The sequence below is a fragment of the Mirounga leonina genome, unplaced genomic scaffold (genome assembly GCF_011800145.1).
Source record: "Mirounga leonina isolate KUSES-001 unplaced genomic scaffold, KU_Mleo_1.0 Mir_366, whole genome shotgun sequence".
Classification (NCBI taxonomy): Eukaryota; Metazoa; Chordata; class Mammalia; order Carnivora; family Phocidae; genus Mirounga; species Mirounga leonina.
The window spans coordinates 1421761-1491105 of NW_023270709.1; the positions used below are offsets into that span (position 1 = coordinate 1421761).

General features: G+C 49.8%; 4 protein-coding genes across 5 annotated transcripts; all 4 read left to right on the forward strand.

The window, feature by feature from the left end:
- The first annotated feature begins 883 nt into the window (after positions 1–883).
- On the forward strand, positions 884–13976 carry CCHCR1 (coiled-coil alpha-helical rod protein 1). The gene is made up of 18 exons (XM_035030631.1): positions 884–1139; positions 1406–1472; positions 1551–1764; positions 3032–3335; positions 5936–6099; positions 6203–6338; positions 6530–6640; positions 6842–6991; positions 7543–7653; positions 7763–7869; positions 10362–10474; positions 10647–10692; positions 10832–10968; positions 11093–11281; positions 11380–11481; positions 13056–13207; positions 13317–13488; positions 13736–13976. The coding sequence occupies exons 1-18, from the start codon at positions 927–929 to the stop codon at positions 13846–13848; spliced, it is 2601 nt and encodes an 866-aa protein (XP_034886522.1). The 5' UTR covers positions 884–926; the 3' UTR covers positions 13849–13976.
- Positions 13977–15362: 1386 nt separating this feature from the next.
- PSORS1C2 (psoriasis susceptibility 1 candidate 2) lies at positions 15363–17178 on the forward strand. 2 transcript variants are annotated; one of them, XM_035030629.1, is made up of 3 exons: positions 15363–15454; positions 15705–15823; positions 16442–17178. In XM_035030629.1, the coding sequence occupies exons 2-3, from the start codon at positions 15769–15771 to the stop codon at positions 16795–16797; spliced, it is 411 nt and encodes a 136-aa protein (XP_034886520.1). In that variant the 5' UTR covers positions 15363–15454; positions 15705–15768; the 3' UTR covers positions 16798–17178. The 2 variants fall into 2 exon arrangements, with proteins under 2 accessions (XP_034886520.1, XP_034886521.1); XM_035030630.1 differs by having other exon boundaries at positions 15369–15454; positions 15722–15823.
- Positions 17179–31041: 13863 nt separating this feature from the next.
- On the forward strand, positions 31042–34419 carry CDSN (corneodesmosin). Its single transcript, XM_035030473.1, has 2 exons — positions 31042–31126; positions 33005–34419. The coding sequence occupies exons 1-2, from the start codon at positions 31042–31044 to the stop codon at positions 34417–34419; spliced, it is 1500 nt and encodes a 499-aa protein (XP_034886364.1).
- A 3481-nt stretch (positions 34420–37900) lies between these two features.
- CUNH6orf15 (chromosome unknown C6orf15 homolog) lies at positions 37901–39029 on the forward strand. Its single transcript, XM_035030474.1, is given in 3 exon segments — positions 37901–37973; positions 38180–38389; positions 38392–39029. Coding segments are annotated over 3 exon segments (921 nt in total).
- Positions 39030–69345: the final 30316 nt, after the last annotated feature.

The window sequence follows — 69345 nt, forward strand, 5'->3', positions numbered from 1 at the left end:
TGATTGGCCAGCTCATTTATTCCCCTCCGCTCTATTGGGCGGCGCTCTGGGAGTGTCTCCAACCTCCCGCCTTCCGCTTTTTCTGATTAGTTCACAAGTTTTCCCGGGTTCCCGGAGTTGGGAGGAGCCGCCAGGGCGCGGAGACGTCCCTCAACGCCGCAATTGGGCCCGGCTTTAGACACTACTGCGCCTGCGTGCACCTCTTTTCCCTCCTCCCCGGATGAAACAGGATTTTAGAGCGGCCCGCCAAGCTGCCCGCTTTGCGCAGGCGCGGTCAGGGGCGGAGGCCGCGCCTGGGAGCGAGGTGTAGGGGTTGTGGCTAGAGGGCAGAGGGCTTTCTCGCGCTGGGTAAGGGGCGTTCGGGAAGAGTCGGTTGGGGGCGGGAAGGGGCCGAGAGGGGGCACGGGGGTGGGTTCCGGGGTCCATAGGGGGAGAAGGGTACAGGGACCAGGTAAAGGAACAGATGAGGTGGTCCGAACAGCCTTAGAGCCCAGGGTCCAGCAGGGTGAAGACTCGGGTTTCTGGGGGAGAGGAGGTGAGGTGGAAAGAGAAGTGAGAGCCTGCTAGAGTGCAGGGAAGCTCGAGCAGGCAGTTGGGAGATGAGGGGGGAGTGAGGGACCAGAATAATTCCTTCAGGAAAAAAGCAGTTGAGCTTGTGAAGGAGGGTTGATAGGAATCCTAGATAGGCGGGGGAAATAGGTGAATTCTGGTGGGAGGGTAGGGAGACCTTGAAGAGACCTCTCTTGTGCTCTAGGACTCTGGAGAGAGGAGGGGAGGCGACAGGAATGGCAGCTGAGGGCATAGTAGAGAGAAACTGAGGAAAGTTGCTGGAAGGGTTTGGATGAGATGTCAGGAAGCTGGCTTTTCTGCCAACGGGTCTAGGCTGCCTGGATTCCCAGGGGACCTGTGGAGGTGTCCTGCCCTTTATGTGGCCACATTCATCTGGGGCCAGGCCTTGGGCCAGTGCTTTAATAGGGAAGGAGCCAGGAGTCATGGCTTGGTGGTGTCTGGATGGGCTTCCGGAAGGCCTTGCTGAGCCATGGAGAGAACTCTGGAGACTGGGTGCACAGCCCCTGCACCGCACACCTCCTTTCTCACCTCCGACAAGGAACCGCAGAGACCATAGAAACTTAAGGAGGGTAAAGGCTCTGCCCGGAATTCTAAAAGTATGAGTAAAGCCCAAGAGCTCCCTCTCAGCCTGTCTCAGTGAATTCCCTCCATCTCATGGCTATTGCCATAGTTCTTCTATCAGGAACCAGGTTGGGTCAAGCAAGAGATCTTTGGGTATTTCCTGCTTCTCTTGGGAAGTTACTAAAGGATTATGACTTTATTATTGTAGGGGCTTTCTCTTTGGAAGGTGGCCTGAAAATTGAACCGGGGTGTCCTTGTTTCTCCTATTGTCCAGGGAAACACAGATGGCTGGACACAGAATCTAGAGACTTCAAATAATGTGGAGATGTTTCGACCACCAGGTCAGTGGGACCACGCAAGGGGACTGGTGATTGTCTCTCCTTAGGAAACTGACCATCTTTGTCCTTGTGATTCCTCAGGTTCCACTGGGCTGATTCCCCCATCCCACTTCCAAGCTCGTCCCCTTCCAACTGTACCAAGAATGGCTCCCACCTGGGTTTCAGACATTCCCCTGGTCCAACCCTCAACCCATCAAGATGTCTCAGAGAGGCGGCCAGACAACCAGAGACCTCAAGTGGTCATGTGGGAACAGGATGTTTCTGGCAATGGGCAGGAGCCAGGGCGGAGAGGCAGGTAGGGATTCATTGTTGCTCTTTTCTCAGGCTTGCTTACCAGTGACCCTTCTTCACTGAAATAGATTCCTTACCCCGTTTCAGCCTTTAGTTCCCTAATTTGTGCATTTTTGCATAAGCAGTTACTGGAACTTATAATGTATAAATAATAAGGCAGTGGGCTAGATGCTAGGAATGGGGGTAACAAAAATGAATGAGATCCTGATATCAGTGAATTAAAAATCCTAAGGGAAGAGGTAGATTGACCGACAGCTGACAGTAATAAGCATAATAGAAGGCAAGATAATGAAGTGCAAACTAGGAGTATAGACTGTACTGTGGTAGTGTTGGATTCATTCTGATGGAGTGCTTGCCATTAGAGCTGGCCATACTATTTGTTGATGTTTTATCTGTAAAAGTTCTGATTCTTATTCTTGATGTTTCATTGTGTGTCTTTTCCCAAATGTACTGGAATGTCATCCTGCCATTTTGCTCTGGAGTGGGATTGCACATGGGTCTACCTTGAACCCTGTCCAAGAGGAAGGAGCATGATGACAAAAAGGGGAGCCCTGGAGTGGGTGTCAGGAGACAAAGACTCTGATGCTAGTTTGGCTACCAACTAGGGTCCTTGGGCCAGTCAACTAATACCTCTAGGCTGTAGATCCCCACCATTTTAAAAGAAAAAAGGAGTGGTTCTGGGCCTCAGTGAGGGAGTTATGTCAAGAGCCATGTTATCATAAGCTGGTTTAAACTTTACAAGACACCAGTAGACTATGTAATTTATTGATGTGCTGTCAACTCCTCATACAGAATATCTAACACTCAATAAATGCTTTTAACTAGCATCTGGTCTCGCTGTATTGATACTGGAAGCCATGACCTCTCTTTCTCTGAAACTGCCTCCCAACTTTTCCTTGCCCTTAAATCAGAATTCAGAAGTCTCTGGGTGTCTTCCAACCCCTCCATTTTAGAATGTGTGGCCTAATGATGTGCACATTTGATGTTTAATGCATCTGCCTGTATGTAGCTCAGCAGAGATCGTGTTCCATGATCTCAGCTAGCCGTTAAGTCCTGTGAGCCCAGATAGTGGACCTAATATGCTTAGTAGGGCCATGATACATGACAGTGGTGATACAGATGCAGAGACCCCCATGGCCCAACTTTATCCTCACCATCTCCACACACAATAGCAGAGGGATCCTCCTCTCCTTCTCCTTTGTCCCTTTGTGCCCTCCGCCACCCTCCCAGCACCAGAGACAGGTCTCACCTGTGCTAACCTGTCTTTGAAGGTCTGTGGAGCTAGAGGGGTCACATGCCCTGAGCCAGCAGGCTGAGCTGATCTCTCGGCAGCTGCAAGAGCTGCGGCGGCTTGAGGAGGAGGTCCGAGTCCTGCGGGAGACCTCGCTGCAGCAGAAGATGAGGCTGGAGGCCCAGGCCATGGAGCTGGAGGCTCTGGCACGGGCGGAGAAGGCCGGCCGAGCTGAGGCTGAGGGCCTGCGTGCTGCCTTGGCTGGGGCCGAGGTTGTCCGAAAGAACCTGGAAGAGGGGAGCCAGCGGGAATTGGAGGAGGTTAAGAGGCTGCACCAGGAGCAGGTGAATGTGGGGGTGAGAAGGGCTTAGCTTCAGAGTGGATGAACTGGGCAGAAGTTTCCCAGCAACGAGCAGGTTCCACAGAAAAGGCCCCGTGAGCAGTGGAGTGATGAGATGTTTGGTGAAGGCGAGAGATCAGAGGACCTGGAAAGATGGATTTGGGTGTTTTGGTCTTTGAATAAAGGTCATACTTTTTCTCCCAGGACTCAGGTGACCTCCCACCACTTGAAGTCCTCCTTCCCCTTCCAGTAGGAAGTATTTTGTCTTCCTACTTTACTCTGGGTACTCACTTCATGTGGGAGCATTGTGGGGATGGTGAGGAGGATGGGAGAGGGTGGACTGGGGAAGGGAGATGACTCATTCAGGAAGCATTTATCAGTGCTTACTCTTTACCATCTCTGAGATAGGAGCCAGGACCCTGGGGTGGGCTAATCAGCCTGAGTCCTTGTGGGTGGAGCTGATAGCCTAGTGGGGGGCATACACATTCAACACCTAGTTTAATCCTAATTAATTAATTGCAATTGGGAGAAATGCCATGCAGGAGAAGGACAGGGAGCCCTAATATGGACAGGAGGGTTAGGGAATACCACCACCTTAGTCAGTTGACATGTTAAGAAATGAAACCATAAAGATATTGGAAGAAAACATGGGTGAATTCCTTTTTTTTTTTAAGATTTTATTTATTTGACAGACACAGCGAGAGAGGGAACACAAGCAGGGGGAGTGGGAGAGGGAGAAGCAGGCTTCCCGCCGAGCAAGGAGCCCTATGTGGGGCTTGATCCCCGGACCCTGGGACCATGACCTGAGCCGAAGGCAGACGCTTAATGACTGAGCCACCCAGGCGCCCCTAAGATTTTATTTTTTTAAGTAATCTCCACACCCCACATGGGGCTTGAACTCATGACCCTGATGATCAGAAGTTGGATGCTCTACTGACCGAGCCAGCCGGGTGCCCCTGGGTGAATTCCTTTATAACCTCAGATTGGTGAAGGCTTTTCTGCCTATGAATCAAAATCCGGAGTCGTTAAAGGAAAGATTGATACACTGGCTTTATAATACTAAATTTAGAAATGACAAAATAAAAGTAAAATTAAAGAACAGATGATAAAAAATATTTACAGTTCATATCACAGGAAAAGGCTGATGCCCCTAACATATACAGTGTGCCTAGAAGTTGATAAGGGAAGGATAGCTATCTAGGCAGAAAATGGACACAGGAGATAGTTCAAAGAAAAATATAAATGGTCTTTAGATTTATGAAAGATGCTTCATGATGAGAAATTGTCATTTGAGCTGAATAGGACTTGGCTGGTGAGCTGGCATGTGGGGAGGTGATGGGACCTGGCGACACTTGGCAGCATGTGGGGAGTGAGGAGATGAGAGGGGCCCTGGATGGTGTGTGCACGGGGAGGCCTCGGGGCCTGTTCAGAACTTTGTACTTCACCTTGAGAGCAATGAGCAGCTGTTGAAAAGTATTAAATAGGGAAATGACATGATCAGATTTGTATGTTATGTCTAAAAAGGACAGTTTTGTGGAGTGCCTGGCTGGCTCAGTCGGTGAGGTTAAGCCCCATGTTGGGTGTAGAGCTTACTTTAGATAGATGGATGGATGGATAGATGATAGATAGATAGATGGATAGATAGACCAGTTTTGTGATTTCATTCTAAAATGACCACTTCAGGGTATGAAGCTAGGGCTAGAGGGCAGCCTCTCTCCTTCTTCGGCCAGCCGTCCCTCCAGTCCTGCCGTGTCTCCCACATCCTCACCACTGTTGGAACTGCAGTGAGAAAAGGACAAGGTTCTAGAGCTTCCTTTGGAACAGAGTGTGGCAGACACTAAGCTGTGGAGATCATTCCCGATGACGATAAGAGCTGAAAGGACTTGGAACAGGTGGTAGGATGGAGCAGGTGGTAGGGGGCCCAGTGAGGCCTTCTGAGGAGGTGACGTCGCCCAAGGTCTGAGGAGTTGGGAGAAGCCAAGTGGTAGGAGCTGAACTCAGAGAAACGGCATGTCTGACTTTGCAGGCAGAGAGCAGAAGCTGGGCTTTGCTGTGAGTGCCGTGATAAGCCACTGAAGGGTTTATTTATTTATTTAAACTTTTTTCTTCTATTTATTAGAGAGAGAGAGAGAGCGCATAAATGGGAGGAGGGGCAGAGGGAAAGGCACAGGCAGACTCCCCGCTGCGCCCGGGGCCTGTCTCAGGCCCCAAGATCATGACCTGAGCCAAAGTCAGACGCTTAACCGACTGAGCCCCCCATGCGCCCCCCTGCCTTGAAGACTTTTAAAGACTGGTCAGGAGTTTGTTGCTGTTGTGCAGAGATGAGGGTGGCTTGTAAGGGCCGGTGGTGGTGGAGACAGAAGTGAAGAGCTATTTAGTGGGGAGACCCGGCAGGAACTGCTGATGGACTGGCAGGTGGATGGAGGGCAGTGAGGCACCGAGGTCTGTCTCCATTTTGCCATGTGCAGTTGGGCCATTTCCTGGGTGGTTGTCTAAGGCTACAGACGATGGGAGTGCAGGGACAAGGCCCGAGCAGGAGCAGATTTGGAAAGTCCAGATGTGGGAGCGAGCTGGCCCCTGCTGTGCCCTCTCTTCTCTCCACAGCTCTCCTCCTTGACACAGGCTCACCAGGAGGCTCTTTTCAGTTTGACCAACAAAGCTGAGGGCCTGGAGAAATCTCTGAATAGTCTGGAAACCAGGAGGGCAGGGGAAGCCAAGGAGCTGGCTGTGGCCCAGAGGGAGGCTGAGGTGCTACAGAAGCAGCTCAGGTAAAGTGGGGGTGGGCAGCTAAAGGGGGACCTGGCAGGTGGTGGATGCGGCGGGTCTCCCAGGTGCCTCATGATGGCTGCCCTGTTCCCACCCCAACCCTAGCAAGACCCAAGAAGACTTAGAGGCACAGGTGACCTTGGTTGAGAATTTAAGGAGATATGTGGGGGAGCAAGTCCCTCCTGAGGTCCACAGACAGACCTGGGAATCGGAGCGACAGGAGCTTCTAGAAACCATGCAAGTGAGAGAGTATAGGGTGCATCTGGGTGGGGGGGCTGGAGGTGGGGTGGGGGGGCTCAGGGATCAGATCCTGGGAGAGGGGTGGCCAGGAGAGAAGGCAGTGCTGACAAGGGGCAGTGTCCGGAGGCCGCTTGTGGGCCTGCGTGAAGGTCCCACGGAGGCCACTGCTGTCCCTTCCTCTCCCACCCGCAGCACTTGCAGGAGGACCGGGACGGCCTGCGCACCACAGTGGAGCTGCTGCAGGTGCGTGTGCAGAGCCTCACGCACATCCTCACCATGCAGGAGGAGGAGCTGACCAGGAAGGTAGGCCCCTCGCCCCCAGTGGCTCCTGTGGGTACCAGCGGTCGGCGTGCTGCCAGAACCTGCTGGGATCTTCTTTTCGGTGAACACCTCTTCTTGCTGTGGCTCTTGTTGCTTGGGCAGGACAGAAAAAAAGGCCCAAAACACGCCTCCTTGCTCTGCTGCCCCAGGAGCCCACACTGCCACCCCTCCTCCACCCTGCAGGTTCAGCCTTCAGATGCCCTGGAGCCCGAGTTCACCAGGAAGTGCCAGTCCCTGCTGAAGCGCTGGCGGGAGAAGGTGTTTGCCCTCCTGGTGCAGCTAAAGGCCCAGGAGCTGGAGCACAGAGGCTGCGTGGAGCAGCTGAAGGGACAGGTCACTTGACTCTCTTTCTCCCCGAATTCTCCCCCCGGCTCCTGGCTCCTTACCTAGGGATGGTACTTATCCAACAAAGATTTATTGAGTGGTTACCGTGTGCTGGGAACATAGCCCGGGACAGAGGCGAGCACTGCTGTTATGGAGCTTACATTCTGGAGCAAGCACTTAGATGATGTCAAGTAATTATGTGTGTTTTCAAGAAAAGTGTAAAAGTGTGACAGAAAGAGACCATGGGGTGGGCCGGCTTTAGGCAGGATGCTCAGGAACGGCTTCTCTGAGGAGGTGACAGTGGCCAAGCATGGGTGGCATGGGCAGAGGCGGTCAGCCTTTGTGGGTATGTCACAGCGAGCTTCCTCAAGGTGTGGGCACATGGAACATGCTTCTGGAAGGAAACCTGGACTCAGACTCCATTCTCAGGAACCCAAGCTTGTCTCCCTGCATGATGTTCTTTCAGAGACTTTGGCACCAGCGCCTCCATCCCCAGTGTCCCCCTGCAGCTTTCCGCTCTAGCTGTGCCCTGTCCTGTCCTCTCCTCCCCCCCCCCCCAGGGGGCAGAGCCCCAGGAAAGGGCTGTGGCCCAGAGCCAGGAGCAGGCCATCCTGCAGCGCTCCCTACAGGACAAAGCTGCAGAGGTGGAGGTGGAGCGGATGGGCGCCAAGGTCTGTGGCTGAGCCAGGCAGAGGCTAAGGGGGCGGGTCAGGGGTCCCTCCCGCCACTCCCCCCAAAACACCGGCGAGGGGACCCCTCTCCTCACTGTATCCCTCCCAGGCCCTGCAGCTGGAGCTGAGCCGGGCTCAGGAGGTCCAGCGCCGGAAGCAGCAGCACACGGCCATGGCCGAGGAGCAGCTGAAGCTGGTGGCCGGCTCTGTTAGCAGGTATTGGGACCGAGGGGCGTGCAGTAGCATTTCTGCTTCCCTGGCGTCCTGGGCACCGTGGAGTTTAAGAGCCCAGGCAAGAGGGGCTGGGAAGCTGGCCTTTGGAGGGTGCAGGGTGAGAGGTGTCTGGCCCTATAAGAGTCCCTGTGCTTGTCTTTCCCTGGGGCAGCCTGCTCCATGTTCACACGAGGGTTGCTTGTTAGGCCTTGCATGCGTGTTTGGTCGGAGGTGAGGCCACGCTTCCTCCTATAGTTTGGTTCACCTGGGAGGATCGCCACCTTCAGAGTTGCTCGAGGATGGAGAGTGTGGCTACTCCCATCTTTCTTTCTTTAATACATTGCAGGTACGCCCTGTTCCGTTGCAACCAAATTTAACCTATATTCTAAAGCTGTGCACCTATGGTTTACTAGATGGTCTATCTAAAATGTATGCTGGTTTCCTTCTTAATCGTTTGCCAGCCTGTGTCTCTCATACCCACTTCCGGGGTGTTTCCTTCTCGACGCCTGTTTTATAACCTTTAGAAAGACCTCTGAGGAGGAACACACACTTCTTTGTGCTGGTAACACCCCTCCTCAGCTTTGGACTTGGGGATACTGACGTGGTCCTCGTAGACCTCCAGCACAGTGCCTGGCATGTTATCTGACTCCAAATGTTTACTGTTACCGTGACGCTGTTCTGGACGGATCACGGAAGAATTATCGGTGTAGCAAAATTGTGGTGTCGGATAGGTCCTTGCCCACCATCACTTTTTTTTTTTAAGATTTTATTTATTTGAGAGAGAGAGGGAGAATGCAAGCACAAGTAGGGGGGAGGAGCAGAGGGCGAGGGTGAGGGAGAAGCAGACTGCCCACTGAGCGGGGAGCCTGATGCGGTGCTCGATCCCAGGACCCTCAGATCATGACCTGAGCTGAAGGCAGACACTTAACCAACTGAGCCACCCAGGCGCCCCTCCACCATCACTTTCTATTGGGTTAGTACCTTGAGGACTAATTTCACTTAAAAAATTATGAAAAATTTCCACTTTGTACAGAATTAGACTAGCTATAATGAACCATCCAGATTCTACTCATTGTGCATGCCCCCTGTTTCCAGGAGAACGGGAAGGTACACTGTGCATGGGTTTTTTTTTTTTTTTTTTAAAGATTTTATTTATTTGACAGAGAGAAAGACAGCCAGAGAGAGGGAACACAAGCAGGGGGAGTGGGAGAGGGAGAAGCAGGCTTCCCGCGGAGCAGGGAGCCCGATGTGGGGCTCGATCCCAGGACCCCAGGACCATGACCTGAGCCGAAGGCAGATGCTTAACGACTGAGCCACCCAGGTGCCCCTGTGCACAGGGTTTTACTTTGGCACTAGGACATCACTGAAATGGTTCTTGCTAACGATTGATGGCCAAAGTCCACGAGGCTTGAAACAACCCACACTCAGATTGTTGTCAGGTTTGTGTGTGTCTAGATGGCCTGGAGGTTTTACCAGAAAATGGGTTTGTAAGAGCCACAGGAGGTGTTGGAAACACCTGCTCAGACAATTTTTAGATAAAGGGTCTCTGCTGTGCTGACAGGGATACAGCTGTCAGCCTTTGTCGTCTGCTTGTTTTTCAGTTGATACAGACTTGGACTCTCCTGGAGAGTTCCGTCCTTGCCCCGGGATGCTGCCTTGGCCCTCCTCCCAGGGCCTGTGTAAGCTTTTCAGCTTTGACGAGCCATGCTGGTCCCGCTTTGGGCACAGCCAGCTGATAAAGCACATGGATCTGGCCTTCACTGGTCATCGGGAAATTGTTAGGATAGCTTTGATCTCTAATGCATATTTATGAGAAATAAACTTTGCAGGTTGCTTGAAAAGATACACCGCCATGTAATGCCTTCTTTGGGGTAAGGGCTCCTTAGAAAACCGATGGAAGCTATGCCCTTTGTTCTTGAGGAAAATGTACCTAAGTTCATACACCCAAACGTGGCATATAGCACCAGGAGACTTCCAGAGCCAGGAGACATGTCCAGGGGCCTGCAGGCAGAAAAGTCCAAATCAGCTAGAGATGAGCCAGCTTTATGGCACTCATTTTAGCCCCGGCAGAATCGTTTGTACTGAACTCTGCTGTGTTATGGGCTCTGGGTCCAGATCAGGTGTGACCCCTTGAAGTTTGTTCTTGTTTTTACTGCTCTTATTAAAGACACTGATTGCTAGGACCCAGATGAGAAGCTTACCCTAGGTTTTGGGACCAAGCATAGCTGTGCTGTCGTTATGAGTAACGGGATTATTTTTAACAAACCCTAAAGGGCTTCAGCTCTCAGGTTTTCTTCTTCATCGGCTGAGAAAGCTCAGACATGACTGGCCCCAGCCCTTGGCTTCAGCTTCTCTTTTCCCTGCTAGGATTTTCCCTTCCCTGCTCTCCACATACTTAGCAATATAGGATAGAAGGAGTTGTCCCGACAAGTCACATCAAGTCCTTTAGGGAATGAGGTGGGGTTGAAGGGTCAGTGACCTTGTGCCTCCTCCAGCTTTCAGACCTGGCTCCAGAGCACCGTGGCTGAAGTGGAACGTGCCATAGCCCAGCTGCCCTGCCTCAGCAGCCGAGTCAGTTATGCCATCCGCAGGGTCCACACCATTCGGGGTGGGTAGGGCGACTGACGGCCACGCTGTACTCCCGCCCCTCCGGCTCTCGCCCCCCACATCCATCCTCATGCCTACTTGTCACCAGTCTGGGCTTCCTTCCCCCTACTCCCCCCCTTCCCTTTTCTCCTCCTCGAACTCCTCTCTGTTGCTTTCTGCCTTTTCTCACCCAGGCCTGATGGCTCGAAAACTGGCCCTTGCTCGCCTGCGCCAGGAGAGGTGAAGTTTGGGGTGCTGTGAGGTGGATGGGAGGGGGTTAGGTGTTGTTTGCTGGGACCCCACACAGTGAGGACCGAAGAGGGAAGGGGGCTTCAGGATCAGGCTGGGTGATTTCCCGACTTTCTCTTCCCCGCCCCAGCTGTCCCCCACCCCTGCCGGCCACAGATGTGAGCCTTGAGTTGGAGCAGCTGCGGGAAGAACGGAACCGCCTGGATGCAGAACTGCAGCTGAGTGCCCACATCATCCAGCAGGAGGTGGGCCGGGCCCACGAGCAGGGTACGCCTGGTCCTGGAGTCACTGAGCTGGAGCAGGGGCCAGAGTTGGGTGTGCTGGGGCTGGAGAGGAGGGGAGAGCTGGTGCCTGGGGCACCGAGAGGCCTGTGAGCGCCACCTTTTCACAGGGGAAGCGGAGCGGCAGCAATTGAGCGAGGTCGCCCAGCAACTGGAGCAGGAACTGCGGCGGACCCAGGAGTCCCTGGCTGGTGTGGGGCTGCAGCTGGAAGCCGCTCGCCAGGGCCAGCAGGAGAGCACAGAGGAGGCTGCCAGTCTCCGGCAGGAACTGACCCAGCAGCAGGAGATGTATGGGCAAGGTGTGCAGCAGGGGCAATGGGTGTACCGTGGAGGGCTGGTGGGGGGGGAGCCGAGAAGCGACGCTCCCCGCAACACCCCATCTGCACCTTCCCCCCAGCTCTGCAGGAGAAGGTGGCTGAAGTGGAAACTAGGCTGCGGGAACAGCTCTTAGAAACAGAGAGGAGACTGAACGAGGCTCGGAGGGAGCATGGCAAGGCAGGTGAGATTTGTTGGGACGGGCGTGGGCATCCAGGGAGAAGGAAATGGTGGACACAAGGTTTTTTTAAAGCTGTTTTAAAGCTGCAAATAATGAAGTTATCAAGAAATGGTACAGATCAAAACTCAGGCAGTGAACACACTCCTCTAGCCAGCACCCATACCCAGCACCAGCACGTGACCGGCCCTGGAGCCCCCTGGGTCCCGCGCAGCCACTCCCTTCCACAAAGGCAAGGGCCATCCCAACCTCACACCAACCATTACCCCCAGATTTTTTCTTTCTTTCTTTCTTTTTTTTCCCCCCCTAAAACAATAGAAATTTATTCTCTCACAGTACTGGAAGCTGGAAGCTAGAAGTCTGAACTCAAGAGGCCGACAGGGTTGGTTGCCTGCTAGAGGTTCTGAGAGACAGTCTATATTTGATGATTCTCTCCTCCCTTCCAGTGGTTGCTGGCAATATGTTGCATCCCTTGGTTTGTAGGCACATCACTCCCTTCCGTCTCCATCTTTACACGGTGTTCTCTGCTGTGCGTGTCTACCCCCAACTTTTTTTTTTTTTTATGATTTTATTTTTAAGTAATCTTCACACCCAACACGGGGCTCAAACTCACAAACCTAAGATCGAATCATATGCTCTACTGACTGAGCCAGCCAGGTGCTCCTCCCCGTTTTATTAGGAAAAAGTTCAAATACTTGGACAGATTACAAGAGCCACGTAATGCCCACTTGTGTACCTCCTCTGACTAGATGGAACAGTTATTAACCAATTTTTTTTAAAGATTTTATTTATTTATTTGATAGAGAGAGACACAGTGAGAGAGGGAACACAAGCAGGGGGAGTGGGAGGGGGAGAAGCAGGCTTTCTGCCGAGCAGGGAGCCCGATGCAGGGCTCGATCCCAGGACCGCGGGATCATGACCTGAGCCAAAGGCAGATGCTTAACGACTGAGCCACCCAGGCGCCCCTATTAACCAATTTTTTAAAAGATTTTATTTCTTTAAGTAACCTCTACACCCACCATGGGGCTGGAATGCACAACCCCGACATCAAGAGTCATGTGCTCCCCCGACTGAGCCAGCCGAGCACCCAGCAGTTATTAATATTTTGTCATGTGTGCTCTATCCATATATACATATACACTGATACATGCATTTTTTGGGGAATCATTTAAAGTAAGTTACAAACGTCACGATCACCGAGCTGCATCTCCTACAAAGAGGATATAACTTGAATGTAGAGGAAATTTTCTTATATAACCTCAGTGTCATTGTCACCCATTAAGGAAACATTAATTGCACAAAATCGAATATCCAGTTCATATTCAGATTTCCCCTAAGCAGCTCCAGGAAGGCTCAGGGATGGGGAAGGTACTTTGGGTTCACGGAGTCAGAGGGTCATAGAGCATCAGCCACCGCTCCCACTGTGCAGAGGAGACCGCCCTGGAGCATAAACGGTTTCCCTGAGCTGTAGAGCTCAGGGCCCAGTGTTCCTGCCCAAGATTCCAGTCCTGTTCTCACGGTGCCTCAGTGCCACTGGGCTGCCCCACAGCTGTGCCCTCTGTGCCCTGGCTTCCACATAGTGGTCTCCCTGCGCCAGATGCAGCGCAAAGCCACCCGGGAGAAGGAGCGGAACCAGGAGCTCAGGCGCCTGCAAGATGAGGCCCGGAAGGAGGAGGGGCTGCGGCTGACCCAGCGCCTGCAGGAGCTAGAGAGGGACAAGAACTTTATGCTGGTAGGGGAGAGCAGAGGCCAGGGCCCTTGAGCTGGCTGGGGAGTGGAGGGGAGAAGGAGGAGGGGCGGCTCTGCCTGGGCTAGGTGGCGTTTAACCCTCTCCTTCCCAGGCCACCTTGCAGCAGGAGGGTCTCCTCTCCCGTTACAAGCAGCAGCGACTGTTGGCAGTTTTTCCTTCCCTGCTGGATAAGGGGAAGTCTGTGGAGTCCAGCCCTCAGGCCCCAGGGTCTTCAGCGCCTGCACCTCCAGCAGCAGCGCCCCCCACCAGGGAGTCCATAAAAGGTATGGTCCATGTAGGAAGGGACAAATGTGTGGGGCTTTAGGAATCTCTCCTCTAGGCACTCTTAATGCATGAGCATCGTTCTCCATGACCTTCGAGGCCCACAGCCTCTCTCATCCATGCCTGCCTTGGGCCAGAGAACCCTCCCCCTCATAACCCTCCCATCTGATGGCAGCCCTGTTCTCTGCACTGGAGCTGCCAACAGCCTTCTCCGGTCCGGCTGCTATCCCTTGGGGTGTTCTTTCCCAGGATCCCTCTCTGTCCTGCTCGATGATCTGCAGGGCCTGAGTGAGGCCATTTCCAAAGAGGAAGCTATCTCTCAAGGAGACAACCAGAACTGTCCTGCACCAGTCTGCCGCTGAGCAGCCGGGCACTCTGCGCAGCTGGGGGCTAAGGGGGGTGGGGGCGGGGAGGTCAGCCAGCTGCCCTCATGGACACCAGCCACCGAGATGCCTGTGAATCCTGTGGCTTAATAAAGATGACTACAGTAGGTGCCATGTTCTCTCTGGGAATGGGAGGGAATTCGCCCTGCGGCCATCTCTGTCTGGAAAATGCGAGAAGTGGTCCCACGCAGCTATTTCTCTAGGTGGTGGTACCTTTTTTAAAACCCCTTTCCCAGGCTGCTTGGGAAGTTTTTTGAGAAGCTCCAGTTTTCTTTATTCTCAGCTTTTGTTTGAAAACTCTTTACCCCTGGAAGATGATCAGTGCCAGGAGGGAGGAATATAAAACATCACTCATGCGCTGGGAATCTCAGAGCCAGCCAGTGACCTTGCTCAGGGGCCACAGTGGTGGGCTTGACCAGGCAAGCGTTGCCATGGAGAGAAGAGCTACAGTGACGTGATAGAACCTGACGGCGGGGGTGGGGGTGGGGGTGCTAGGTGAGGGGACAGGAAAGGCCTCCCTGAGGAGGGGATATGTGGAGACCTGCCTGCCGTGAGGAGCCAGTGGTGCAGGCAGAGGCCCGGGGTGGGGGGGGCTGGTAGCGCAGGGGGTTTATTCTAAGTCAATAGAAAGCCCTTGGAGTACCTATCAAACAGAAGCGGCCACGCAATTAGGCTGACATGTTTAAGAGCTAGGTTGGCTGGCTATGGAGGATGGGGTGTGGGTGGGGGAGGGATGAAAGGGGGGGGACCAATTAGGAGGGTGCTGGGGAGGCTGGGGAGAGATGGGCTCCAGAATGGGGACATGGACTGGGCTTGCCTTGTGGGGGGTGGGGTGGGGGAAAGGAGCAGAATGAAGGCTTCGAAGTGAGCCACAGAGGGAGCCGACCAGGTGGAGAACAGCCTGGGGAGGAAAGGAGTTCTGTTTGGGAGGCATTACTTCTGAGAGGCGCACTAGACCTCCAGACCAGAGGAGGCCTTCCTGAGGAAGACGTTCCGGGGCTCCCTGAGAGACTTAGCCAAGACTGGGACTGAGGTCTGAAGGACAGGGGTGGGGAGGGCACAGAGAGCTGGCACCGAGGACCAGGGCAGTAGCCAGCGTGGAGCAGGATTCCAGAGGGAGGAGGAAGAGGCGGAGATGGACAGGAAGCAGAGGCAGCTTCCTCCTGAGCCGCTGGGCTGTGACTGTTGGAACGTGCTCTGGGGTGGGGATTAGGAATCCTCACCTGCCATCACCCCAGGTGGCTCCTGGATGAAATTCTTTGGATATCACCGCTTGGGAGGCCCCCTGGGTGCCTGAGGGAGGCACATGCTAGAAAGCAGCACCACGTTGGGCCCAGTCCTGAGGGGAGGGAAGTTGCAAGGACAAAACTGAGTCCCAAGGGGGAGGCTCAGGGTACTGGCTGAGACCATCCTAGCTGCATCCTGTGTGTTTAGGAGGAGCACCTGTCCCTGCCCCTGCCCCGGCGTCCTGCCTCCTGGCCCCTGTGATTACACTGCTTCCCCACGCATGGTTTGCTCCCATTCCTCGGCTTCCAGTGGCTTCAAGGGATGAAATGTAAAGTCCTTGTGATTATAGAGATGACAGGTGGGTATTGATTCCTGCAGGGTGTGTGTGGAGGAGGATGTGAACACAGGGGTGGGGTGACCAAGGTCCAGGTCATTGATAGAGCTGGGGTGGCTGGGTCCCAAAATGAGGGACGCCGCAGTCAGAGGTTACGCGCTAGCCATGGCCTTCCAAACAGGTTTGACCAGCAGGTTCTAATGGGATTCCTTGTGTCACTGGGCTGGCCCCTCCCCAGAGGTTTGACACCTCCTCTCGCTCCTCCCCTATAAAGCCTCTTGGGGTTCCCAGGCACCTAGACTCAGCCCACCCCCAACTTTGGGGGCCAGGAGACAGCCATGATGCTCAACTGGAGGCTGCTGGGGATCCTGGTCCTTTACCTGTATGCCGGAGGTAAGCTGGGAACAGGCCAGGGCTGCAATGTCAAGTGAGGCAAGGGTGAATTGGATGCATAGATATGGAGGAGATTCCAGAAGATTCTGGGTTTTCGCATGAGGGGAAGAGTTAAGAGGTTGAAGGTGATGCAGAAAAGTGCATTTTAGCTCAATGTTTTTGCTGGTTCAAGTGTAGGTACATGTGGCAATTTAGGTCAGAATCCAGGTGTGTGGGTGAGTATTCATCACAGCTGAGGACTGTGTGGAGGGTGGATGTGTTTGCAGAGGGTGGGGTCTGGCTGCCACATGGGCCCAAGGTGTGGATGGCTTTGGAGGTGTAGACCAGCACAGAGGCCACGCCAGTGGGAGTCCCAACCAGGGTTGGATGGAGCTTATGTCAGCTCCTGTCGGTTTAAAGTTGGTCAAGTTAATGATTCTGGTCAAGGTTCTTATGTCATTTTAAGATCACTTGGTATTTTGTAAATGTGTGGAGAGCTCTTTGAGAGTTACCTTTCAGGTTTGTGTGTCAGCTCAGGCTGTGGTTCACCCCAGAGAGGCTCTGCTTCCAGAGTCTATAGCTGGGGGAGGAGGGATCTGGCCCTCACCACCTTTTCCCTTTCTCCTACTTCCTCCACAGGCATCTCAGGCAGCGGAGAGCACCCCCCACCCCCACCCACAGAGGCTGGAGAGGAGGAGGGCTCCCCAACATTGCCTCAGGGACCCCCAATCCCTGGTGATCCCTGGCCAGGGCCACCCCCTCTCTTTGAGGACCCTCCACCTCCAGGCCCCAGTCGTCCCTGGAGAGACCTGCCGGAATCTGGAGTCTGGCCTCCTGAGCCCCCAAGAACCGATCCCCCTCAACCTCCCCGACCTGATGACCCCTGGCCAGCAGGACCCCAGCCTCCAGAAAACCCCTGGCCACCTGCCCCTGAAGTGGACCATGGATCTCAAGAGGACCCAGACCTTGACCCACCCCGGGAAGAGTACAGATAAAGGGATTCCCCCAGAGACATCTTGGGCCTCCAGGCGGAGTGCCCCTCAAGCCCATCTGTACCCTTCTGATTCCTCTTCAATTCTCCCATCAGCCTCAATTTCCTTCCTCATTCTTTCAGTTTTATTCTGAACTCTGAAAGTGTCATTCTCAATATTTTCTGTCCACTCTTGAGATCCGCCCCATATTTCCTCTCCTTTTTTCTCTGACAGCTAAAGCATACACCCCTACCTCATGTCCAGTCCTCTCCCTTCTACCTGCTTCCCATCTCCTCCCTCTTCCCCACCCCTGGGGCTCCTGGGGCCAGGCTGGTGGTGCCGTGTTCTCTGCTGTCATCTGGTGGCCTACAGCTGGGAACTATCAGGAGACCATGATGGTACTTCCATAAAATGGAAAAATAAAATCTGTGTTTTCTTAATTTTGAATCTCGTCTGCTTCTTTGCCAATGATTAGGTCTTTGAATATTGAGATGCCCTCCTCAGAGCACAAACCTACAGAGATCTGGAAGTAGTCTGAGTTCCTGTCTTGTCCATATGCATAAGGATGTGGAGCTCAGCAGGAGGAAGTTGGAAATATAACTATCGAGTAACAAGGACATTCGGACCCACATTTCTCCCATTCTGGAACTCCTATTTTGGACAATGAGAAACCAAATTAAGTCTCTTTTTAATAGCTTATGGTTTGCACACTCCTGGCTGAACATGAAAACTTTCTTAAAGGCATGTGGGCAGGACTAAGTTCTAAGAGGATCAATTTCCAGAAGTGTATGTATCCCTTCCTAAAATGAACCTGCCTGAGGACTGTACTGTGTTTTCCTTTTCCACCTGCCTCCACTAACAAACCGCACTTCTCCCTCTAGATGGAGAAAGGCCTGGCTCTCTTGCTCACCCTGAACGGGACCAGAGTGCTCTTCCTGGAGTCACCAAATAAAAGTGGGGAACAGATCAGCCCTTTCCATCTCACTTAAGAGATGCATCTTAAATAAGAACTTACTTTTTTGTTTAATCATTACCGTCAATATTTATAGTTTTGACAAATCGTGTCTTGTAATAATTGTAGTAATAAACCTGCTGCAGAGTAATTGTTTTTAGCACTTAGGGTCTTATAGTCACAGGAAATACATTTCAATTTATATACATATTTTTGTTACGGAGATATACAAAAGGACTTCCCCCAAATACAACAAAATACCAAAAAAAGTGATACAATGGAAATGTATTTCATTAGGATAAAACTGTAGGGAGAGTGGAATGAAAAAAACTAAACAGAAATATAAGTTAAATTTGCTGATTGTTTAAAGGGTTTGCTCACTTATTTATTTTTATTTTTTTAAGATTTTATTTATTTATTTGAGACAGAGAGAATGAGAGACAGAGAGCATGAGAAGGAGGAGGGCCAGATGGAGAAGCAGACTCCCCGCTGAGCAGGGAGCCCGATGCGGGACTCGATCCTGGGATTCCAGGATCCTGACCTGAGCCGAGGCAGTCGCCTAACCAACTGAGCCACCCAGGCGCCCGGGTTTGCTCACTTATTAAAAAGGCATTGTGGATACAAAAATGTTATGGCATATTAAATTCTATCTGCTACATTTGAAAGAGTGATGTGACTTTTAACAGGTGAGTATGTACAATTCCCTGGAAAGTATACTCTTTGCACTATTTATTTATTTATTTATTTATTTTTAAAGATTTTATTTATTTGAGAGAGAGAGAATGAGAGAGAGCACATGAGAGGGGGGAGGGTCAGAGGGAGAAGCAGACTCCCTGCCGAGCAGGGAGCCCGATGCGGGACTCGATCCAGGGACTCCAGGATCATGACCTGAGCCGAAGGCAGTCGCTTAACCAACTGAGCCACCCAGGTGCCCTCTTTGCACTATTTAAACTTATGATTAAAAATGTTAGCTGTTGACTTAAAAATGTGTAAGGCATACATAATTTAAACAAATTCTTTACGGGAATATTAGAGCAGGGAAGTTCAAAAGTCAGGAGCCCAGAGATCTCAGTGGCCTAAGGTCAATCAAGTGGCTTACCGGGATGGGGGCTGAAGAGGGGTTAAAAGAAATTGAGTGTTCACCACTTAGGACCCAATTTGTTTATGTGGCAATCCCATCCAAATCTGTATGTGATCAGTTTGAAAACCAAACCAAACCAAACCTAATTTTAGAGTTTAGAAATAATCCTAGAACATATAAGAATTGTAGGGGTGGGCCTAGTAGAATTTAATAGGCCCCGAAGTGGACTAAGTTCACGAAATTTATTCCCTTAATAATTAATTAATTAATTATTAATTAATTATTAATTATTTTTAATAAATTAATATTATTAATTATTATTAATAATTAATTCCATCAATGCCAGGTGCCACGGGGGAATATAGAAAATAAAAAAACATACAGTTCCCGCCCTCAGGAAGCTTAACATTCAGCTGGGGAAGAAAGGATTTGCATGAAAAGTTAAATTACAGTGTCACACACAGTAAGGATGCATGTGACTAAATAATTCTATGAGTAAGCACCAAATAGCCTTGGCAATAAACGCCGTAAGTTCAGAAGGAGTCGCGGGGAGCTGCAGTAGTCAGGGGAGGCTTCCAGGAGGAAGGGCCGGAGCCCCGCGGCTGGGGGTCCGGCCGGGAGGGGGCGGACGGGGTGAGGGGGCTGTGGGGCTCCGGGGAAGGCGCAGGCGCGAAGCTGCCCGCCGCCCACTCCGGGCCGGACCTGCCCCTGCGCCCGCGAGCCGGAGGTTGGGGAGGGGGGTCGCCGGCTCCTGCCGCTCGCGCTGTCGGGGAAGGCCTTCCGCTCCGCAGCCGCCCGTCCTCCCCTTCAGTGACGCAGCCCCCCCCACCTGCACGCCCTGCCCTGCGCCCCCGCGGTGTGCGGGCGCGGCGGTGCCTGGAACGAACGCGGGCCGGGAATGATTTATTCCGTCTGTTCTCCCCTCCTAGGCCTCGAGCATCTTGCGGGCAGAGGCGGCCCGAACGTTTCTTCTGGGACCTCGTCACCATTTCGGGGCCTTCTCCCGCTCTCCCAGCAGCCCCGCCGGTGCCTCGCGTCTGGGACTCTGCAGTGCTGGAAGCACCTGCAAATGTTTCTCCCTCACATCCTCGCCCCCGCACCGCGCCCGCAGCCCTTCAAGGATGACCCACAAATATGGGGGTAGCAACACTCTAGTCTTCTGAGCCCCAGTTGCCCTCCATGAGACTTTGCTTGGCCTCCTTCCATTTCCCGACTCCCTGCGTCCCCCCCCTTTTTAAAAATATATCCCCTTTCCTTGAATCTTTGTCTCGGGATCTACTTCCGGGCAACCCTGCCTAAGACGCAAAGTAGGGTTTACTACCAACCACCGCAGCTACTTAGGACTGCGCATGTGCTGTAGGGCGCGCTTGTCAAATGCTCTCCAGATTAAGGTCTCGCCTAATGCGCACACTAACCCTATCCTCCTCGCCGTTTTGGATCCGGAGAGGTAGTGACACGCATACAAGGAGACACAAATGGCAAGGCTGGGATTTCAACTCCCGTCTATCCTATGCCAATGTCTCTGATTTTAACCACTATAGTTTCCCACCCCTTTATTCATCGGTGTAACCCTGACACTGAATACAGTGTCTTAATAGGTTATATTAGGGTTCTCCAGAGACACAGAACCAATAGAACATATATGGAGGTTTATTATAGGAACTGGCCCTTGAGATTGTGGAGGCTGAGAATTCCCAGTCTGCCATCTACAAGCTGGACACCCAGGACAGCCTGTGGAGTAGTTCCAAAGGCCTGAGAACCAGGGGAGCAGATGGTGTAGGTCCCAGTCCTGGTCAAAAGGCCTGAGAACCAGGAGTGCCGATGATGTCCGAGGCCAGGAGAACATGGATGTCCCAGCTCAAACAGAGCAAATTCACCCTCTTCCTGTTTGTTCAGTTCAGCCCTCACAGGTTGGATGATGTCCACCCACAATGGTGACAGCGAGCTTCTTCCCTCAGTTCACCATTCAAATGCTAATCTCTTCCAAGAAACAACCTCACAGATGCACCCAGAAACAATGCTTTACCAGCTATCTGGGCATCCCTTAGCCCAGTCAAGTTGACACATAAAATTAACCATTGCAGGGGCGCCTGGGTGGCTCAGTTGTTAAGTGTCTGCCTTCATGATCCCGGGGTCCTGGGATCGAGCCCCGCATCGGGCTCCCTGCTCGGCGGGAAGCATGCTTCTCCCTCTCCCACTCCCCCTGCTTGTGTTCCCTCTCTCGCTGTCTCTCTCTCTCTGTCAAATAAATAAATAAAATCTTGAAAAAAATTAACCATTGCATACATGTTTTATAAATGGCTGAATTCACTAGTAAATGGCAAGTTTGTGGGGCGCCTGGGTGGCTCAGTCGGTTAAGCGTCTGCCTTCGGCTCAGGTCATGATCCTGGGGTCCTGGGATGCAGCCCTGCATGGGGCTCCCTGCTCAGTGGGGGGAGTCTGCTTCTCCCTCCCCCTAACCCCCCACCCCCGGTTCGTGTGTGCTCGCTCGTTCTTTCTCTTTCTCTCTTTCACTCTCCCTCTCAAATAAAATCTTAAAAAAAAACAAATGGCAAGTTTGGGCAACAGAGAGTAGACTGCGATGGTTAGAGTGAAGGGCTTATAACCTGGAAAAGTGGGGGATATTGTTGGACAAGTGAGTTTGGGGGAAATTAGGGAAGCCAGGCTTGGGAGCTTATATCAAAAGTCTTTCTCCTCTGATAGAATTGTGCCCAGTGGTGGGGAGTCTCACGCACATACCTGGGTGTGCTGTGGCAAGGAGGTATGGGAGGGAAGGGAAGAAATCTGGACCCCTTAAACTGACCTGTAGCAACCCCCCAAGCCAGTGAGATGAAGTTCATTGGGAAAAGAAAGAGAAAAGAATACTTAATGGAGAGGAAAAGTGAGGGAAAGGAACTGCGTTCTTGGTGTGGCCCAGGCAAGGATCTAGGGCTCTTTACATCATGCTGTCTTATTTAATTTGCACAACATTATTGTGGTTTTCATGTGTTCCTCCTCTTGTAAAGTATGAGGTTCTTGAGGGCAGAAACTGTGTCTTGGCTGTGTTTTATGCCTTACTTCTCCTCCTAGTCCTTGGCCAGAAGGTGTTCAATAAAGCAAATTATTAGCCCCATTTCACAGATGAGGAAGCTACTCTGAGAGAGGTAACTCATCTGTCTTGCCAAAGTCAGGACAGTGCAGGACGGCGTGGCTCTAAACCAGTTCTTCCCAGTTTGACACAACAAGTGGGTGAGTGGGAGAGAGAAGGGGGAGGCATGAGGTAACTGGAGATTTTAATAGGTATTAATAGGCAGAAGGTATTGACACGCAAATGCGGTATGTTTATTAGCAGGGAAGGAGACTGAGTGGGACTGAAGGGTATGGAGTATTAACTCAGGGGAGCCCACTGTGCCAACTTATCCGTTCAGGTTAGACAATATGGCTTCCTTCCCATCGACTTTGGCTGACCTCATCTAGGAGTGAATGCGGTAGGGACAGTGTTGCTTCTTATGTCAACATGGAGTCGGAGAATTAAATAATAGAATAGGATCACAGAGTGGGCGCCTGGGTGGCTCAGTTGGTTAAGCGACTGCCTTCGGCTCAGGTCATGATCCTGGAGTCCCTGGATCGAGTCCCGCATCGGGCTCCCTGCTCGGCAGGGAGTCTGCTTCTCCCTCTGGCCCTCCCCCCTCTCATGTGCTCTCTCTCATTCTCTCTCTCTCAAATAAATAAATAAAATCTTAAAAAAAAAAAAATAGGATCACAGAGTTAGAGAACAATAGCTCAGTACCTTGGACACGGCAGGTAGTCAAATAAATGCTCGGCCAATGAAAGAAAAGAACCTAAGCTTGTCTCATGGTATAATCTAATCATAGAAGCTGAGTTAACTTGAGAAGGCATCAGGCGCAGCCCTCAGCCTTTGGGCAGGCCAATCATGTCTTTGGACTGGGCAGAAGAGATGGTTATCTGCTCTTCTTTGAAGCTCTCTCGGCAGGGAAACCCCAACCACTCATTTGTTCATCCATTTGCCCATACAACAATCATTTATTGAGCATCTACTGTGTGGGGTGCTAGGCCGTGGTGACAATCCCAGGAAGTAGTGCCAGTCCTCCCTGCCCTCAAGGAGCTCTGTGTCTGGGGAGGAAACAAACATGTAAATCATGGCAATGAAATGTGATAGAAGTTAAATTACAGAGGGGCACACCCTGAGGTAGGTGCTGAGGAGGGGAAGGCCTAACTCCTCTGCTAATTTCATGTTTCAGATTCATTTGAAAACTTGCTTTGGTATAAATTTAAGCTCTCTTGCTATACATTTTCTTCCTCTAATCTTCAATTAAGTGCCCACCGGGTGCCTGGCACTGGCTCAAAAAACTTGTTGAATTAAACCAAATCCACCTTCCAAGCCCCCCCCCCCCGCCCCCGCCCCGCCCCATATCCCCAAATATCTTTAGCCTTCCTTTTGGCAGCTTAGTCTCAACTCCTGTGATGGGGGCAGACAGGATGGCATACTGGTGAGAGCATCCGATTGTGACCCGAGTCTTTGTCCCTACTCTGCTATCTATTCTCTGTGTGACCTTGGGATGTGACTTGAGGGGATTTCTTTAATAATCTCTAAATTTCCACCCAATGCTAAGAGCCTAATTCCTTGTGTTGGGTGTTCTATGCTCTTCCACCAGAGGGTGGTCTAGAGGCTCCTCCAAGGTGTTTCCCTCCAGAGTCTTCCTTGCTCTTTGACTCTAACATCATCCAGTGCCCTGACTAGTACCCTCTTGGTCGCCAAGGTGACCCCTCTAAGGTGAGTCAGGCACTTGAGGTGAGATGAGGCAGGCTCTGGGGCCCTCAGGAAAATTCGGGCACAGGCTGATTGGCCAAGTGGCTCACATGCTCATTATTTCTTCTTTCTCTCCTTATGTACCGAGTTCCTTCCATGAGCCGGGCAGTGCTCTGGGCAGTGGATTCAGTGTTGAGTCAAAGAGAGGAGGGCCCTACCCTCAGGGGGCTCACCTTGTAGTGGGGGAAGGGAGCAACACCCCCTGTATACAGGACATATGTAATCGGGTGTCCCGCTGTGATAAGTGTTCTGAAGAAAATTCAGGCAGATTCGCCTCAGGTCATGATCCCGGGGGTCCTGGGATCGAGCCCCCCACATCGGGATCCTTGCTCAGCGAGGACCCTGCTTCGCCCTCTGCCTACCGCACCGCCTGCTTGTGCGCTCTCTCTCTGACAAATAAATAAATAAAATCTTAAAAAAAAAAGAAAAGAAAAGAAAATTCAGGCAGAGGAAGGAAATGGAGCATGGTGGCCCATATGTGGGGTCAGGGTGCTATTTTGTTTTACTATATAAAAGATTTTATTTATTTATTTGAGAGAGAGAGAGAGAATGAGCATGAGTGGAGAGAGGGGCGGGGGGAGAGGGAGAAGCAGACTCCCCATTCAACGGGGAGCCCGACGCGGGGCTCTATCCCAGGACCCCAGGATCATGACCGACTGAGCCACCCAGGCGTCCCTGGGGAGTGATTTTTTTTTTTTTTTAAGATTTTATTTATTTATTTGAGACAGAGAGAATGAGAGAGAACACTTGAGAGGGGGGAGGGTCAGAGGGAGAAGCAGACTCCCTGCCGAGCAGGGAGCCCCATGCGGGACTCGATCCAGGGACTCCAGGATCATGACCTGAGCCGAAGGCAGTCGCTTAACCAACTGAGCCACCCAGGCACCCCCTGGGGAGTGATTTTAAATAGAAGACAGAGGGGGGCCTTTGGAGGAAATGGCAGGTGACAAGAAGTGAATGAAATGAGGGAGGGAGTCAGGCCATGGGAATACCCAGGGAGAAGAGAAAGCAGCTCGGCGCGGCGTGCAGAGCATGGCATCCGGAGTGCCGGGGAAGCCCCAGCCATGGGGGTAGGCATCGCCTTAACTCCCTGGACTAGGACAAGTACTAATTTCTGTCTCCTAGGGTCATTGAGAGCATCAAGATCAGTCCCACACGTATGGATGACTGTGATGATCTGACTGCTGTTACACACTGTTGAGGAGCCAGTGTTGTTCTCTGGTTCTAGCCCTGGCGTCTGGGAGAACAGAGCTGGACTGGGGATGCCGGCCTCTCCAACAGGACTCTCTTTTCCGGCCACCTGTGTGTGTGGGTGATACATCAGGTGCCAGGGACAGACACAGGAGAAGTTCCCTGCCCGAGCGGAGCTCCCGGCCAGAAGAAGGAGAGAGGATGGGCCCACGCAATCCACCCCCAGCAGCTCTGAGAGCCACACCTGGCCTGGGAGTCCCTCTTGGTACGAGCCCTTCCAGGCGCTCTCGCAAGTTCCTTCAGACCATACCCCGGCCTTCCCTTTCACCCTCCCTGGCTCCGTCCTCTGGGCTGGGGAGGAGGCTGAGTCACTAATTCTGGGGTACCAATAACAATAAAAAGCATTAATAGCTACAGTGGAAAGAATGACTGTTTTAAAGGTGAGCATAATGAGCAGACAATGAGTGCTGGTTTCCCTAGCACTCACTCCACGAACAGAGAAGAGGGAAAATATTATTGCTGCTCTGTGACCTAATCACAACCTCCTGCAGTCACCTCCTCACAAGACAAGAGAGGTGGTGGCCAAATCGGGTGTGACTTGAACCTGGCAGTCTTGGGCCCAGGGAGCGTGATTGGCCCTCAGCTGACTCTCTGCGGCTTACAGGACGTGGGGACGGGAAGGAAGGGTGAGCAGAGAGCCTGGTGGGCAGAGCCCCCACCTGCTGAATTCTTCGTCTTCCGGACTCACTGCCCGAAGATGCCCCTATCTCGGGCTCCAGTCCTCATTCCTGCGTCCCAGCTGTGGTCCCCCGGGTCCCGTGGAGGGTACCAGCAGGCTGCTGAGAGGGTGAGGCGCAGAAGTGGAGGCTGTCCAGGCCAAATTCCAGGAGATCAGTCCTGGAGGAGGGATGGATGGACTGGGGAGCTGATGGAGAAGGAGGAAAAGGTAGAACTGAGTAGAGACCACACCACTGAGTAGGTTTTGAGGGAGCAGAATATATTTTGATGAGGTGTAGACTGCTCCCCAGAGCAGTGATTCTTAGCTAAGGGCAACATAGTATCCTGGGTGAGATTCCCAACAAGAATCACCTAAGGGATTCTTAAAGTGCCCAGCCCTGTCCTGCTCCACCCCGGGCCTCAGGTCCACGCTGGGTGCAGGGGGGCATCCCGGACCTCGTCACGGTGCCGCGTGAGCTCTGCTCCTTGTTCGTGGAGGTGTGCTGCATCCCTCAGAGCAAAGAGATCATCCAGTGGGGAGAAGAGTGGCTCAGGGGAGACAGTCACCCGTGAGGAATGAGGGTGGGACAGAGGGGCCCACGAGAGAGCCCGGGAGGGTCGTTTTGTGTCGGAGCCAAGTTCACGTGCCTGCTGCTCTCTCTGCCGGGACAGGCTGCGTGCTCCTGGAGGCAAGGCCTTGGCCACTGTTGCATCCCACCGGGCACCTAGAGTGTGCCGCGTACGATGTGGTTGGGAGGTGCGGGGGGCACTGAGAGCAGAGAGGAAGGAGATGCATTCCAGGGTAAGTAAGGTAGGAGGGGAAGAATCACCAAGAGCCTACGACAGGGAAGTGCTCGGAATTCAGTGAACAGTCCTGGAGCCCGCAGTCCGGGGCCAATGGCTGTGGGGGGGCCGCACACACAACGTGCCGCCGAATCCATCTGAGCAGAGGGCAAAGGAGTCAGGCCACGTGGCATGCGGATTCTGTGCTCGATCATCTCCCACAGGGAAGAAACCACAGAGGCAGGCGGAGAAGAGAGACTACAACTGAGGGAAGGTTAGCCAGTCCCATGGGCACAGCTGGGCTGAAGAGAGCACAGGCCAGGTGGGAGCTCCCATGTGCAAATCCGTCGTCTCCTTCCTGGACCCATGTCCTCAGCCACAAGAGCGACCAGGTGGAGAGTGTGGATGACTCAGGGGCCCCCATCCCCACTACAGGGAAACAGGGAGACCCTCCTGGGAATGGGCCAGGGGTGTCAGCCTGCCCCGTGTGCAGGGAACCGTGACTGCTGGAGAGAGGAGCCCGCCACAGGCAGAGCAAGTGCGACGGAGGAAGAGAGAGCAGGAGAAGAAAGTGCCTTTGGCTGGAGCAGAGAGGAGAGGCTCAGAGGACAGAGGACACCTCAGGTCCTGGGGTGCAGAGCGGCCTCTTCCCTTCTGCCCCCACAAAACAACCTCCTCTCTTGGGCTTCTTCTCTTCCTGTGTTTTCTTTTCTTTCTTTCTTTCTTTCTTTCTTTTTAAGATTTTATTTATTTATTTGACAGAGAGAGACACAGCGAGAGAGGGAACGCAAGCAGGGGGAGCGGGAGAGGGAGAAGCAGGCTTCCTACAGAGCAGGAAGCCCAATGTGGGGCTCGATCCTAGGACCCTGGGATCATGACCTGAGCCGAAGGCAGACGCTTAATGGCTGAGCCACCCAGGTGCCCCTCCTCCTGTGTTTTCACTCCCTTGTTCCTTCTCTCAAGCGGAAGCCCTAGGTCTATCAAACACCCCTGCATGGAACACTTGTTCTAGAACTCCTGTCCTGGATAAAAAGCAGAGGAGACAAAATTGAGTGGGAGGAACAGCATGTGCTGTTGACCTCACTTAGGACCTCTCAACTTTGAGACTTTGATGATACACAAGGAATTTTGCACACACCCTTCCAGGGTCTAAGGAACCTCTGAGGTCTGTCCATGGACCACTGCCATTAATGTATGGCCTGGTGTCCACTGGAAAATGGGACCTACATGGGCTCTGGAGTCCAGCGGGCTTGGGTGCGTCCTTTCCAAACTCTTGTGCAACCTACCAGCTGGTTTGAGCAACCAATTTGAACTCAGTTTCCTCATCTGTGAAACGGGGGAGAAAACACTCTTACCCTGTAGGGCTGTCGTGAGGTCTAAGCACCAGAGCATGTGGGGCGTACCTGGGACAGTACGGCCCGCAGTTGGCCATCAGGACGCCGTGGTCCTCTACACCACACCTCCTCTCTGACCGTGCTGTCCCCCCATTCAGAACCTTCTGTTCCCTGCATCCTCCTGCACGGACCGCAGTCCTCCCTCAGCCTGCTGCTGCACATCACCTATGATGCTGGTCCAAGTCGCCCTTCTGCTCCTCGGTCCCAACAGCCCGCTGCTCCTCTGTGTATACTTCCCAAGCCAGACGCTTGTTCTAAACACACCTCCGGCGCCGCCAGGGCCCCGAGTCTGAGCTGCCTGCTGCCATCATTCCCCAAGGCCCAGGGAACGTCCTGATGCCTCTTTTCTCCCTGCTAGGCTTCTCTCTAGGCTGTCTGTTCCCAGCTGGACTTTAGCGCCTCAAGGGCAAGGACAGGTCATCTTCCTCCTTGTGGCGCCTTCTGGAGCACGGTGTGGGGAGCATGGTGTGGGCCGCGGGAGCCGAACCAGGGGTCCACGCAGCCCCGAGCAGAGCCAGGCGGCCAGAAGCCGACACAACCTGCTTTCTCATAAATATGGGGCACGGGCTCCCAGTCTCCTGCCCTTGGAAGGCCCGTGCTTTACGTCCGGTTTCCTCGGGTGTGTGGGGTGGCCCCAGGCCGCCCCTGCTCTCTTGCCCAGACCATGTGTTGGGCAGGGCCCTTGCCGCTGGGAACACAGCAGACCCACCCACACCTCCCTGGGCATTGTCTCATTGATGGCTGGCCCACAAGACGGCCTTGGCCTGGCAGGCCCCCAGCCAGTGTCCCTGCTCTGCCCTCCTCAGCCCCATTAGCTTCAGCGTTTCACTGCCTCAGCTGAGAGAAGGGTGAATGATGAGTCCAAGGGACGTAGCAGAGTGAAACAGCAGAGCAGAGCGGATTCCAGTAAGACACAGGGAGAGCGGAGAGGAGCTGGGAGGGCCCACGTGTGGGCAGATGTATGCGGTGGGATCGGGTGGCAGGCGGCGGGCAGAACGGACGGGGGAGGACTGCGCGGCACAGCGGGCGCTGTGGGTGGCTGGAGGGCTGGAGAGAGGCCGAGAGAGATTGTGCCTCCTCCGCCGCTGGCTGTCCGGGCCAAGGTCTAACAGCACCTGGGAGGAACGAGAGGAGGAAAACAGGACACACTTCCCACCTCTGCCAGGGCTGGAGAAGAGTCTCCCGCAGGTCTTGCAGTTCCTCCCCTTCTCCCCACCCACCAGGCTCCCGGTGCCTCTTCTCTCGGACACTCCCCTCCCTGCTCCCTGCCCGAGGGCCTCCCCTCCGCCTCCGGGAGACCAGCGCTGGCCCAGCGGCCCAGGAGTCCAGTGGCCGGGATGGCCGCTGGGGGGACTGACATCATTTTCAGTAGCACCCTGTGTGCACGCTGGTCGCTGCTCCGCAGACTCTGAAAAGAGAGCCTGGGGCCATGGAGGGAGCCGTCCTGCTTGCCGTCCCCCAGGAGGACCCAGACAGGCCTCTGCGGGGGGGCTCCATCTGCTGAGCGCCTGTGGTAGGAGCGCTAGGCCCTCAGGCCCATTTAATCTTTCTGATAATTTCCCGTTTGATCCTCACAACTCCCCTGTAAGGCAGGCGTGATTTAAAACACCTCCATTTTACAGAGGCCGACACTGAAGCTCAGAGAAGTTTGGAGACTTGCCTGAAGCCAGGAAGTTAGCCGGGACTCGAGCCCAGGTCAGCCTGATTCTAAAGCTAGTGTTTGTGTTTTTCAGGGGACACTGTCCCATTACGTCCTCTCGCCATGGCTCCAGGCCCCTCTCCCTTCCCAGTCCCAATTCGAGTGCTGGCAGAGTCAACGGCTAGACTAGATGGAAGCCACTAGCTGCACATGGCTGTTAACATTTAAATGGAAATTAAGTAAAATTAAAAATTCCGTTCCTCAGGTTGGTCATACTAGCCCCATTTCAAGTGCTTAGTGGCCCACATGTGGCTACTATATTTGCAGCGCAGATACAGAACTTCCCTATCATCACAGAAAGTCCCGTGGGCAGTACCGAGCTGGAGGGAAAGGCAGGACAGGAGAGAGAGAGAATAGGAGAGGGCAGCCAAGGGCTGGGGCAGAGGCTGCCTTTGTGGGGAAGTATGGCGATGAGAGTCTGGACGAGGGGAGCAGGGTGGGGGAGGAGGAGAGGCAGCTTGACCTGACTCCCAGGCCTCTCCCTCTGATACTGATACTCTGGACTAGTGAGCAATTAATTGGCTGGGGTGGGGCCAGGACCAAAGCAGGAGGGATGGAATGGGATGCAGGAGGACCTGCCTCCCTTCTGGCTGAAGTCAGGAGTCTGATCTGCCAGTCCTGCCTTTCATCCTTCGGGGGCGCTGAAGTCTGCCTGGCCTCCTTTACCCCACTCAGACGAGAGCTGGCTGTTTCCTGCCCCGTCTTCCAGGCCGGGGAGCCAGCTGACGGACTGCAGGGCCACCACCTTCCCAATTAGCCTCATTAGCCACTGGCTCTGACACCCACTGGAGTCAGGGTCATCAGCTGTGGGGGAGGGGCCGCGAGTGGCCTGTGAGTAACCTCAGACCCAGCTATGACAGGGTTCCCAGCCCAGGCCTCTCCCCAGGCTGAGGCCCTGGCACCCAGCGCCCCTCAGACTACCCCAGGAGCCCCCAGAAGGGAGAGGTCAGGGAGCTGGAGTGCAGATTCCCAGCTGGTAAGAGGGAAAAAGCTCATTCATGGATGAAACCCGTGATAGGTGTGTGGCAGGCATGAACCTGGGCAGTGACAACAGGGGGGCTCTGGGGGTGCAGGGCAGACCCTTTGATCTGCAGGGGAAAAGTGGGGGCTGAGTGATGGATCCCAAGGAAAGGGGCAGACCCAGGGGCTGTGGATGAGAAGCCAGGTGGCAGGGGTGGGGGGCCAGAGCAGCTACCTTGCTGTGGACGGGAAAGTTGAAATGTCCACATCTGTGCATGGAAGGAGGATGGGACTGAAACAGGCCAACCCCAGGGGTGGCAGGACAGCGAAGAAGCCGGTGACTGGGGCCTGTGGTGAGAGCGGCCTCCTGAGTGGGCAGAGGGCCCGGTTCCAGGGGAAGCAGGGAAGAGCCATGCGTAGGCCGTTCAGCTGGCTGGAAGGCGGGCATTGTTAAGGTCCCCGTGGCCAGGGTTCCCCACACTGAGGCCACCTCTGCCGCTGAGTAGGCAGATGCCCCGACTGATGACTTCAGCTCCTCCCGGCCACACCAAGTTGCCCCGGGCACCTGCCCTCCACCTCCCCACCCCTCCCCAGGGTGACTCCTGCCCAGAGAATGTCCAGCCCTGGCATAAAGGCCCTGGGTGTCCACGAGCTGCTGTCAGTCCGAAGGCTGCACAGTCCAAGATGGGCTCCTCGCGGGCACCCCGGACGGGGCGTGTGGGAGGGCGAGGAACGATGGCCCTACTGCTGGCCGCTCTCCTCCTGCCAGGTAGGGGGCTGGGGGCCCCGGGAGTGGAGGGAAGGGGGGAGAGGTGGGGAGGAAGGAGGCAGATACCAGGTCGGAGAAGGCTCGAGGGATCCAGCGGTGCGGGTGCGTGGAGGTGGGAGGAATCGCCATCCGGGGAGAAGCCAGGAGAGCCCCCAGCGAGGGGGAAGGGCAGGGGCTCTGGGGCCTGAGGGCTGCTCCTCACTGCCTTGTCACTCCAGGCAGGTTACTTGAACTTCCCGAGCCACATTTTCTGAAACTCTAAAACCAGGTTAATGATAACACCTAGCTCTAGTCTCTCTGAGTCTCAAATTAAATAATGTATGTGACAAGTGCTTTGGAAATTCCAGAGGGTTATATAAATGTTGGTTGTTGTTGTTATTGCTCTTATCAATTATTAGAGCAGTAGAAGATGAAGACTGGATATTTAACAGGAATACTTGTTACCATCTATAGAGCGCTTTTTATGTGCCAGACACTATTCTAGCACTTTCCATGAGCACTTCTGATCGTTAGAAGAACTGTATGGGAGATTTGTTATTTCCACTGTACTGGGGAGGACATGGACGCTAGGACAGGTTAAGAAACCGGCTCAAGATCACAACTTAGAAAGCAGTAAAGCCGGGATCCAAACCAGGGCTGTGCTGTGGGCCAGCAGGTATTTGCGGAGATCCTGCCCACGGCCCCCAGGGGGAGAGAGCAGGCTGTGTGGCTTGAATTCTCCATGATGAGTGGGCCGGCCGGGTGAGGGGGGCTGCGGGCAGAGTTGGGGTTTGGTATGGAGGGGGCCACAGAGAACTTCTCTTTGAGGAGAGAATGGGGACATCACAGACTGAGGAGAAACTGCTTGTTGGGGGACAGACTGGGCCTCTCCGAATGTATAAAGTAATGCTCAGAGAGGTTTCGTAACTTGCTGGCATGAAGCTCGGCGCACACTGCTTGGGACCTGAAGGCCGTGAGGCAGGGAGCGGAGGAAGAATGGGCGGAAGGTGAGCCTGGGGTTGGAAGCAAAGGCTTGGTTAAGGACAGAAGTGGTTCCGCATCTGCCAGGGATGTAAAGGCGGGAGCCTGGGGGGCAGGCAGACACGGCCGTTGGCTGGGCGGGGAGAGGGGGAAGCTGATAATGGCGGTGAGCCTCGGAGGCAGGTTTCATCCTCATGTCCCTGTCCCTGGGCTGGGCCAGGACAGCAGGGCTGGCTCAGGGTGCGGTGTCCTGTCACGCGGTACCAGCAGGTTCTGAAGCGACTGTGTGCCCCCACATCCCGGCCCCCACCCAGCTTTCCTGGCATGGGCAGCACTAAATGGGAAGAGAACTCCCACCCGCTACCCAAGCCTGGACTCTCCCAGGAGGCTGGTGACAGATCTTAGTCCTCAAGGACCCTCGCCCTTACCTCAGTCCCTCTGCCACCGGCTTCCTCTTTTCTCAGAGTCTCTTTTGCTACTTTTCCTTTCCTCCCCGGTCAGTTACTGTCCTGTCTTGTCTCCTCCTTCCATTTGGCCCCTCAGCTGCACCTGGGATTTCCCCCCTCATGGTGTATGCCCCATCTCAAGGATGTCTCCCCCATGCTCTGTCTCTTCGGGGTCCTTCCTTTTGGACCCATGAGCTCCTGCTACTCCTCTGTCCCCTCTTCTCTTCTTTTAACACCCCCTCCTTTGGAGTCTCATTTTCTCTGTCCCTGCCCCTTCCCAGCACCGAAACTGCCCTTCCTCTGCCACCTCATTTTCCTTTACAGACAACAGCCAGTTCTCCCTTCCATTTCACCCCAGACTCTCCCTGGGCCCTCTCGGGAGAAATCAGAAGCAGATGACCGAGACGGGCTTGGAAGCTGAGGGAGGAAGCCAAGCCACGCTGGCCCTTCCTAACCACTCCTTCTTCCCCAGGGGCCTCGGCTAAGAGCATCGGGACCTTCTCAGACCCCTGCAAGGACGCGCGTATCACCTCCCCCAGTGACCCCTGTCTCACTGGGAAGAGTGGTTCCAGTAGCTTCAGCGGCCACAGTGGCTCCAGCAGTTCCAGCAGCTCCATTTCCAGTTCCAGTGGCTCTGCTGGTGGCCCCAGTGGTGCTGGTGGCTCCAGTGTCACCCAGGGTGGTTCTTCAAGATCTTCGTTATCTAAGCCAGGAACAGGGTATTCCCAGATCAGCTACTCCTCCGGATCCATCTCCTCCCAGTCCGGCGGCAGCAGCTCCCAGTACGGAAGCGGTAGCTCCCAACCAGGATCTGGCTCAGCTCTATCAACCAGTGATGATTCTTCCCCATTAAGCTCTTCCCAGTCTGGAGGCGGCTCGAGCTCATCTGTTTCCCAAAGCTCTTGGATGTCCAGCAGCGGTGGCCAAAGTGTCAACTCTAACTTACGCCCCTGTAGTTCAGATGTCTCTGACTCTCCCTGCAGTGGGGGGCCTGTTGTCTCCCACTCTGGCTCAAACGTCTCCAGCTCCGTGTCGGGAGGTCAAAGGCCAGTGGTGGTGGTGGTGGAGCAGCATGGCTCTGGTGGCCCTGGAGGGGTTCAGGGTACCCCCTGTGGCCTTCCAGACAAGCCCTGCCCCCCCATCACCTCTGTAGACAAGTCCTATGGCAGCTATGAAGTGGTGGGTGGCTCTTCTGACAGTTATCTGGTCCCAGGCATGACCTACAGTGGGGGCAAAATCTACCCTGTGGGCTACTTCACCAAAGATAACCCTGTCAAAGGCTCTCCAGGTGTCCCTTCCTTTGCAGCTGGGCCCCCCATCTCGGAGGGCAAATACTTCTCCAGCAACCCCATCATCCCCAGCCACAGCTCTTCTAGTTCCAACATCTACCAGTCGGGAGCTTCCTCAGCCATTGTGTTCCAGCCAGTGGGCTCTGGTGGGGTCCAGCCCTGCAGAGTTGGCTCTAAGGGGCCCTGCTCCCTCTCGAGTTCTGGAGCCCACAGCAGTTCTAGCGTCTCCAGTAGTTCATCCTTCCATCCCTGCGGTGATGTTTCACAGGGGCCCTGTTTCCCACCAGGCACTGGCTCCTTCAGCGGCACCTCCAGCTCCCAAGCCAGTGGCAAAATCATCCTTCAGCCCTGTGGCAGCAAGTCCAGCTCTTCTGGTCACCCTTGCATTTCTGTCTCCTCCTCTACGTTGAGTGGGGGTCCCGATGGCTCTCCCCAACCTGATCCTTCAGCTGGTGCCAGGCCCTGTGGCTCCAGCAGCTCCGGAAAGCTCCCCTGCCGCTCCATCCGGGACATCCTGGCCCAAGTAAAGCCTCTGGGGCCCCAGCTAGCTGACCGTGAAGTTTTCCTACCCCAGGGAGAGTCACTTGACAGTCCATAAGTGAGCTTTTGCATAAGTGCATGTGTGGACATATACATGTACACACACACACACACACACACACACCATCTCTCAGTTGGGAGAAGTCCAGAGGCCCAGGTATGGGTTAGCTCAGTTTCCCTCTTCCTTCCCAAGAGAGCTGATCTATTTCCTCCATTGCTCCAATATGGCAGACTCCCCTTATCACCTCTTTTTTCTTCATCTCCCCAAATTGTAGACTCCAAATTCCTTTCCTCATTCTCTCCTGCTTCGATTCGCCTTGTAGTGCAGTGCCCTCCCTGCCAGATAACCATTCCCTAAAATTTCCTCTGCCATTTCTTTGAGATGGTACAATCCATTAGCTAACCCTACCTATTCAGATTCTTGACTGGGAAACCCCTGAAATGTCCCATAGTAACTCTGGTTCCTGGACAAGTCATCCCCCCTTTTCCCTATTTGCCAAATAAAGCATTGTCCAAACTGTTGCCTGAAAGCAATGACCACTTTTCACTAACCTTCTTTGCCATCTGGTCAACTACCATGACACGCCATGGGTTTCTCACACTCCCAATTCCACTCCCACCCTCCGCTATAGAGCTCACCACACCCTCTGTGAGTTCCCAACACTCCTTTTTGCCTCTCAAGGTCTCTGTCTCAGTGCCCCTTCCTGGCTGCCACTTCCCTCAATGCTCAGATGCTTCCCTGTGTGAGGGAGACACCAGGGTACCCCCGGGCACTAGAGTAGTTTCCCTGCTCTCTCTGGACCCTGGACAGATGATTCAATAAACCGTGTGAACTAGATGCAGACTTTTGCCATCTTGGCGTGCTGGGTCTCCTCTTAGGACCTGCTTGGTGCTTTCCTATACCTCTAGAGATCCCTATGTCTCCCATTTTCACTCATAAGTTGGAACAGTATTTCTCTTATACTTCATAGCTCCTCCCACAAAGGAGGAAAACAATAAATATTTGTTGAACTGAAAGCAGAGGTTGGTCTCCAAGATTCTTCCTCCCACTTCTTTCCTCTCTCACTGCTCCAGGAAATCTCTCTTTACTCCCCATTCACCTGGAGTCTTCCCCTCTCCCTGTATGGGGCCCTAATTTTTCCCTTCCCCACCCCATGCAGGCTCCTTCTTCTATACCATTAGTTTGCCTCATTTACTAGATGCCATCCTCTCTAGGAATCTGAGCATTGATTTCCTGGGTTTCTGGGACATTTGGAACCTTGGGAAGGCTGGAATACAACAACCAGATCAGATTCCTGGTGACTGAGTGGGAGCCCAGGTGGGTGTTGTTCTGGGAACTAGGGGTGGAGAGAGTAAAAGAGAGGATGGGAGCATGACAAGGAGCGCCGCCAAGCATAGTGACTCACTAACCTACATAAAAATGCCCCAGCCCATGGCAGAACAGAGCCAAGTGTCCTCTCCACCTTCACACTCTAGCTGCCTCTGCTGCAGTTCTAGAGAGAGCTCTATGGGAGGTGAGAGAGCAGAGCACTATAGTGGAGGAGGGGAGTTGCCTCCATGGGTGAGAGAAAGCAGAGGGTGGGGAGGGCCAAACAACTGTGTTCTGGAGACTGAGGCTGTGGCCAAGGAAGTTCTCATAGCCCAAGAAGGGGAGAGTGGGCTATGCTTGTCCCTTTAGGAAGGGCCTCAACCCAAAGCACAGGTCATCTCTCAGAACCTCTGCCTGACTACAAAGGAATTTATCCCTACCCTAGGATCTAATCCATTCCCTCCTATTGGATGGTGTTAGCTGGTCCCAAATTTAGGGCTATGGTTGATCAGAAATGACCTGGCAGCTGAGCCAAACTGCAGGGTTGACTGAAGACAGAGAAGGGCTGCAGAATAGTCTTGTTTTTGTCATCATTGGTGAGTTACACTTGGCCCAGCATCTGGACTGCAGCCAATGACAGGCATCAAGGCTCTTAGAGGTTTCACGCACCACAAATGCAGGAGGGATACAGACTCTGATGTGGGGACTCCTCTAGGCTGTGGTATGGTCAAGGTCAAAAGCTTTTGCAAATGTGGTGGATGTCATTCAAAAAGGACACTGCCCTCCACTGACCAGTTCCAAAGAGGAGCTCCCCACTCATCCACTAGCTAGTGATCAAGTGCTGAGGATGAGGATGGAAAAGAAAAATCTAACAGCTTATTTTAGACTTCATGTAACCAGGGACGCCTAGTCTGGGTACCTCCTGAAAGCAGCAGAAAAAAATGAAGGCATTTAAACACTTTTTACTGTAAAAATTTCCAACATATTTAAGAATGGACAAAAGAATTAATGAATCCCCGTGCCCCCACAACTCAGCTTCAAAAATTATCAATTCATGGCCATTTGACAACAGCATTTAAACACCCTCCTCTACTGTTAGTTGGGAACATCTACTCCCTCTCAGTATTTCTTATATTCTGTGGACCCATTTGACCCTCTGTGGTAGACTGAATGCTGTCCTCCCCAGCACCTCCAAAGATGTCCACATCATCCCTGGAACCTGTGAATATGTTAGGTTACACAGCAAAGGGAAATCAAGTTTGCAGATGGAATTAAGGTTGTTAGCTGACCTTAAAGTAGAGAGATTATCCTGAATTATTTGGGTGGGTCAATGTGTAATCATAAGGGTCTTTAAATGTGGAAGAGGGAAAAAGAAGAAAAGGTCAGAGTGATGTAACTAAGAAGGTCCTTGGTTTCTGGCTTTGAACATGGAGGAAGGGGACCACGAGCCAAGGAAGGCAGGTGGCCTCTAGAGGCTGGAAAACGCAAGTAAATGGATTCTCCCCTAGAGCCTCTAGAAAGAAACACAACCCTGGTGACTTGTGATTTTAACCCAGTGAGAACTATGTCGGACTTCTGATCTTCAAAATTGTAAGATAATAAACTTGTATTGTTGTAAGCTGCTAAGTTTGTGACTATTTGTTACAGCAGTGGTAGGAAATTAATACACCATCATCTCTTAAGGATGGGAACCAGGTCTATTTCCTTACATACAAGGTCTCATCTAGAAGCGGCCTCTCCAATGGGGGGCACTTCTGCACTCTGGAACTCCTATTGGTTGTGGCCAAGGTAAAGGAGCTATGGGGATGCATGAGGGGTGCTGGAAGATAATGATCTGGATCCCAAAGAGAAAGTGAAGAGAAGTGAGTGTTTCTATTGCTGAGAAGGCAATGAAGAGATTGGGACCCCAAGGGCGAAGGTCCTCCTATGCTTGGTGTAGGGAGCCAGAGCAGGGCAGGATGGGCAATCAGTGACGAGCTGTGAACCAGGACACCTGGGTCAGGAAGGGGTGGGGAACTTTAGGAAAGGAACCAGGGACGGAAACACCCAGCCTCCCTGGGACATTCAAGTGGCACCTGTTGCCACAGCCTGAATTAAGAATGAGAGTGGAATGTACAGACTTATTATCTGCACAACCACTGGTTCAGCTTGTTTCTGCTGTCCCCCACCGCACCAAGAGGATAAAGGGCTGGCTGTCTTGGGGCAGAGAGAGATGTTAGAGCTGAGCAAGATGCAGGGCTGCACGGTGGGGAGCAGGGTTCCTCTGGGCCTGCTTCTTCTGATCTGTCTTCATCTCTCAGGTATGGAGGGTGTGCCCAGCCCTTGCACAGGTGGACTGGGGCCCCAGAGGAACTGGGGTGGAGGGAAGGGGTAGAGGCAGGAGGGTCCCTTGGGTGCCTGGGGAAAATGAAGGGACTTGGAGCAAAGAGCATCAGGGAATCAGGGAAGGCGGGCATTGGAACCAAATATCCAGTCCATATGCTGCCTCCTCTTTCCTTTTCCTCGGGCTTCTTTGCCCGAAGCATTGGTGCAGTGGAGGAGAAAGTTCTCCAACACCTGGGCACCAACTTGCCTCTGCTTGAACAACCTTCCTTGCCCAGCCACTCCAACTCTGAACTTCCTCAGCCCAAACCAGACCCTCGGCCAAATGATTTAACAAGGGTTCCTTTGAAGCCCAATGCTTCTCCATCAGCTGGCTTCCAACCTGCAGGTGATTCTGGGGTCAGAGATGGCCCCCAACTGAGGGGCTGCCCTCCCTGGATTCCTGGCCCTCTGAAGATCCTTGGCAGATGATGGCTGCTGCCACTGAGGACCACGTGGGGGACATGCTGCCTGAAAAGTGGTCTTACCTTTCTGGTGCTGTCACCCTCCCTCTGGGCAGCAGTCCTTTGCCTGCAAGGCCCTCTGCACGCTCCACAGGCCCCATATCTGAGGCTTCACTCCTCTACCAGGACTCCAAGTCTAGACGGTCGCCTCATTCTAATGTGCTGGGAGCCCAGAGAGAAATCCTTGTCCAACACCCACCCTCTTTTATTAACAGGATTCGGCAGCCACTTCTGCCTGGGCACCCCTGGGGAACTCTGAATCCAGGAGTGTCCTGGGGAGGTGGAGGTCCTGGAACTGGATGGGGAACGAGGCCCATGCCACACCCTGTGGGAATCTGGGGTATCAATAATCAGTACCCACGTACTAGCTGGGGAGATATTAACCGGTATCCAGGAGGCAGCTGGGGGAATATTCACCTACGCCCAGGTATTAATAATCAATTTCCTCCCAGAGTTCTCCGTCCTACTGGCTCTTCTTGGGACATCCCAGCTGGCCTCCCCAATCCTCCAAACCCTGGGTCACAGTGGGGTTAGGAGAATGACAGAGGGGAAAGCCCTAAGTTGGAAATCAAAAGAATGGCGTGTGAGCTGAATGAAGATTCAATGAGTGTTTTCTAGCATTCTCTCTACTTTTCACTGCCTCTCCTGCTCCCCCCATGCTGAGCTCCAATAAAACACAAGCAGTTATTAAATTTGCTCCTTTGCAGTGTCTTTGTTTCTGGGTGCAAAGTGAAGTGAGTTTTGTCCAACCTCATTCTCTAGCCACCCCCGTGTCTCTCCAGGGTCTCTAGATGCTCTCTTACTGTCCCCTACCCTTTGCAAAAGATCAAAGCCCAGGTGTGTGAGGGTGGAGCTTCATGGTCTCACCCTAGCCAGCTGGGAGAGCTGGTTCCAGAACTGTCCTGAAATCTGAAGGGGGAGAAGGGGCAGCAGGACCAATAGAGATGGCGCCTGTGGCAAGAGGGAAGGATGAGATCCAAGAAGTTAGTAGCAGGGCCAAGTGGGAAATGAATACCCTTTGATTCACAGAGAAACAGAGAGTCAGAGAAAGTCATTTGGTTTCTGCTTACCTTTTCTTCCCCAAAATGCAAGCTTCTTGGAAACAGGAGGAATGCGTTGATCTCCTCCCTTACACGCATCACTTGGCACATTGTGCCCTAGAGAACCAAAACTTTGAACATTTGCCGAATGAATGGTAGACCTCAATGAGGAAAGAAAGTAAAGGGAGAAAGAAAAGGGAAAGAAAAACCTTGGAGTCAACAATCTTACCTGCAGCTGGTTTGCCACTTTATTCCCAAGCGATGACACAGTCTCTTCTTTTGGTCACACAGTTGTCTCTCTGCTGCGCTTTGTTTTTCCTGGAGTTCAGCATCCTGCACAAAGTTGGAGTGAAGTGGGGAGGGTCATTGCAGGAAGTGCAGATGGAAGTTAGCAGGAGCCAGCTGCGGGTGACGGGGTTTCCAGAAGGGCACAATCCTGGTGGCCACACCATGTCTTTCCCGGTGCCATTTATGTACTTCACAGAGTGATCCAGGCCTGTGTACCCTCAGAGAGCATGGGAATCACCCCAAGTCCCAGGAATTGGTTAGGTTGTGGGCAGGAGGTAGGAGAAGAATAAACATCAGAATTGGAGGGATGGGGAACCCCCTGCCCGGGAGGTGGGTGTTCTCAGAGACACTTCTCCCATCCCAGTGTCTGCCACAATACTCCATCCTATGCCAAGAATTCCTTCTTAGGACACCTTCTCGTCACCCACCACACTCCTTTCTGTATCACCTCAACCTCGCTCCCCCAATTCTTTCCCACCTTGGACTCTTGGTTTCTCCCTGTTCTGGGGCAGGTGGTTCTGTTTTCAGCACCTGTCTCTCCTACAAGTCCAAGTTCATTCTCTCAGGCTTGGGGTCTCAGTTCTCTCTCCCTCTTTCTGGTTGACGATTTGCACTTCTTTTTTTTTTTTTTTTTAAGCTTTATTTATTTATTTATTTGAGAGAGAGAGAATGAGAGACAGAGAGCACGAGAGGGAAGAGGGTCAGAGGGAGAAGCAGACCCCCCGCTGAGCAGGGAGCCCGATGCGGGACTCGATCCCGGGACTCTAGGATCACGACCTGAGCCGAAGGCAGTCGCTTAACCAATGAGCCACCCAGGCGCCCGACGATTTGCACTTCTAACTTCCAACTCAGAACCCTCCTCTTCTGCATGTGTCTATTTTGTTCACTGCTGCACCCCTAGCAGCAAGTCTGGACCAAGGTTGGATCGAGGAACCCTCTCTGGCTCCCTGTTCTCTCTCTTCTTCTACCTTATTCCTGAGCCACACGGCTGCACACTGAGTCTAATCTGTATTCCTTTCTGGGCTTCCTGGAGCCTCACTGACATTTCCTTACAAACCCCACATAGCCCTTCTCAGCTTATAAAATGCTCGAATACTCCATCATTTTACCCGCATTACTATCCGTGAGGAAGGTATTATAAGATGAAGAAACTGAGGCCCAGGAGCTTCAGCAATTTACACAAGGTTATATAGCTCACAAGGGACAGAGTCAGTGACTCAAACCAAAATTTTCTCATGATCTGTGCAGGGAGTGTTCAAGTACAATATGCAATTAACAAAAACCCACCTAACTTTTATTGAGTACCTACTTACTATGTGTCAGACTCTGGATAGGGTGCTCTCACACACACCACCCTTCCAGCTAATCCCCACAATTCCATCAGGTTGGCACTGCTGGACCCACTGTACAGGTGGAGATACTGAGGCCCAGAGAGGGAAGTGAGTCAAGGCTTGCACAGAGGTAACACTGAGCCAAGGGAGTGAAGTTCATCAGGCACTTGCTGCTGATGGACGGTCCTGGGTATCTGTGGCCAGCCCCACCAGAGCGGTCTTCGCCTTAAGGTCAGTTGTTGCTAAAAAAACACCCAAACAAACAACTAAGCAGGGATAGGTCAGTGATTGGAGACATGATAAAGGTCCCAAGGTCTGCGGGGGCACGTGCTGCTGGTGTACTGATTCTCCTGCGTCTCTTAGTGGTTCGTCAGTCGAAGTGGTGGCTGGAGTAGCAGGAGTCATTTCTCTGCTCCGAGGAGGGAAGGTGTCCGGGAGGGTATGAAGCGCACTCGTCCAGAGTCAGAAGGCCGAGGTTTCCTTCCGTGTGCCCACACGGCCTCTCTGCTGTGCCAGTGTGAGCTAGTCACCTACCTCTGTGGACCTGAGTTTTCTCATCTGTAAAATGTGATGAAAGCAGATATCCTGTCTCACAGTTTAAGATCAGGACAAAGTGCATTAGAGGCTGAAAAACTCCAAGCCCTGCAAGGGATTGATGACAATGCAGTATGGGGTCCCCCCAAGGCAGTCAGGCGGGGCCACACAGAAGGATGGTGCTGAGCCCCCAGCAGGAGGCTGCTCTGGCCGTAGCTGACTTCACGGGTGACCGCTGAGGCTGGCGTGATGCTCCCATGATGCTCCCCAATGGGAATTACACTGGAGAATTATTCCAAGATCCAGAAAGCAGAGTTGGCTTCTCATTTAAGTATTTCATTCCCCAAACTGTGTTCAGTCAGGTGTTCTTTACTTACACACATACTCTTGGGTGGTAAGGTCTTTTTCATGTATTTACCACAGACAGAATGTGTTACAGGGTTATTTCCATTCCAACAATTCCAGGAGGTACTTAGATAAATAAGTACATAAAAAGTAAGGTTTTATTATTTCCATCTTCCGGACAAAGAACCTGAGGCTCAGCAAGGGTAGGTAATTTGCCCAAGGTCACACAGCCCATAGGCAGCGGAACTTGGTTATAGTACCATTTGGAAACTGCAAACATGGCTGGGCAGACTGAGCAGAGAGACGCTCCAGCCCCCACAGCTTCACGGCCACCTTCAGTCCTTTCGCCAACAAATCCACCAAAGACCAGCAGTCAGGTTCTGGTTTTCTCTCTCTGGACCAAACGCTTACCTCTTGGGTTCCCCTTACTCCGTTGGAAAGATGTCCCCTGTTGTCTTTTCCCTGCCTCTTTCTAGGTCAGCATTTCCCTTTTGCTGTCAGGAGGCTGGTGCACACACCCTGGAGACACTTTTACTAACCCATATTGTCACACGTGAGAGCGAGCACACGGGCCGTGAGGAATATGGTCACAGCAGGCTTTCCATGTGCAGAGCATCCTGGTCGTGGAGGCCGGTACAGTCCAGGGAAGGGGTCGTGGGAGGAGAGGGGTGGCCGCAGAGGGGTGGCCGCGGCCACGCAGGGACAGCCGTCTGCATGCTCCCAGCAGCAATGGTGCCCCGCGGAGACAGAGATCAAGAGGGTGGATGTGGTTTATCCCTGGCTGGTAGTTAAGCTGGGGCTATAGGTGTTGTTTGTTCTAAAGGAGCACATTGGGCCGATGTGCAATACGTTTTGATCTCCGATGGCCCATCTAGGCAAGCCCCCCCGGGGAAATGTGGGAGAAACAAATTGTGAAATAGTTTCCAGGCCATTTAGTCCTTCTTGGCCTCAGCATGGCAGTCATGACTGACGGAGTGGAAGCTGTTTTCTGTAGCACCTTTCCCGCTGCCTCTCTGTCTCCTTTCCTGTGCTCAAACCACTCCCTGGCTACCCAGGACCACCCGTCGGTACTCGCCTGGGCTGCGTCTGACCGCCTGTCCCATGTGCTGGGCTTTGCCCCTTGCCTCACCCCACTCTACCCCCGTCTCCTCATACCCACTGCTTTCGGGCTCCCTGTTCACTGTGACACTGTAATATGCGGAACTCAGAAGAGCTAACTCTGTTCGTGACGGACAGGGGCAAAGGTGATGAATTTAGAAAGATAAAACCAATCTACTATGTTAGTGGACCCGTAGCTGCCTGTGTCCCAGCCTTCAAACTCAGGTTCTCCTCTCCTGGGACTGCCCTTGTCTAAAGGACTGTAAGGCACTTCTGTTTAAAGTTTGTTACCCTTATGAATTTATTAAACAACATTTAAGCATTAAACCGACATTCCTCTATTTACATACTACTTACACAACTACTGTAAAAAAACTTATGGGCTTAATAAACCAAATTTATGCAAACATTAAATATTGTTTCACATTTAGACTAATTTATGCATTTAATGAAGATCACAAGTCTGATATGTAAGATGCTCTTAAACATCTTAAACCCCCAATGAAACAAACAAATGCACAAGTTATAACGATTATAAAACTGATCACTTCATTTCCACTGAAAATCAGAAAGCTAGTTTCATGGATTTAAACTTCTTCATTCTTCTTCCCTTTCCTCTTCCACTGTTGGGCTCCCTTTCTAGGATATCAGTATGTTTTATTTGTATACCATCCTGAGGTTTCAGTAATCTTAGGATCTGCATTTGGGCCACCTGAGTTTGGGCTGGAAGTGAGGCTGGCTGCACAGTTTACAATTCAAATCTGGGCTGCTTGTGACCCGCATGAGCTGCTACTCTTTCTGCTCACCTCCTTCCCCTCCTGAGGAGCTGCCTGATGTCCTGCAAACCCGCTGCACTCTTTCGCGTTCCCCCAGCTGTGTATGAAGCCTCCAAGTTTTCCGTGTTCTTGTCAGCACTTGGTATTATTTATATAGCCAGGACTGTGGATGTGAAATTGTATCTCACTGGAGAATAAAACTATTAAAGGGCATAGATTTTAGAATTTTGCAACCCATTTTGTCCCCTTAACATAACATACTTAAAAAATCCCTCTTGCCCGGTGTTGCATAATACATTTTTCTCTCATTATGACATACTGACTAGATCTATTAGCATTATTAAATCTGATGCAATCCTTACTTATGTTTTATTATAATTAGTAGGGCAATCTAGAATCTTCTAGGAGATGAGGAACTATCTGGGGTGACTTTATTAGCTCTCTTTTTCAGTGATGTTTTGGTTAATTTATTGTCTTTGTATCTCCTACTGAAACCACCTTCTCTTTCATTGTTGCATCTGACCTCGCACCTTGTCAGACTTTCTCATTTCTGCTAAAGCCCATATTTACAGTGGGGCTTCTTGGCTTTCTGAGAGTTCTTTCCTACTTACATAGATGAAAGCACACTTCTCTCTGCTTCATAAGCAGACACATAATCGACAGAAGAAACAAAATGAACAATTCCCTTTTTATTAAAATAAATTTTTAAGAACTCCATTCTTTTCTATTACAAGCCATCTTTTGTGCACTTTATATTAACTTTTATCTTTTGAGTATTGTAATGATCTCACAGCCTTCTACAGCCTCATTTACTTCAATGAACCCTAATTATCATTCTTCCCCTCATCCTCTCTCTTCTCATGTTCAACTGTCTTCAGGTGAACAATGGGAGCTCCTTTAAGTTGGCTCCTTTGTCCTTTCTTTTTTTTTTCTCTTTTTCTGTTATTTTAAAAAAATTTTTTTATTCTTATGTTAATCCCCATACATTACATCATTAGTTTTAGATGTAGTGTTCCATGATTCATTGTTTGTGCATAACACCCAGTGCTCCATGCAGAATGTGCACTCCTCAATACCCATCACCAGGTTAACCCATCCTCCCACCCCCCTCCCCTCTAGAACCCTCAGTTTGTTTTTCAGAGTTCCTTTGTCCTTTCTATTTTATTTATTTATTTAACCTCTTTTAAAAATTCAAGTATAATTAACATAGTGTTATACTAGTGTTATATTAGTTTCAGGTGTAAAATATAGTGATTCAAAATTCTATACATTACTCAGTACTCATCATGACAAGTGTATTCTTAATCCCCTTCACCTGTTTCACCCATCCCTCCCACCCCCATGCCCTCTGGTAACCATCAATTTGTTCTCTATATTTAAGAGTCTTTCTCTTGGTTTGTCCCTCTCTTTATTTTTCCCTTTACTCATTTGTTTTGTTTCTTAAATTCCACATATGAGTGAAATCATACAGTATTTGTCTCTCTCTGACTTATTTCTCTTAGCATTATACCCTCTGGATCCATCCATGTTATTACAAATGCAAGACTTCAGTGTTTTTTATGGCTGACTTTCCATTGCATGTGTGTGTGTGTGGGGGGGGTGTTTACCACATCCTCTTCAACCATTCATCTACTGATGGACACTTAGGTTGCTTCCATATCTTGGCTATTGTAAGGAATGCTGTGGTAAACACAGGGGCACATGTATCTTTTCAAGTTAGAGGTTTCGTTTTCTTTGGGTTACTGCCTATATTTTCTTCTAGGAGCTTTACAGTTCCATTTTCTGCTTATTTTTGGGCATGGTGTGAGAAAGCCGTCCAGTTTCATTCTTTTGCATGTTGCTGTCCAGTTTTTCCAACACCATTTATTGAAGAGTTCCATCCCTTCACTTTCCTCTGTCCTTTTTAGCACTTTCCTTCTTATTCTTTTTTTTTTAATTAATTATTTATTTATTTGTCAGAGACACAGCAAGAGAGGGAACACAAGCAGGGGGCGTGGGAGAAGGAGAAGCAGGCTTCCCAAGGAGAGGGAAGCCCGATGCGGGGCTCGATCCCAGGACTCCGGGATCATGACCTGAGCCAAAGGCAGACGCTTGAAGACTGAGCCACCCAGGCGCCCCATTTTCCTTGCTATTCTTGAAGCATCCTTGCTTTCTGGTCGCAATAGAACATTCAAGTCCTGTCCTGATTCTTCTCTTCCCTGAGACATGGAATCTGCTATCATCCAAGCCTTGCATTCTAAGGGGTCCTAGTTTCTTTCAGGGAAGAAACCAAAAAGCAAGGTGTTGGGCATCCATATGAGAGCTGATTAAAAAACGCTACCTAAGGGGGGAGTCTGCTTCTCCCTCTCCGGCTCCCCCCTCTTGTGCTCTCTCTCTCTCTCATTGTCTCTCTCAAATAAATAAATAAAATCTTTTAAAAAAATGCTACCTCCTGGGGCTCCTGGGTGGCACAGTCGGTTAAGTGTCTGCCTTCGACTCAGGTCATGATCCCAGGATCCTGTGATCTGCATTCTTTACATTCTTTACTCCCTGATTATATTCAGGTTACATTCTTTACTCCCTGCCCAGGAGGGAGTCTGCTTCTCCCTCTGCTCCCTCCCTCCGCCCCACTCATGTGTGCTCTCTCTCTCTCAAATAACTAAAATCTTTTTAAAAAATGCTACCTCCTCTGTCGGCTACTTTTAAGATAGACAATTTACATTGAGTTTGCTAACTTAACATGGTATGTTTATTGTTGCCTACTTTTATTAAATATGTGTGCCATTAACCATGAAGATTTTTGACATCACCAGGAGCCTAAAGGAGGGGAACATACTCTGGACTAGGTTGTGTGGGAGAATGAAGTGAAGGCACAAGTGGAAGCTAATGTAGGTGTGGGGAAGGTTGAAGGGTGTGAATTGGGCAAAATTCTGATAAACTGAGGTTGGGATTGGAAGCCAATTTACTGCAGAGATTTTGAGGTCATCCTATGGGATAGGATGAAGTGCTCAGTGATATTTCCACTTGGTAGGGCTTGTTTGAGCTATACTCATTTGGGGTGAGACCATATTCAATCCTGTTATGGGTTGAACTGTGTCCCCCAAAACAGATATGTGGAAGTCCTAACTGCCCGTACCTAAGAATATGATCTTATATGGAAAGAGGGTCTTTATAGAGGTGATCAAGTTAAAATGAGGTCATCAGGATGGTGCTCTTGTAAAAAGGAGAAAGGTCACCTGGCTGGCTCGGTCAGGAGAGCACGCGACTCTTGGTCTTGGGGTTGTGAGTTGGAGTCCCACATTGGGTGTGGAGATTACTTAAAAATAAAATCTTTAAAAAGGGGGGGGATCTGGACACAGGCACACACAGATGGAAGACAACGTAAAGACACAGGATAATGTCATCTACAAACGAATGAATGCCTAAGGCCACCAGAAGCTAGAAGAGAGCCGTGGAACAGATTTTCCCTCACAGCCCTCAGAAGGAGCCAACCCTGCTAAAAACCTTGAGTTCAGACTTCTAGCTCCAGAATGGTAAGACAACAAATTTCTGGTAAGCCACTCAGTTTGTGGTACTTTGTTGTGGCAGCCTGAGCAAATTAATACAAATTCTTTAACATACACCTCCTTTACCTGCTACTTCTCCAGCCTTCTCTCCAGGATTACCTAAGCTGTTACTAGTCACCTACAACTAGGTGTATTTGACTTTAAGATACTTGCTTGAGAGCAGGTTACATTATTCACTCATTTCGCTGTTAATATCGCACACTTACAATGTCCAGGCACCGTGGTTATAGTAGGGAATATGACTCACATGGTCCCTTCCTCCTGGAACTTACGGACTTGCAAGCTAATGGGGGAGAAAGACATGATCTCACAGTTCCACAAAGAATATTGAATCTAAAACGTTGATGCACCAGTGTGTGCGTGTGTGTGTGCGTGTGTGCGTGTGTGTGTGTGTGTAAAGGGCTTGGGGAATGGTGGCCGTGGCCAGGCCCCTTCTGGTATGTGAAACTCTGGTGACACCTGGAGCATCTGCACAACCAAAGGAAGCCTGAGGACCATGGAGAGAGGTGGGGGGGGGGGGGGGGGGGGAGTCCCCCCGGGGGGGGGGGGGGGGGGGGGGGGCTGGAGCAGATCCCGCAGGGAGGTGAGGGAAGTGGGGAGCCTTGTAGGCCCTCTTAGAGATTTGGGGTTTTATCAGTATCTGAAGAACCATGGGAATTCAGAGTCTGAAGCAGGGGAGTAACAGCATCGTATTTCCTCTGGATGAAGGAATTGAAGCGGAATGGCACGGATGAGCTAAAGGATAGGTTTTGACCATCTGGGGACCTTCAGTAATGTGAGAAATGGGTGCAGAAAAGGGCTGTGTAGAGCACTGCCAGCAAGGTAGGGCGCTCCGCATTTGTCAGGCGCTGAGTCCAGCCGGGCAAGTCGCCCTGACAGGAAATGACTCCTCTGCAGGGCTGGTCTGGCACACCTCATGTACCGGGAGGTGCTTCTGTTTAATTATTAAATTTGTTTCCTGTTTCTTCTTTCTCACATGGGGATCCTCGTGGCCTCCTGCCTGGGTGGTTACAGCAACCTCCTAATTGGCCTCATCCCCACAAGCTGCATCTCCTCCAGCCCATCCTCCAGGTAGCTCAAGCTGCGGGGAGGGGAGAGTGGGAGCTGTTGTTTAATAGCAAGCTTTCGGATTTGCAAGATGAAAGGAGTTATGGGGATGGATGGCGGTGATAGCTGCCCAACAGTGTGCATGGCTTTAAATTACTGAACTGTACACTTAAAAATGGTTACGTTGAGGGGCGCCTGGGTGGCTCAGGCGTTAATCGGCTGCCTTCGGCTCAGGTCATGATCCCGGGGTCCTGGGATCTAGCCCCACATCGGGCTCCCTGCTCGGCAGGAAGCCTGCTTCTCCCTCTCCCACTCCCCCTGCTTGTGTTCCCTCTCTCTCTCTCTCTCTCTCTGTCGAATAAATAAATACAATCTTTAAAAAAAAAATGGTTACGTTGGTAAGTTTTAGGTTTTGTATATTTTAATACACACACACAAAGTCAGTTCCAGTCGGACCACTCCCCTGCTCAATTATCAGCTGTTGCAGAGCCCGGAACTTGCACTGAAGGTCATTTCTGTGTGGCCACCTGCCCCTCTGGATTTTGCCTTCCTTTTCTCCTCACCCTGGCCCCTGGGTCCTGCTCTGTGTTGCCTCAGGCATCACAAGTGGGGCTCAGAGACTGTCTGCAGAAGCAACGAATTCATGTGCTCACACACCAGCCCACCTACGCGTGCCCAGCCCTCAAGCCCGTGGCCACTCTGAGGCCTTGCTCCTGTTTCGCATCTACCTCCTCGTCTTCTGCCTGCTACATGGTCCATCCAACCACAGGAGAGTCCAGTTCCAAAAGATTTTAACAAAACCCGGGGAATCCTGGGAAGTTACAGTGGGGGAAAGAGGAGGAGGGAAGAAGAGAGAGTATGTTTGGTTTAGGGGAAAGACTAAAGATACTGATTAATCTTTGATGTTAAATGAAAATATAAGTTTAAATAGCTTTGTTAAAAATGTAAGGGTAATCACAAATCCACTAGAACTTAAAGATCCATATTTAAACCCCTGTGTGGTCTGAAATGACAACACAGAAAGCGATCCTTTCAGTGAAAATCAGGAAAGGAAAAAAGATACCCAGGAAAGGAAATAATATAGATACACAGCTTGGTCTCTTTTTTGGTCTCTGCGCTAAGGTTGTTGAGATGACTCAATCAAATAATTACACGTTCAGTGCTGAGTGTTGTGTCCAGCACAATAACAACTCAATAAACTGCTGTTACTGTTACTACAATTCACTCTAATTCCAAACAACCTTCCAAGATAGGCATTATCAATACTAGAAATGAGGAAAATAAGGCTCAGAGAGGTTCAGTAACTTGCCTAAAGTCACACAGCTAGTAAAGGGCTTTCTGGGAAGTTAGATGGAAGTTCATCACCTACGAGAGGAAGCTGTGATGAACCTGCACACAGGGAAAGAGAGGCACTGTCTGGGGAAGGATGGGGCTAAGGAAATGTGGGAATAATCAAGTCCAATCAAAGGGTAACCCGGGGAAGCATGCCTGGATGGAGACCATAACTCAGAAAGAAAAAAATGGAATCCACAGTCCTGGACCCCATCTGAAGAAAGAATGTGGCTGCAGAAGGGGGTGACCCTTAGGAAAGGGGGGGTCCAGGGGACAAGAATTGTGACCTATTTAGTCATCACTCTGTAGGGAGACAGGCCTGTTCTGGCTCTGAGTATTCTTTCTGTTGTAGCCTACTTTTGATCAGCAACCCCAAATGACCGTGATGTCAAGTGAACTCATGGTCGTGCTCTACATATCAAAAGATGGGTGGAGAGAGGAACGCCTGTCAGTTTGAGGGAAGTATACATGTGCGCCTATTTCACATTACCCTGGAATCTCTCCCTGGATTATGCTGGACCAACAGCATGGGCACACGGATTGCACTGCTCCTGGTCTCAGGAAAAGGAATAGCTGAGCCATCTCCTGAGACTCTGGTCTCTTTTTACTTTATGGACGTTGGGTGCCACGTAATGACTGTATTTCCCTCTTTGAACTGGCTGCTAGAGAGCTCAGTTCCAAATGTGTGGTCCTCCTCCCAGCATGACGTTGGTACCCTTCATTTTATCTGATTTTTCTTTTTTTAAAAAAAGATATTATTTATTTATTTAGAGAGAGCACGGGCAGGGGGAAGGGCAGAGAGAGGGAGAGAGAGAGAATCTCAAGCAGACTCTGTGTTGAGCACAGAGCTGGACTTGGGGTTTGATCTCACGACCCTGAGTTGATGACCTGAGCCGAAATCAAGAGTCAGACATTTAACCGACTGAACCACCCAGGCTCCCCTTACCTGGTTTTTCTAACTTTTCATTTTCCCTAGTTGTAATTTTTTTAAAGATTTATATTTTTAAGTAATCTCTACACCCAATGTGGGGCTCGAACTTACAACCCGAGACCAAGAGTCACATGCTCTACCGACTGAGCCAGCCGGGCACTAGCTGCAATTTTTTGTTTAAGCTATTTTCGATTATGTTTAAAACAAGGCTGGTATAAATGAATAAATACCAGGTTTTATTTCAGGACTGGGTTTTGCTGTGACCTGGATGAAATGTTCCCCAAATATTCACCTCTCCTGACTGTGATTTCTTGGTCAACAAGCAACATTCTGATTGGCTTTTGCCCTTCTCTTCCAGGGATCTTGCTTCTAGAAGGTGGAATCCCTGGGTAGTGGGCCAGAGCACTCCACCTCAGGAGCTCAGCGGTCCCTAAACCAGGGATCGAGCAATACCTTGTGTCTGTCCCAGTTCCTTTTCTGGGAGTGGGGATTGCTCGAAAGCTCGGAAGGGAGCTTCCAGGCAAGACTCGGAGTGCAGCCAATTCTCTTGCTTCATTTTATATGAGGTAAACCCATTTGTAATGCTTGCCCGGGGAAGACAAAAGAAAGGAACCGGCACTAAGGAGATACTGAGAGGACAGTTTATCATACGAACAAACTTAATTCTGGCAGTAGTCACTGTTGGGTTAGAGAAGCTCGCTAAGTCTTAGTTTCTTTATTTGTAAAATGTAGCTACTAATAAATGCCACCCCTTCCTTGTGTGGATTAAATGAGATGATTCATATAGGTCTACAAGGATTGCCATGCTCTTACTGCCAAGCCTGCCACCAGTAATGGCCCTCACTACGCTTCTCGGCAGTGGGTAGGACCACTCGCGTCTGCGCCCCTGTCCCGCCGCACTCTCCCACCAGAGGGCAGCCTGAGGCAGAGCCGCCGGCCGGAGCCGCGAAGACCGCGAGCTTTGCGAGCGGGGAAGGCGGCCACCGTGGGGACCGGGGGCAAACAGCTGTGCGCCCCCGAGTTCTACAAGTAGGAGCCAGGGCTCCGTCTCCGTCTGCTCCTCCCTGTGCTCCTGAAGCCACCGTCCAGCTCTAGGTCTCTTGTGGTCTTAGCTTCCTGCCCTTAGGACTCGGCTCATAAAGCCGCCACTACCAGCCTGTCTTCTCCCCCAGACTCTGAGACTTAAGCACCGGCTCTCGTCCACCCTCGGGTTTCTTCCACTCGCACAAGTAAATGACAGCAGACTGAGAGCCCCGCCGACAACGGCGAGCTCTCCTTTCGGGGGAGCAGCAACAAGTAGGCACCTTTCGCGTCCGCGGAGCCGCACACCCACGCTCACATTTGATTTTCGCGGGGAGACTTGCGGCAGCGCCTCTGCCTGGAGCCGGGCCCCTCCGCTCCGCCGGGGCCCAGGGCCACGGGCGCACGCTCCGTGGCGGCGCGGCTGGGCGGGGCCCACGGGGCCAACCGCGAGAGAACCTTCCAGTAAGCCGGAGGGCCTGCGGAAGGCAGCTGGGCTGCCCAGAGCTGTGAAAATTACTCTTAGGGAAGCGCTGTGTACTGGCCTCCAGTTCCCCCAGTTCGGCCCCCCTGAGTCCCAGCCACCTCCCCTCGTCCCCACCTCCTCCCGCTGTGCTTCTGCCTGAGGAGGTCCTGTTTCCCTCCCCTCTCTCGTCACGGCACCGGACTGAGCCTGGGGCGGTCCCAGGGCAGGGAGGGCCTGGCGGCGGGGAGGACCTGGGAGTCCGGTGTTGCTTCTCTTCGGAGCGGAGCGCAGCCTCCTCCTGGTCTTTGGTCGGGAGCCTCTCCTCGGTGGCGGCCTCCCTTTACCACGCCCTTCGGCGTCCCTTGCCGCGCGCTTCTCTTTCCTCGCCCCTGCCTCTCCTCTCTTGCTCTCCTGATTCTCCCGTCCTTCCCGTCCACACCGACCCTCAGCACTTGGGGGGTGTTGGCCGTGCTGGCCCCAGCGCCTGGGGCCTTTCTTTCTCTGGCACGTTCTTAGCGGGGATGTGACCCTGGGGCTGAGGCTCCTGTGGGCGAGGCTATGATGCAGATGACGAATGAAGAAACAGAGGTCTCCCTCCTCTCAGCTTGCTGCCCCTCACAGCGAACCGCCCCCCGCCCCCCAGGAGACAAATTCCTGTGAGTTTTAACACACTTGAGTACATTGAGTTCCTGGGCTTCTGTGCCCTTCTTCCTAAAAGATAAAAGTGTATTTCTTTAGAAGGGACTTCATCCTTGAAAAATGAGCTGATTACTCTCAGGGCCTAGAATAGGATGTTTCCTCTATTTTATTTATTTATTTATTTATTTATTTATTTATTTATTTATTTATTTATTTAAGAGAGCGAGCACACGTGGGGGGGGGGTGGAAGGGCAGAGGGAGAGGGAGAAGCAGATGCCCAGCTGAGCAGGGAGCCCGATGTGGGCCTGGATCCTAGGACCTTGAGGTCATGACCTGAGCTGAAGGCAGACACCTAACCCACTGAGCCACCCGGGTGCCCCGTTTTCTCTATTTTAATGGTGTTTCCCACCACCTAAATCTGATTGCGTTAGAAAGCCCATGTAAGTGAGAAATGTTTCTCTCGTTAAAAAATGATGCAGATAACTTCTTAGATAATCACATGCACTGGCCCTTTAGCCCCCTTCCTGCTGAGGGCATGTGTCCCTGGATTATCTTTTAGCATCTGCCAGTACTGCTCTCTATAGTGAGAGTCTGCAGGAATGTTTCAGGTTTTTGCCCCTCCAGTGATTTTCAGCTCTCTGCAAGCAAATTAGACTGGAAAACTACAGATTCTTACACCATAAAAGCTGGCTTGGAATGGACCTGAAGCACTTCCTCTTCAAAGGGCAGCCCTTTGAAAACTGTGAACCTATTTTGTTAGTATGACAGATGGAAAGAGATTTCTGGGGTTTCAAGTACCAAAGCTACCTACTGCAACCCAATGCACTGAAAAAAAAAATGCATTGATTCCTTGCTTTGATAATGTTTCTATAGTATGCAGGCTGTTACCATTGGGGTAAGCTGGGTGAAGGGCGTGTGGGACATCTCTGTACTGTTTTTGAAAATTTTTTGTGAATCTGTAATTATAACAAAACAAAAAGAGGAGGAGGAGAGGGGAAGAGAGAGAAGGAGAAAGAGAAGAACATTAAAAAAAATACATTCCTTTTAAAAAAGATTTTATTTATTCATTTCAGAGAGAGAGAGAGAGAGCGAGCCGGGGGTGGAGGGGCAGAGGGAGAGGGAGAGAGAGAATCCTCAAGCAGACTCCCCACTGAGCATGGAGCGCAACTTGGGGCTCGATCTCAGGACCCTGAGATCATAACCGAGCTGAAATCAAGAGTTGAACGCCTAATGGACTAATTCACCCAGGCGCCCCTAAAAAATACATTCTTAATAAGAAATTGAGGACATTCCAAGAGAAAGGACTCTTTATTCCTGAGGTTTGTGCCCAAAGTCTGTTGTGGCTTCCTACTGTAGTGAACCGGATTAGTGAACATGTGTGACCCCAATGACTCTGCCCAGATGCGAGGCAGGGATGTGTAGTAGCCTGTCCTGTCACGTGTGCCATGACTCCTTGATGTCCTCTCGTTTCTAAAAGAAGGGCTAAGTGTCCTTCACCAGCAGGGGGAGCAGCAGAGGGAGAGGGAGAAGCCAACTCTCCACTAAGCAGGGACCGCCAATATGGGGCTGGATCCCAGGACCCTGAGATCATGACCCGAGCCAAAGGCAGATGCTTAACCGACTGAGCCACCCAGGTGCCCCAAGAGAAGTTTTTAAGGCTTTGTCTACAAATGTCTTTTACTGCTATACCTGATTAATAATTGTACTGAAGATGGAATTTCAAGTTGGAAAACTTACATCTAACTTTTGAAAGCATTGCTCTGTTGTCTTGTAGCCCCCTCCGTCACTTGTTGACTTGTCGCTGGTGACCGAGCATTGATCCTTTTCATTTTTTCTCTTTAAACAATTGGAAGAATTTTGAAATTTTTCTCTTTGTCCCTAGCATTTTTAGAACTCATGATCACATACTTTGGACCTCATTCATTTTGCTAGATACTCAAGGTTGTCTCTCAGTTTGGAATTTTATGGCTCTCAGCTCTGGGAAATTTTCTTGAATTATTTCCTTGATAATTTCTTCCCTTCCCTTCTCTCCCTTTGCTCTTTCTGGAAATCTTATTATTCACCCAGATTAATAATCTAATTTCCATATGTTTTCTATATCATTTAATTTCTTTATTCTTTGCTTCTTTTTGGATTTCATCAATTTTAAATTCTAACACTTCTATGGGCATTTTTGCCTTTGGAATTATATATTTAAAAATTTTTTTTGACTTATATTTTTAATTAAAAATGCTGCCTTTTAGTTCTCTAAATGTTCATTTTCGTAGCCTCTCATTCTTTTTTCATGAAGACAATATCTTCTCTTATTTTTATGAAAATATTGTGTGGGCTTTATTTTTTAGTTCTTAGCATTGTCTCTATTTCTTTGAAGTTTCTCAGTTCCTGTATTTTCAATCCCCATCTTTCATTTTAGTGGCACCAAATGGTCGCTATGCGGGCTGTCAGTGTATTTCCTCTCAACTGAAAATCAATCCTCTTACCTGAGCTGTGGTAATAGAGCTGTGAGCATTTCTCCTTTGCAGGCTGCGCAAGATTAATCTTTGTCAGGAGAGGGCGCTGGAGGGACGTTGTGGGAGGAAGGGACTTCCGGTTCCAAGGAGCTGCAGTTTCTGATTCTTGTAGCTCCAGCCGCACAACCCATCAGTATCTCTGGTGGGAATATCTACTGGGCTCCGACTCAGCCACAGGCTGAGAGTATGCATTTCCTTAATGAGCTAGTCCTGACACGTACACTGCATGCCCCAGGCTTTGCATGCAGTGGGTGGGCTCCTAGTGCCCAACTCCCTTGGTGCCTCTGCTCCACCCCAAAGGCGTGTTTCCTGCCTGCCCACAACTGTGTTGGCCTGGGCATCCCAGTGAAATTATCTGTCACACAGGGGCTCAACCGCATCCTCTCCAGGGAGGTCTGAATCCAGCTTTGGAGTGGCGGATGCCCTTCCAGGTTTGTCATCCTTTATGTGTGCTCCCTCGGCCCTAGACTATGCTTTAGGTTCTCCTTATGTTTTTATGGTTACTCCTTACAAGTCAATAATTCCTTATATTAAACTCACCCTGCTCAAATTAGGGCTTGACTGCTGTCTCCTGATTGGATCTTGACTGGTATGGTAATCCTTGGCTTGTAGTTTAAGCTGTTTGATAACAACATATGTTGCTGGGTTTTTTCAGTGGGCTTCACTATCGTGTGATTGGGCTGGACTGTTTCTCCAGAAGATCCTGCATTCAGGGTCCAGTCAGGTGAAAGAAAAAACTCCATATATTTAAACAGATCATTTTCTTTTTTTTGAGAGAGAGAGAGAGAGAGAGACCACATGCAAGTGGGGGGGGTGTGGAGGGACAGAGGGAGAGAGAGAATCTCAAGCAGGCTCCACGCTCAGTGTGGAGCCCGACACGGGGCTTGACCTCATGACCCTGAGATCATGACCTGAGCCAAAATCAAGAGTTGGAGCTTAATGGACTGAGCCACTCAGGTGCCCCTAAACAGATCATTTAAAAAAAAAATTTATTTGACACAGAGAGAGATAGTGACAGGAACACAAGCAGGGGGAGTGGGAGAGGGAGAAGCAGGCTTCCCACCAAGCAGGGAGCCTGATGCGGGGCTGGATTCCAGGACCCCGGGACCATGACCTGAGCCGAAGGCAGACGCTTAACGCCTGAGCCACCCAGGCGCCTAACCATGTACTGAGATCCAAAAAAGGCAAAAAGGAGCAATGAGAGACCACAGAGGCAGACAGTGCAGGAAGCAGCTACCCATCACTAGGGCTGGGGAACCAAGGGAGGAGCTTGGGATCATTGAAGAGCAGAATGTATTTTTGCAGGGACCCCATGGAGCTGGAACTCAGACCTCTGAGCGGGGCTTGACCCCTGAGTTGCTGTCTCTGAGGTGGTGTGATTGGGCTCGTGCCGGGAGTGTGAAAGAACTACAGTTTGGGACCAGCTGTCACTGCTGCGGTGTGTGCTACTGGGGTTGGGGAGCAAAAGCGAGGGAGCGAGTCCCTTCCTCCTACTGCAGCCCTGAGGGCTCTCTCTCTGCCGAAGAGGGAGCAGCTGGTGAAAGAGGGACTAGAAGAGTGGAATTGAAGCCACATGACAACAGCTTAATAACCCTCCCCCTCCCCCTCCTGCTGGTGTTCGCAGGGTTTTTCTTGGTCTGATCTGTGTCTCCAGAGGCGATTTCCCTGTTATTCTTCTGAGGGCAAGTCTGGCTGCCAAGTTCTCAGAACTGACTGGGGAAAGAAGACCTGGAGGTCTTGCCAATTTGTATGCAAACTTTTAGTTAATTCTCCTATTTTCGGAATAGTTCTCTGGACCTCCCTCTCCACTAAATAAAGCGCACGTCAGGGTGGACTGGGGGAGTCATGCTGCTCTGCAGGTGAGTTGGGGATCTGGGGCTCTACTCGCTTCTTGCGTGGATATTCACCGTCCATTTCCAGGCCCTCTTGCATCCCCACGTTCGGAGGTACTTGTTATCTTCATTCCTTACTAATTCTGGGGTTCTGCTCTGGGAAATCAGCCTGCTTCCGGGATTTTCCCCACTGTGAGCTTACCTTTATTTTTCTCTTATCTGCTTATCTGTTTATCCATTTACCCGCCAGATCTTGATTTATTCACTTACATGTTTACATAGATCATATAGTTTCCTGGTTGTTTTCTTCCTTGTAGTTTCTTGCCTGTTAAAAAACCTTTACCAAATTTTGGTGGGATTTCTGGTGGGGGCAGAGACAAATGTGTGTGTGTTCAATCAGCCATATTAAGTTAGAAGACCCAGTTAAGTTTGTAGCGTGGTTGTGTTGGACTCGAGCTACCTAGCATGGATCAACTTTGCCATGTAGAAGCAAATGCCATGAAACCGTTCTTTCTGTTTTCCCTTTCTTTCTTTGGCACTTGGGCCTCTGCTTTGGTGTATGACTTAATGCATTTCCAACAAGATTCTTTGCTACATGATGAGACAGCCAAGAACTCTGAATGATATGTCATCCTGTGGAGAGATCTTCTGGGAACAATGTGAGTTTACGATTTTCAGTTTATTTTAGTTGGGCCTCTAATAATGGGAAGCAAAGCTGAGACAAAATAAATAGGCTAATATACATTCTCTGCCATTGATGCTCATAAAATACCTGTTTTTTTATATTGCTGCCACAGCAAGTACTGCAGAAAGGGTATTTGGATGGATCTGACAGCAATCTTAAGAACTGTAGAGGAGATGGGGTGCCTGGCTGGCTCAGTCGGTTAGGCATCCCAACTCTTGATTTTGGCTCAGATCATGGTATCAGGATTGTGAGACTGAGCCTCTTGTTGGGCTCCTAGCTAGGCACGGAGCCTGCTTAAGATTCTCTCCTTCTCCCTCTGCCCATCCCCCCACCACTCCGCTCATGCAGACACTCTCAAAAAAAAAAAAAAAAGAGTTGTAGAAGAGACTCTCTTTTGCTCAATAACTTCCCTTTTCATTAAAAAAGTAATAACATTTACTGAATTCGGAATGTTAGGGGAGAAATTATACATATATAAGAAAATTAAAAAATCTTCAACCCAATCCATAAATATTGCTAGCATTTTGGTATTTTTTCAATCAATGGGCATCTGCTCCTTCTACTGAATTTTATGTTATAAATAATATCTTACCTTTAAAAATTCTTTTTTAAAAAGATTTTATTTATTGGGCGCCTGGGTGGCTCAGTTGGTTAAGCGACTGCCTTCGGCTCAGGTCATGATCCTGGAGTCCCTGGATCGAGTCCCGCATCGGGCTCCCTGCTCGGCAGGGAGTCTGCTTCTCCCTCCGACCCTCCCCCCTTTCATGCTCTCTCTCTCTCAGTCTCTCTCTCTCTCAAATAAATAAATAAATAAATCTTTAAAAAAAAAAGATTTTATTTATTTATTTGAGAGAGAGCATGCACAAGAAGGAGGAAGAGTAGAGGGAGAAGTAGACTCCCGGATGAGCAGGGAACCCGATGTGGGACCTGATCCCAGGACCCTGGAATCCTGACCTGAGCTGAAGGCAGATGCTTTTAAAAAATAATAATAATAATTAATTATTTTTATTTATTTATTTTGTTTTTATTTTTTTTTTATGAAGGCAGATGATTAACCAACTGAGCCACCCAGGCGCCCCTAAAAATTCTTCATAAAATAATTTTAAATAGCTGCCTAATGTAACACCATATGATATTCTCTTTTGTTGGGTTTGTCAAATGTTTCACTATTATAAGTAATGCTGCCATAAACATCCTCATCTACAAAGGATGTTTTGGTATGTGTTAACTCTTGGTACATGTTATCTAAGTATTTCCAAAGAGATTGTCCCCCTCATTAATATATGACAGGGCTGTCTCACCACACCCTCCAAAAGCCGAATCATTTTCTTTATTAAAAAATACCCAATTCCTTTTTAAACCACTATCTCAACAATTCAAACAATTCAAACAATCTCAACAATTCAAATGGTTTTAAATAGACTAGACTCATGGGGCTGCCAAAGGAGATAAGTGTGCTGCACGATGTCCACAACAGCCAAACTATGGGAAGAGCCCAGATGTCCATTGACAGATGAATGGATAAAGAAGATGTGGTAGGGGCGCCTGGGTGGCTCAGTGGGTTAAGCATCTGCCTTCGGCGCAGGTCATGATCCCAGGGTTCTGGGATCGAGCCCCGCATCGGGCTCCCTGTTCGGCGGGAAGCCTGCTTCTCCCTCTCCCTCTGCTGCTCCTCCTGCTTGTGCTCTCTCTTGCTGTCTCTCTCTGTCAAATAAATAAATAAATAAAATATTTAAAAAAAAAGATGTGGTATATGTATATAATGGAAGACTACTCAGCCATCAAGAAGAATGAAATCTTGCCATTTGCAACAACATGGATAGAACTAGAGGGTATTATGCTAAGTGAAATAAGTCAGTCAGAGAAAGACAAACACCATTTTCACTCATATGTGGAAAATAAGAAATAAAACGGATGAACATAGGGGAAGGGAAGGAAAATAAAATAAGATAAAAACAGAGAGGGAGACAAACCATAGAGACTCTTAACTCTAGGAAACAAACTGAGGGTTGCTGGAGGGAGAGGAGGGTAGGGGGATGGGGTAACTGGGTGACGGACATTAAGGAGGGCACGTGATGTAAGGAGCACTGGGTGTTATATGCAACTGATGAATCACTACATTCTACCTCTGAAATTAATAATACACTATGTGTTAACTATACTAAATTAAATTTTTTAAAAAGAATATAAGTGGGCTGTAGATATGGTTTTATTAACTTTAACCAGGAAGGATCCTGGTTTTGAGAGATGAATGATCCTGATAACTAAATAAAATAAATAGCCACAGTCTTAATTATTACATAAATTAAAATAATTGTCTTTGGCAGACGTTTGCTACAATTAATTTGGATATCTCAAGTAAGTATACAGAAAATTGATTACATACATTTTGCAGGGTTCCTTGTCATTCTCAGAAGATTTGATGAGTAATTTCTGAGATACTTCTATTTGTAGCTAGTGACTGGTAATACCTGCTTTGGTTTATTTTTTCAAAATAATGATTTTAGCTCTTCTATGAACAACATGAGGTGAGGCACTAGGTTTGTCTTGCTGTAGTAATACTTCATGATGTGGCTGGTTCATTGTAGTTCATGAGCTGGAGCAATCCAAAACAGTTTCCTGAAGGATGTCCTGGCTTTGGCATTTCTGCATAGACTGCTGCATTGTTTCTGTCCAGGTGGGAGCATAGGCTGAGGGTCTTGGTTTCCATGGAGCAATGTAGACCTGTTACCTGCCCAAATGAGCTTTTAAGAAAAGGTAACTAAAACAAAAGGCAGAAACAGACCCATAAAAACAGAGAACAAATTGATGGTTGCTAGAAGGGTGGGGGTAGGGGGATGGGCAAAATGGGTGAAGGGGAGTGGGAGACACAGGCTTCCAGTGATGGAATAAGTCACAGAAATAGAAGATATGACATAGGGAATAGAGTCAATGATACTGTAATAGAGTGTATGGTGGCAGATGGTAGCTACACTGTGGTGAGTACATCATAATGTATAGACTTGTCAAATGTTATACATCTGAAACTAATGTACATTGTGTGTAAACTGTATTTCAATAAAAAAATAAATAAAAATAAACACATTAGAAAAAGTAACTTACGGTGCCTGGGTGGCTCAGTAGTTTAAGCGGCTGCCTTCAGCTTGAGTCATGGTCCCAGGGTCCTGGCATTTGAGCCCCAGGTTGGGCTCCCTGCTCATCAGAGAGCCTGCTTCTCCCTCTGCCTCTGCCTGCTGCTCGGCCTACTTGCACTCTCTATCTCTCTGTCAAATAAATAAATAAAATCTTTTAAAAAAAGAAAAAAGTAACCAATCTCAGTCAGCAATGGAAACCATACATCCTAAAATTACCTAACAGAGACTATAAACTAGGATTTCTGGTATATGGTTCCTAATAATAGCCCAATGGAGATTTAAAAAAATGGATATTTTAGAGATGACTATATAAGGAGCATGCAATTTTCTCCTCTCGAAGTTCTCCAAATTCTGTCCTTGGATCATGGACATCTTTATTTTTGTAGGACTTTTTTTTAGCACTTCCTGGAATCTCTTCCATTTCCCTGTGTCTTAATGCTCTGCCTTCTCCTTGGCTAGGTTTGTTATCATGAACAAGCATATGAAATCGATTATTGGATTTGCTACAGAAAATTTGCTGAAGACTTATTTTTTTTAAAGATTTTATTTATTTATTTGACAGAGAGAGACACAGCGAGAGAGGGAACACAAGCAGGGTGAGTGGGAGAGGGAGAAGCAGGCTTCCCGCGGAGCAGGGAGCCTGATGCGGGGCTCGATCTCAGGACCCTGGGATCATGACCTGAGCCGAAGGCAGATGCTTAACGACTGAGCCACCCAGGTGCCCCTGCTGAAGACTTTTAGCTTTACATTACCTAGTGTCCTTATTAAAACCTGATGAGAAATTTATTTTGGAATTTACTGCTGGGAAAAGTTGCTTTACTTTTCTTTTCCTCATATTTTTCTTTTTGTAATGGTTGCCCCAAAAAGCCTAAAACACTAACTTTTGCAAGTACCTCAATATTTTCATCACTCAGGTTTGGAATATTTCTAATCTCTTTTGCCTCATTTTGTATGTTTTAAATGTTTTCATATGTATTTATATATTATTTTTTTTAAAAAGATTTTATTTATTTATTTGACAGAAAGAGACACAGCGAGAGAAGGAACACAAGCAGGGGGAGTGGGAGAGGGAGAAGCAGGCTTCCCGTGGAGCAGGGAGCCTGATGTGGGGCTCGATCCCAGGTCCTTGGGATCATGACCTGAGGAGAAGGCAGATGCTTAACGACTGAGCCACCCAGGTGCCCCTATATATTATTATTTCATAATTGTGTTTTTGTTATAAGCCATTTCAAATAATCTGTGGAAAGAGATGAAGTATAAATCAATGTACATTATAAATTGTTCTTTTTTTTTTTTTAAGATTTTATTTATTTATTTGACAGAGAGAGAGAGAGCGAAAGAGGGAACACAAGCAGGGGGAGCCGGAGAGGGAGAAGCAGGCTTCCTGCTGAGCAGGGAGCCTAATGCAGGACTCGATCCCACGACCCTGGGATCATGACCTGAGCCGAAGGCAGACGCTTAACCGACTGAGCCACCCAGGCGCCCCTAAATTGTTCTCTTGAACAAACTCCCAGGGGAAGTCAGACACGTACACATGCACTGGCCATGCCAATTATATCACCTGTTCCACACACAGCCTCTGCTGAGAGCGCAGCCCCAGGCACCCTGCCTCCCCTGGCCACAGCTGATTGGTTCAGAGATGGGTACCTGATTCACGGTAAGCCAATCAATAAGCTGGCCAGGGACTAGTAAAATGGCATGGTACTAGAAATTGAGCCAAACCAACCAGATTTTTTCTATTAAGAATTCACACTAGGGGTGCCTGGGTGGCTCAGTCGTTAAGCATCTGCCTTCAGCTCAGGTCATGATCCCAGGGTCCTGGGATCGAGCCCCACATTGGGCTCCCTGCTCAGCGGGAAGCCTGCTTCTCCCTCTCCCACTCCCCTTGCTTGTGTTCCCTCTCTCGCTGTGTCTCTCTCTGTCAAATAAATAAATAAAATCTTAAAAAAAAAAAATTCACACTAAAATGGGTGCCCGGGTGGCTCCGTCTGTTAAACGTCTGCCTTTGGCTCATGTCTGTCTTTAGCTCTGGTTATGATTCTAGGATCCTGGGATGGAGTCCTGCATCCAGCTCCCAGCAGGGAGCCTGCTTCTTCCTCGGCCTCTGCCCCACCCCCTGCTCGTGTGTGCAGGCTCACTCGTGGGCTCTCTCTCTCAAATAAATAAGTAAAATCTTTAAAAAGAAAAAAGAATTCACACTAAAAAATAGAACTATAAAGAAGTGGCTGGTAGTAGAAAGGGAATTTGGAAAGCAGTATAGCATAATGGGTGAGAGTTTGGGCTTTGGAATCAAACAAACCTAGGTTTTTTGTTTTTTGTTTTAAAGATTTGTTTATTTATTTTGAGAGAGAGAGAGAGCAGGGGCAGGGGCAGAGGGAGAGAATCTTCAAGCAGACTCCTTGCTGAGTGCAGAGCCCAATGCAGGGCTCCATCCCACAACCCTGAGATCATGACCTGAGCCGGAACCAAGAACCAGCAGCTTAATCAACTGAACCACCCAGGCGCCCCAAACAAACCTAGGTTTAAATCCTGGTTGTGTGACTTCCTAAATGTGTAACTCTGTACAAGTTATTTGACATTTCCTCAAAGGGGAATCACAGTACTTTCTTAAGAATATTGTGACGGGGGGCGCCTGGGTGGCTCAGTTGGTTAAGCAACTGCCTTCGGCTCAGGTCATGATCCTGGAGTCCCAGATCGAGTCCCGCATCGGGCTCCCTGCTCAGCGAGGAGCCTGCTTCTCCCTCTGACCCTCCCCCCTCTCATGTACTCTCTCTCATTCTCGCTCTCTCAAATAAATAAATAAATCTTTAAAAAAAAAAAGAATATTGTGACGGTTGGGACGGTTGGGTGGCTCAGTTGGTTGGGTGTCTGCCTTCGGCTCAGGTCATGATCCTGGGGTCCTGAGATCAAGTCCCACATCGGGCTCCTTGCTCAGCAGGGAGCCTGCTTCTCCCTCTCCCTCTGCTGTTCCCCCTGCTTGTGCTCTCTCTCTCTCTGACAAATAAGTAAATAAAATCTTAAAAAAAAAAAAAGAATATTGTGAAGATTAGATGTACTTTTTGCTCTCATGGGAACTAAATAGTAGTGAGGATGATGGTAATGATGGTGCTGCTGATGGTAATCAATATGCAGTGGTGGTGGAGACCGTGATGGTGATGGTGATTAGGTGTGAGGCTGAACGGGCCTTGATTTGGAATGAGAAAGCAAAGTTCAAAAGTTAGGAAACAGAGGAATTGTAGAGTAAGTCCATGGTAGCAGAAAAAAGTAGTGCACGTAGAGGAGAATAGCCAGGCCACTCTGATGGCTGACATACAAAGACTAAAGCAGGATTCATAAAAGAAGGGAGAGGGGAGAGGGAAAGATTCGGGCAGTTGGGGAACAACGAGTTTGGTTTTTCTTTTCTTTGCATAAGCTGAGATTGGCTGATTGGGCAAGCTCACTGTGTCATCAGGAAAAACCATTTCAGTTATTTATAGATTCTTCCAGAAACCTTAAGAGCTCAGCTGTGGAGCATTTATGGGGACTACCTGCCTATAACACCTGCCAGTAACTTTCCACCAGCACCACCTTAGACCACATTTGCATTTGTCTCATCAGAAATTCTTTCATGATATAAAAACTTTTCTGGACCCAGTTTTATAGTTTCCTGGTCTCCAAATCCCCTCTTCCTTTCGTGGATTCTGAATGTCTTTCCTCTTTGAGCAACCAGATTTCCAGGTTCATATATTTTTTTCTTTCTTCACCCTCAGTTTCCACCTTCTGTGTTTGGGCAAGGACTACAAAGTCACTATGTAGGATGTAAAGGAAAAATTTTTTTCTTTCAGTGGGAGTTCCTCAGAATCCCAAGCACCTGAGATACCATAGATGAGAAGCTCCTCAAGAAAGACCTAGAACCACCAACCAAATTCAAAGGCCAGACAACACCTGGCGCATCTTTATTTTCTCCTCTGGGTATTGTTTCAAAAATCAGTTTCTTTTTTTTAAATTTCTTTATTTAAATTCAATTTAGTTAACATATAGTGTATTATTATTTTTAGGGGTAGTTTAGTGATTCATCAGGTGTGTATAACACCCAGGGCTCATTACATCAAGCCCTCCTTAATGCTCATCACCCAGTTACCCCATCCCCCCACACAAAAATCAGTTTCTTTTATGTTTGGCCGGGTTTAAGTTCTTTATCACAACATAGTATTACAGTTACTGTTATCCCATACTTTATTTATATGTCAAGGAGTTGACATCATTTTAAAGTAAAATTTTAATTGTGTCTTGAGAGCAACATTTTTCACCTTTCGAAAATTATTTCCAAACATATTGAAAATCAAAGCAAGATGGATTTAGTTTATAGAAATTCCCTCCACTTATGGGAACTTATCAGAAATAAGCAAAGCAGATATACCAACATTACATTTAGCAAGAAGTAAAAAGGAAGTTAAACCATGAGCAATAAATTAAAATTCAAAGGAATGGAAGAAAGCATTAGAGAAAATCAATAATAATTTTTAACAATTTCAACAGAGGTAGGAAAATCTCATCAAGTTGACTTTGCAAAGAAGCTGGAACACAAGTTCCCTGCACTCGCCCACAACTAGGCCTCTCTGGAGGGTGCAGCCTTAGGAAACAGCATATTACCTGGGGTTGAATGAATGCTGTTAGGCAGGTTCCCACTGCCTCCACATCTTCCTTCTGTCATTAACTAAAATACCAGTTCCTAAAATCCCTTGAAGATTATATCCTAAAGTTCTTATTTTTTTAAGTTTATTTATTTTTTTAGTAATCTCTATACCCAATGTAAGGCTTGAACTCATGACCTCAAAATCAAAAGTCTCATGTTCTACCAACACTGAACCAGCCAGACATCCCTCAATTTAATTTAATTTAATGGGAAAACAATGGAAGAGCTTCCTATGATGAGGGAAAGTCAAAAAGGAGTAAGACTTGGGGTGTCTGGATGGCTCAGTCAGTTAAACATCCAACTCTTGATATCAGCCCCTGTCTTGATCTCAGCGTTGTGAGATCCACTGGGTGGGTTCCACTGGGTGTGGAACCTACTTAAAAAAAAAAAAGTAAGACTTGGTTGCTGACCTCTAAGAGTTTACCATTTAGCAGAAGAAGACACACACTGGGCATAAATAATGACAGAAGGCAGGAGGTGAGAAGAGCTATGGAAGCTGTCAGAGGGGCATTGGGAGCTTGGAAAAGCACCCAGCACCTGACACCCCGGGCCTACTCCAAGGAAACTGTGTTTTAAAATGTGTTTATAAGTCTTTTCCTATCATAAAAGTAAATCATCATTACCATATGTATTTTGGAAAATAGTAAAATATTTAGAAAGTAAATTAGAGATTATTAAATCCTAGGTCATTGTGATGGTTAATTTTGTGTCAACTTGGCTAGGCCATAGTACCCAGATATTTAGTCAAACATTTTCTAGATGTTTTTGTGATGTTATTTTTTAGATGAAATTAACATTTAAATCAGTAGACTCTGAATAAAGCAGATTACCCTATGTAATGTGGGTGTGCCTAATCCAATGATTTGAAGGCCCTGATAGAAAAAGCCTATCTCAGGAAACAAACTGAGGGTTGCTGGAGTGGTGGGGGGTGGGAGGGATGGGGTGGCTGGGTGATAGACATTGGGGAGGGTATGTGCTATGGTGAGCGCTGTGAATTGTGTAAGACTGCTGAAATCACAGATCTGTACCTCTGAAACAAATAATACAATATATGTTAAAAAAAAAAAAAGAAGAAGAAGAAGATAGCAGGAGGGGAAGAATGAAGGGAGGGGAAATCAGAGGGGGAGATGAACCATGAGAGACTATGGACGCTGAGAAACAAACTGAGGGTTCTAGAGGGGAGGGGGGTGGGGGGATGGGTTAGCCCGGTGATGGGTATTAAAGAGGGCACGTTCTGCATGGAGCACTGGGTGTTATACGCAAACAATGAATCATGGAACACTACATCAAAAACTAATGATGTAATGTATGGTGATTAACAGAATATAATAAAATAAAATAAAATAAAAAAAAGAAAAAGGCTGACTTCCCATGGAGGAAGAGGGAATGTTGCCTCCAAACTGCCTTCCCACTTGAACTGCAGTATCAACTCTTCTCTGAGTCTCCAGCCCGCCAGCCTATCTTGCAAATCTTGGACATGCCAGCATCCACAATTGCCTGAGCCAGTTCTCTCTCTATATCTCCTATTGGTTCCATTTCTGTGGAGAAGGCTGACTAAAACAATCATGGTTCCATTTTTTACAAACATTTTTTCTAGTCTTTATGGCTAGATTTTGGGTTTTTTTGCAGGGGGAGGTATATTTTTTATCACCAATTGCATATATAATTGTGTATTCCTTTATTCCTTTTTTTTTTTTTTTGAGAGAGACAGAGAGAGAGCGTGCGAGTGAGGGAGTGGGGGAGGGGTAGAGGGAGAGAGAGAATCTCAAGCAGGCTCCATGCCCAGCGCAGAGCCCATCGTGGGCCTCAATCTCACAACCCTGAGATCATGACCTGAGCTGAAATCAAGAGTTGGACACTCAACTGAGCTACCCAGGCACCCCACCTTTATTCCTTTTTGAAAATTTATTATTATGATATTTTCATCTTCCTTATTAATACAAACGCAGCTCCACGATGATGTATGAAGTGCGTGATCCATAATTTATAGTTTTTCCCATTGAGTGTTTATGCTGTTTCCAGTATTTTTTTTTTAAGGTTTATTTATATTTTTTAGTAATCTCTACACCCAATGTGGGGCTTGAACGCATGACCCTGAGATCAAGTCATGTGCTCTTCCCACTGAGCCAGGCAGGAGCCCCTTAAGATTATAAATAGTAATGAATACTTTTTATTTATAAAGCTTTCCCCACAATTGAGAATTTGATAGATTCCCAGAAATGAATCACTGCATCTAAGGCTAAGAAGAGGCACTGGGAGAACAGCAGCATCCCCCCTCAGCTTCCCTCCCCGGCCCCCAGGCTCACTTTTAATAAGACTTTACTAAGGAGTTTGGGATATGGGGCGTCTGGGTGGCTCAGTTGTTGGGCGTCTGCCTTTGGCTCAGGTCATGGAGCCCTGCATCGGGCTCCCTGCTTGGCGGGAAGCCTGCTTCTCCCTCTCCCACTCCCCCTGCTTGTGTTCCCTCTGTTGCTGTGTCGCTCTCTGTCAAATAAATAAATAAAGGAAATCTTTAGGGAAAAAAAAAAAGAGTTTGGGATAAAGGAAGAGAATTACAGAAACACTTAGAACTGGAAATCAGATATAGCTGATCAGATTTCACAGGCCCAGGGCCCTCTCTGTATGGGTTCTCCTACTGGTTGCTTCTCTGCTTCACCTCCAGCATGCTCTGAGTTTCAGGGGCCAGTTTACCTCCCCACAATTGGAGGTACCCTTGAGTGTGCTTTCCCAACCCAACACACAAGCCGCCCTGCTATCCCTATTCTGGTCCAAAGAGGGGAGGACATTTCTTCTCTTAATCCAGACTCTAACCCATCTACCAGGATCTGACTTCTTTAGGATGGTTCAAAATGGAAATGAACCATTCCGAAGGGGAAATATCCCAGTCCTATATGACCTTTGACTCAAAAGGCTTATGGCCTAAGACAGTGATATCTAATAGAAATATAACGTGAGTTATGTGTAATTTAAAAGTTTCTAGTAAGATAGAAAACAACAGGTAATTTTTTTTTTTTTTTTGAGAGAGAGAGGGAGAGTGTGCGCATGAGGGGGGAGGGGCAGAGGGGGAGAGAGCGAGAGCGAGAGAGAGGGAGAATCAAGCAAGCAGAGCATGGAGCCGATGTGGGGCTTGATTTCACAACCCTGAGATCATGACCTGAGCCAAAATCCAGAGTTGGACACACCAACTGAGATACCCAGGCACCCCAAACAACAGGTAATTTTTTTTTTTCCTGGCAATTCTTTTTTTTAAAATTTTTATTGTTATGTTAATCACCATACATTAAATCATTAGTTTTTGATGTAGTGTTCCATGATTCATTGTTTGCATGTAACACCCAGTGCTCCATGCAGAAAGTGCCCTCTTTAATACCCATCACTGGGCTAACCCATCCCCCCACCCCCCTCCCCTCTAGAACCCTCAGTTTGTTTCTCAAGGTCCATAGTCTCTCATGGTTCATCTCCCCCTCTGATTTCCCCTCCCTTCATTCTTCCCCTCCTGCTATCTTCTTCTTCTTTTTTTTTTTTTTTAACATATATTGTATTATTTGTTTCAGAGGTACAGATCTGTGATTCAACAGTCTTGCACAATTCACAGTGCTCACCATAGCACATACCCTCCCCA

Excerpts from the sequence above, each read along its gene's own strand:
- CDSN (XM_035030473.1), top strand. The coding sequence starts at position 31,042 with ATGGGCTCCTCGCGGGCACCCCGGACGGGGCGTGTGGGAGGGCGAGGA. Across the intron at positions 31,127-33,004 it reads GGCCGCTCTCCTCCTGCCAG|GGGCCTCGGCTAAGAGCATC; the intron begins GTAGGGGGCTGG and ends CTTCTTCCCCAG.
- CCHCR1 (XM_035030631.1), top strand. The coding sequence starts at position 927 with ATGTGGCCACATTCATCTGGGGCCAGGCCTTGGGCCAGTGCTTTAATA. Across the intron at positions 6,339-6,529 it reads AGCTTCTAGAAACCATGCAA|CACTTGCAGGAGGACCGGGA; the intron begins GTGAGAGAGTAT and ends TCCCACCCGCAG. Across the intron at positions 7,654-7,762 it reads TGGAGCGGATGGGCGCCAAG|GCCCTGCAGCTGGAGCTGAG; the intron begins GTCTGTGGCTGA and ends TATCCCTCCCAG.
- PSORS1C2 (XM_035030629.1), top strand. The coding sequence starts at position 15,769 with ATGATGCTCAACTGGAGGCTGCTGGGGATCCTGGTCCTTTACCTGTAT. Across the intron at positions 15,824-16,441 it reads CCTTTACCTGTATGCCGGAG|GCATCTCAGGCAGCGGAGAG; the intron begins GTAAGCTGGGAA and ends CTTCCTCCACAG.